The 61822-nt window shown below is 43.3% G+C and overlaps 1 protein-coding gene and 1 long non-coding RNA gene across 3 annotated transcripts; one reads left to right on the top strand and one right to left on the bottom strand.

Annotated features, from left to right (window-relative positions):
- Nucleotides 1-12549: 12549 nt before the first annotated feature.
- LOC115304151 lies at nt 12550-14577 on the bottom strand. Its single transcript, XR_003914324.1, has 2 exons — nt 14512-14577; nt 12550-12669 (listed from the first exon to the last, which is right to left on the bottom strand). It is a non-coding gene; the product is annotated as an uncharacterized LOC115304151 (long non-coding RNA).
- Nucleotides 14578-15290: 713 nt separating this feature from the next.
- PEX5 (peroxisomal biogenesis factor 5) lies at nt 15291-33818 on the top strand. Of its 2 annotated transcripts, XM_029954641.1 has the most exons (16): nt 15291-15387; nt 15998-16160; nt 16478-16513; nt 16792-16924; nt 17123-17254; nt 22733-22838; nt 23893-23983; nt 24615-24725; nt 24972-25064; nt 25445-25564; nt 29941-30084; nt 30303-30373; nt 30753-30965; nt 31507-31672; nt 32008-32165; nt 32341-33818. In XM_029954641.1, exons 2-16 carry the CDS (start codon nt 16014-16016, stop codon nt 32540-32542), a joined length of 1923 nt encoding a protein of 640 aa, XP_029810501.1. In that variant the 5' UTR covers nt 15291-15387; nt 15998-16013; the 3' UTR covers nt 32543-33818. The 2 variants fall into 2 exon arrangements, with proteins under 2 accessions (XP_029810501.1, XP_029810502.1); XM_029954642.1 differs by lacking the exon at nt 24615-24725.
- The last annotated feature ends 28004 nt before the right edge of the window (nt 33819-61822 follow it).

Here is a 61822-nt window from a genome sequence, read left to right as displayed (position 1 = left end):
GGCCTGCAGCCCCTGCCCCTTCCTACATGACCTGGTTGTGGCTAGGTTGTGGGGATGGCCAGGGGAGTGGGGACCCCAGGTATATTATATATAATGTATATTTTTTCATGTTGCTGTGAGCGCAGCCCCTGTGTTCCGTGTGCAGCTCACAGCCTTGTGTGTGTGTGTGTGTGTGTGTGGCATCGTCATGTCCCAGGGGAGGGTAGGGAGGGGATGGGTGTGGCGAGGGAGGGGACACACCCTAAGGTTTTCAAATAAAACGACCAGAAAAAGCTCCGTGAGCTGCCTCCTGCTTGCCTGATCCTGCGTGGGTGCTACGGACCTGGCAGAATCTCTGGGCTCAGGGCCCATTTGGGGTCTGAGTAGGGCTTATGTGAGAGGGCAGGGCCATCAAAGCACCCCCCAGGTAAATCCCCAGAAGGCCAGGCCACTGGGTGTTCGAGGCTGTGGTCCCCACTGCCTTCTTCCTTCACTGCCTAGAAAAGCATAGATGGTTCAGAGGATGCCACAGACGTCTGGGCTATGCGGGAGACACTGTCACCCCTCCCCATTTCTTGGACATTCCGCCTATAGCTTCTGGCCCCAGAGTCCAGGGGAGACAGCAGGCAGCTGAATGAGCTCTGGTTCATCTTCCCCGTGTAGCCAGGGGCAGTAACAAGACAGGCTCATTCCAGAAGAGGGAACTGTATAGAGAGCATCCTTCTGATGTCCTCCCTGTCACAGGAAAGACCAGGGGTCCACGTCTCAATTCCTTTCTGTCGAAGAAGGGGCTTCGAACATCAGTGGCTTTCCGTGGTTCTCGTTAACACAGCTGGGGTGAAGGTGGAGCTCACTGGCCCTCCCCAGGCTCCATCCAGGACCTGTTCTTACTTCTGCCAGGTGCCCTGTCCTTGCCCATGGCTTCGTCTACCAGCTGTGTGCTGATGCCTCCCCATTTATAGCTCCCACCCAGACCTCTTTCTCCACCCCCAGTTACAACTACATATTGGTCCCGCCGCCCAGGCAGCCTGTGCCTCAAAGCCAACCTTTGCCCAAATTCTGCTGTATTCCCTGTTACCTGTCCCTTTCCCCTTTGTGCTGTTACTTAAGCCAAAATCCTGGGAGTCAGTCTGTATTTCTCCCTCTTTCTTGTCCCATGTCCCATGAGACATGTCCCATGTCCAAGTGGTGAGTAGACCCTGTCATTCCCCCCCTTAAAATCTCTCAAATATGGCTTTTTCTTCCTCTTTCCCCTATTGCCACTGCTGTCTCAACTGATACTTCAAGATACGCCTGTTGCAGATCTGTTGCAAGAGCCTCCTACCTGCCTCCAACCTGTTCTAATCCTGGGCGTCTTGCTCTACTCCAGCCCAACTCTGGGTCAGAGTAATATTTCTAAAGTGCAACTCTGGTTACGCCACTCTCCTTTTGACAACCATCCCTACCTCCCTGCCACCACTAGGGTTAAGTCGGGACACTTGGGAGGCCCCCTAACTCAGTGGGTCAGGCCCTGCCCCCCTCCTCCCTGAGCCCTCTCTGCCTCCACCACCCCCATGCACCTGGGCTCCAGTTGTGTAAGCCACTGGTGCTTCTCCAAATTCACCCTGCTCTTCCTTTGCCTCCGTGTCTTTGTATATACTGTTTCCCCTCACCGCCCCCAGCCTGCATGCTCTTTCCCTCTGTGTGCCTAGCAATCTTCCACGTATCACCAAAGACTTGATTTGGATACTGCTTCTTCCAGAAAGTCTGTGCTCTGATGCCCCTTGTTCATGGCTCTGTCACAGCACTTCTTCCTGGGTGTGGCACATGTCTGTTTCCACCACCTGGTCTGCTGTATCCTCAGCAACTCGCATCATGCCTGGCACATGGTAGGAGCTCTATAGTATGGGTGGCTCTCAGGGCTGAGAGAAGACTTCATTAGCTGGAGGGGCGGAGCTCTGGGGGTCTCTGGCTTGCAGGGGGTCAGTGCACAGAGGACCTAGCAGATGTCCCACAGCAGCCTCTCTGTCACAGGGCCCTCCTAGGTGCCAAGCTGATATTTCCATGTCTGGGGCAATACCAAGTGGGAGGCAGCCTTACCTGTTCAACCTGGAGTTCCTCAGAGGCTCAGGTGATGGCTCCAAAGGTAAAGCCTTCAGATATCTGAGAGCCTTGTTCTCAAAGGGGTGCAAGAGAGAGTTTTTAAGTCTGTGGTTTTGAATTTAGTGAATTGCCTCCTTCTCCCTCTTACCATCCCTTCCAGCCCTGGTGTCAGGGGCTACAGCTTTCCATGCAGTGGAGCAAAAGCCAAGTAGATCCCATTATTCTTGTGTTTGCCCTTGGAGCCCCTACCATGTGGCTGAAACTGGTGATTTGGGGTCTTTGTTGACCTCTTGTTCAAGTCCTGGCTCTAGGAGCAGGCAGGGGAGAGGGCATCCTTATTGTGAACTCTGTCCCTCTCTTGCCGCATGTACATGTAGCATGGAAAGCACAGGGCAGCACAGAGTCTTTCTAATAACATCTGCCCAAATATGTCATTTTGCACTTGTTTCCTGGAGACTCTCCAGAATCAGAACCATTGACCACCATGTCTTATAGGTGTAAGCTTTCCTCTCCTTTTTACCTTCAATGTCTGACACCATAGACCTCGGCCCTTGCTGACCCATTATCTCCTGATTGACAGTTGGGCAGGTAGATGTGTCCTGATGGACTGAGCATCCAAGTGGGAGCCTGGAGGCCTGGAAAAGACCTTGAACTCCTTATGCCATCACATGCCCCAAATTTCTGCTCTTGCTTGTTGGCCTACCTTCTCTTTCTCAATCTCTCTGTCTCTGTCTCTTTGTCTTTCCTCCTCCCCACTCCCCACTCCACACACAAACACACACAGAGTAAGAATCAGAAGTGAGGCAAAATGCCAACTCCAATCATGTAGAGAAAGGGCACCAGGCCGGAGTCCAAATGGGTTTTGATTTTGTTGCTCAAGTTCTCCTGGAAGGATGTTCCTTAACCTCCCTCACAGCAGCTGGCAAAGCCTCACGATGCCAGGCCTTGGACAACGTTTCCAATTTGCCTCTTCTCAACTTAATTAACAACAGCCAACACATCTCCCTTGGCCTAACTCAGATCTTTCCTTCTGCATTGGAGGGCTGTTTTCCCCTTAAGTTCACTTTCAACAGTGTAAATTGATTAGCTTCCTAAAAGGTGCATGATGAAAAGCAATACCTTTGGGAAAAGCCACACTGTAGAAGCAGATTATGGTCACTGCTAGTTCAAGAATAGAGTGTGTCTTCTTCACATTACCAGACCAGAGCCCTGAAAACTCACCTGTGCCTTCCAGGCAGGTGGACACAGATGCATGGGTGGTGTGTACACACAGCACACTGGCCACCTCAGGAGTCTCTACAATCTTTGTGCTGATGCTCTCATCAACAACAATTTGGAAGCCTCTATTTCCCCACCCACCTGCCCCTACCCCTGTGGCCTTTGTTGGGGTAGGTCAATGATGACGAACTTACTGCCAATCTTCTAGGAGCTATGGAAGATCTAGTATTTTCTTCAGATTTTAATCTCCATGCTGGGGACTCCTTAAAGTGTGTCCCCCAGACCCCTCCCTCCAGGCTTATCACACCTCAGGGCTCCTCTGGGCTGTGTGTTGATCCTGTGTGTCCCTTGGATACTGGGGTGTTTGGTGGTGGTGTCCGTAAGCATGGACTGAGGGTGAGTTTGTGTCCATTATGTTCCTCTGTGTTGCTGCTCATACCTCTGTGGTACTGTTGGTACTGCATTCCTGGACTCCACCTGCTGGTGGTCCTCTCCTCACCCAGTGCCCTGCTGAGGGCTCACGGTGAGCTCTCTCCCCTGGGAGAGAGTCAGAGCAGAAGGCAGGGAGCTAGGTGCGGAAGGAGATGGGTGAGTCCCTGGTGGGTAGGTACATCTGACAGACAGACAGGAGGAGCTGGCACGCTTATTTTCACAGCACTGGTATCGCTGCTTCTCCTGCGGCACCACGCTGTCACTCCCTTAAAATACCCACATCCTACAGGAAGAGGACAGATGAGGGTTTAAATTTAGCAACAGTGGGCAGGAGGAGGGGATAGAGGCTCTGGGATGTGGTAAAGCTGGCTCTGTCAGAAAAAGAGTAGGAACCCCGTGATGCCTGGTGGGATTCTAACTTACGAGAATCAGGGGACCTCTGTCCCGAATATCCGGTCTCAAAGACCTGACCTCAAATCTTGAAGTTCTCACCCCAACTCTACAGCCCTCCTCCACATCCCCCATCATATGTGGTCTTTTCTCATCAAGTATGTGCATGTTGGGATTATGCTGCTCTTTTTCCATGGGCTGCAGTGTGGCTGGCTCTGGGGATGGCATGGGGTGGGGAAGAGGTTGTTAATGGGCCAAAGGATCACTTGAGAAGACTTCTGATTTTTACCTAGGCCCCTAGGTCTTCCTTCCTTCCATGGCACCACAGAGAGGGTAGAGTCTGAAAGGCATGCACCACAGAGAGGGTAATACCACTTCCATACAACAATTGGACAAGGCCCCAGGGTACCAGGCCCAAGGTGGACTTTTACCACAGGACTCTACTCTTGACTGGCCATCTTGTTTGAGGAAATCCTATGGCCCCAAAGGGCATCACCTGGCAAGATGAGGAGGCGGGGAGGAGGGCTTGAGGTAGCCTTGCCGTCAGGCTCCTATGTTCAAATCCCAGACACATAGTGTCCAGTCTTGGTCTTTAACTTCTCTAAGCTTTGACTTATCACCTAACAAGGGGAAAAGTGTTGAATGAGGCCTTAAAGGTTACTCAAAGGTCACTCAAAGGGTTGAATGAGGCTTAAATAAATTGAATGAGGCTACATAAGGTAATTTTTTCTGAAGTAACTCAGAATCTGCATGTTACATTAGTTCTCATTATCACAGATGATCAGGAGATGGACAAAACCACCCCCAGCCCTGGGGCAGTGGGGTTATTAGAAGCACAAAGTCTTGAGGATGGCAGGTTCCCCAAAGTTCTTTTCATCCAAAGCCCAGGCTTGTGTTGAACACAGAGCTTGGAGTCAGGCACACCTGGGTTTTCTTTCACTTTAGCAACTTCTAGAAGTTTATTGTGCCTAATGTCCCAAGGAGGGTGACTATTTTTATGGTTTCCAGGCTGTTCTAAGATGACAGGATTATTTTTTAATAGGTGGGGGGTGAAGCAACAGGAACTGCCAGGGTCTTAATAAGCAGGATCTGACAGGCTTTCAGGTGCTGACTCCTCTAGCTGACCTTGAGCTAGATGGGCCAAGGTGACCTGGAAACTGCGGTTAAAGCAAAAATAGAGATTAGTTCACCAGAGGGTCTTTTGGTCTCACTTCGAAATGGGCAGAATTTTAGCAATGAAGTTTTTCCAGGTAAGATGTTGGTAGATGGAATAGCTTTTTGCTCCACTCTGTTTTTCAGCTGGGTTTTTGGGTTGGGTTGCACACCTTGAAGGAACATAGGCCTGAGTAGGCCGTGTGTGGTCAGCCTCTTACCTTCATTGTGAGCTGTGTCATGGACAAAGGGACGGAATGTGGAGAGGCCTGGAGTTACCTCCAGTCATCTCAGGGGCTCTGGACCTACCAAGGGCAGCATATTTTTTCCAATAAAGAGAGAAAAAGAAGTGGGGATTTTTCGTTATATAGGGGATATACCATTTTCTTGTTAAGATAAATAATTGAACCTACAGCAAGCCAAAAGGCTCAAGAAGGTGATTAAAAAGGCCTCTGTCTGGAACTTTTGGACTCTAAGAACAGCCTCTTGGCTTTCTGGCTGAGATCAAGTGATAAATAACAACAACAACAGAACAATGTAGGATTTGGTTTTACGTAGGATTTTGGGGAGGTGGAAAATTGAAAAATAGAAGGTTGTAAGCTGGAGGAAGAGACAGATTTCACTGCAAGAGAGGTTTATGGTCTTTAAAGACAGGCTAGACACATAGGAAAGGAGCATGAGGTCTTAGACACCAGGCCAGGAAGGTATGAATGGGAAAAGACTTATATGGGACTGGTGACCCTTAATTGGAAGATTAGAAAAGAGGCCAGTGATGGGGCTAGGAAATTGGGTAAGACAAGAAAAACAGAGAAGGAATGAAGGACGTAATAAGTAATGGGAAATTTGCTGAGAGCTAGGTGGGGATGCAGTAGCTGTTCAGCTATCCAAGATGGGATAAAGTACCATGCAAAAGATGCCCTGATTTGATGTGTGAATTGTGAGCCCGTCCAGCTGAAAGCCCAGCCCTGTGGTCTGTGCAGGTTAGCACCACCAGGAGAATGCTCAATGTAAAAGTAAAAATTACTTTGGCACCATGTAGCCCCTACAACCCCCCCCCAACCTCTGCTCCCACCTTGAGCTCCCATCCTGTTCTTCACCGATAACTGTTTTATGGCACTCAATTTTTGATCTAATGACTTCAGCCTTCCTGAGATAGTCAAATTGATCTTCTGAGAAGGCATAAAATTTAGTATAGAGACAGTAAATTATAATATTTTGATGTTAAATTTTGGGTAAGTTAAAAAATCCATATGAAGTTAAGCTTTGCATTTTCAACTTGGAATATCTGTTGATTTTAGAGTTATGGCTTTTCGTTGAAAGTTATAAGGTATTGCTCAAGTGTATAAACAGCATTAGAACAGTGAAGGCAAATATAACATCTGAACAAGGTAAATCAAGCAATTAGATTTATAAGAGTCGCTTATGTTATAAAAAAGATTTTGCATATTAGGATTTCAATTCTACCTTGTCAGGCAAATGAAGTGAATGAGGAAAAAATTTTTTAAAAATCAAGTATATTAAGCATATGAATGTGGTCTAAACCAGTTATGGAAATTTTAGTACATTTGTAGATGGAACTAATTGTAAGGAAATTTAGATCTGTTCATGTTGAGTTAAACACCAATCAAAGAACAAGTAGAAGTGATTAAAATGTACCATTTAGTACATTTATATATAGAATTTCAGGATTTGTAAGTTGAATTTAAAGATTTAAGCAAAACCAGATTTTATATTTACAATGTTGATAAATTAAATATGAAATTTAAAACCCAGAGAACTGAAAGTAATCTCTTCCGCACACGCTGGACGTTATAGCTATTTACAATGACGCCATGTGTGTGGACCTCATATCAGTTGTCGAATCAGATACAGTGATGGCATCCAAAGAAATCTAGGATAGAGGAGGCCTGTACCAGAGAAGACAGGAGATGTCATGAGATCTCCCGGCCAGAACACAATTGAGAGGGGGCTCCTCACAGCTGCAGTAGAGCCCTTAATAGAAAAATTGAAAATTACAAAGTCGAAAGAATGAAACAGCTACATCAACCTGTTTATTGGAAAATTCTTTCAGTGAGTTTAATTTCATAGTCCCTGACATAGCCTGATACTGGTGAGCAAAGGGGTGGCCTGTCATAGAGATTGCTAGGTGCTCACGAAACCTCAGTCCAGCTTACCATGGGATACAGCAAAACATTTCCCAGCTTCTGGATGACTGAGCCTTAGCCTAAATGGAACGTGAACATTCCACTACATCAATCTTGTGATTGGATAATGTTCTCACTGATGTTTAGTTTCATAGTCGTGGGCAGAGCCTGACATTGCAAACAATATTTTCATTACTTTTTTTCTCTAGTTACTCCTAACTCTCTTCTATGGCTTTGGCTGCATCCAATTCCGAAATCTGCAAATCTCTGAAAAGCAAAAGTGTTTTTATTTTATATTTTATTTTATTTTATTTTAAAATTTCCAACTCTTGGGGCATCTGGGTGGCTCAGTCGGTTAAGCGTCTGGCTTCTGGCTTCGGCTCAGGTCATGATCTCACGGTTTGTGGGTTCAAGCCCCGCATTGGGCTCTGTGCTGACTGCTAGCTCGGAGCCTGGAGTCTGCTTCAGATCCTGTGTCTCCCTTTCTCTCTGACCCTCCCCTGATCTCACTGTCTCTCTCTGTCTCTCAAAAATAAAAATAAAAAGCATTAAAAAAAATAAAATTTCCAATTCTTTAAAAATTTTTTAATGTTTATTTATTTGAGAGAGAGAGAGAGAGAGAGAGAGAGAAGGGGAGGGACAGAGAGAGAGGGAGACACAGAATCTGAAGCAAGCTCCAAGCTCTAAGCTGTCAGCATGGAGCCCGATTCGGGGCTTGAACTTATGAATCACGAGATCATGACTTGAGCTGAAGTCAGATACTTAACTGACTGAATCACCCAGGTGCCCCCCAAAAATGTTTTTAATAAATCTGATGCCAAAATTCATTTGGTGGCAAACCTAGGCTGAACAGGTAAGGCTATTTATAGACTTAATCTCAAAGTAATATTCATGTATTTTTGCAGAAGAAGTATTAATGTTCTTGAGTCTAGGGTGCTGGCTGGGGAAGATATGCAATTCACATACTATATTTACCTTATTAAAATCCCAAAAGTTCTGAATATTGAGGCACATCTGCCTCCAGGAGTTTAAGATGAGGGACTGTGGACCTGAGAAAATGTGGGTCTGGGCTGTATGTGTGTTGTCCTGGATTTTGGGGTATCTTGCTTGGGATAATCACTTTTGAGTTAGAGACTCAGGTGTCTCTGCCATTTCAACACACGGTTTCCAAGGTCATGATGCATGGATGGCTGCGCCAAGCTGGAAAGAGCAAGAGTCAGAGGATGGCACGTGGGAAGATTTCACAGGCCAGACCTGAGAGTAGTGCTTATCATTCTGCTCAGGTTCTGTGAGCTAATGTTTGGTCATCTGGCCCCCCTTGGAGCCGAGGAAGCTGGGAAATGTAGTTTGGTTGCATGCCCATGAGGAAAAGGAATGAGGTTTAGTAATCAGCCTGCTGTCTCTACAACAGTCCATCCTTCTGGCATTTTTGGCAAAATATCCATTGAATCCTTCTTCCCAGATAGCGAATACACTCACCCCTTTTCCAAGGGACACGCCAAGTACAAGTAGGCATTTCTGGATGATGTGCAGTGTTCTCTATTTGACTCCTTGTGGTCTGATGACTTATGAACTAAAAAAAACAAGCTCTCTGAACATTGGTGTGACTGCACTGGAGTTCACCTTTTTTTTTTTTTTTTTTTTGCTCAGTCCTGCTTTCTTTGCTCCACCACATGCATTGATCCTTAAGGCACTCCTAATAGCTTTGTGGATGCAAATTTCCATACTCAAGTTGGCTTGTGAAGGAGCCTAAAAAGGTGTGCAAAGGACTGTAGTCTCACAATGCTTAAAACAATTTTTTCCTGTTTTTATGATTGTTTTCTTCCCTGTTATTTCTGATTTTGTGTACTTATATTTCCACTTCTGTTTTCAATTCATCTGGTTAAATACCAACAATCACTACTGCTGGATTGTCTGGTAAGAGTATGTTTGGTTTTGTAAGGAAATTCCAAACTATCTCTAGATGGCTATACCATTTTGCATTCCCACCAGCAATTAATGAAAGTTCCAGTTGCTCCACATCCTTGCCAGCATTTGGTGTTTTCAGAGTTTTGGATTTTGGCCATTCTAACAGGTGTTCAGTGGTACCTTATTGTTTGAATTTTCAATTCCCTAATGACACGATGTCGAACATCTTTTCATATACTTATTTGCCACCTATAAATCTTATTTGGTCTATTCAGATCTTTTGCCCATTTTAAATTTGGGGGTGCCTATCTTCTTATTGAGTTTTAAGAGTTCTTTGTAAATTTTGGCTACCACATTTTAAAAAGGTTTTCTTATTTTTATTTTTTTATTTTGAGAAAATGAGAAAGTGTAAGTGGGGGAGGGACAGAGAGAGAGCAAGAAAGAGAGAATCCCAAGCAGGCTTCATGCTCAGCAGAACCCAACTTGGGGTTCGATCCCATGACCCTGGGATCATGACCTGAGCTGAAATCAAGAGTCAGATGCTCAACCAAACGAGCCACCCAGATGGTCCCCACAGTTTTTTAGTTAGTGTTTTGCTGGAGCAGAGTGCTTGTCTATGAGATTCTGTCTTGCAGGCTAGCCTGTTCCTGGGCTTTTGGCCAGGGAAAGCAGAGTTTTTATTGGAGCTTTCTAAATTATTTTAAATAATTTTCTAGGTTTTTCTCAGTGTTTCTAGGTTCCTGACCCTTCTAGCACCCAGTCTGGGGTATAGGAGGCAAAAAGAAAACCCATAGAATCCACTACCTCGTTGTTTCTTGGGTACTGAGGTCCCTAGCCAGTTTGCTTTCTTTGTTCCACCTTTTGGAATCTCCTTATGTTTATTTTACATACAATGTCCAGAGTTGTTTTTTTTTTTCTTCTTTTCCTCAGTTGTACTTAGGGGGAAGAATAGAGAAAAATAGATCTACTCCGTCTTCTTGAAAACAAACACATTGCTTATCTATGTAAGCTACAGATATTTGGTGAAAAGTGCTGAAGAAGGAACAAAACTCATTTGGAGAAAGACTCCCAAGTCAAAAAACTTTGACTTCTTTTTTCTTCCATCCCTCTATTCTTTGTGGGAGAAAGGATCACAAGGTTCCCAGTTTGATTTTGGCAAGGGTGACATATTCTGACACCTCTCTGGATCTCTAAAGGCGGTAAAATTCTGCTAGAAGCAGGGAAAGACAGAGTACGTATTACAGCCCTTGTTGCTGTCTGGCAAGTTCCCTGCTGTGTGGCCAGGAGATGGAGTTGGGTACTTTGCACCTAGAGCTAGGTTGGTAGCACTGGATACACCCAGCTATATCCAGATCTCGCTACTCTGAACACTTAAAGGAAACTGAGATTTTTATCCGGATGTCTTTAGATGGGCCCTGGTTCAGGATTTGGCATGTCTCCCTACACATACAGCTTTCTTCCTCTGCCAAGTTATTTCTGCCAGTGATGGCTACTGAGAGGAAGAGAGGATGGCCGAATCATAGCCAACACGTCCTTCCAAAATGTACAGGTGTAAAGACTATACCTGGATTTGCAACTTCCAAAGCATGGACAATTGCATAACATTACATCTTACATCATTAAAAAACTAAAGAATCAAATCAGATGAAGTGGTTCCCATTTCCAACTCCGTCCCCAACAAAAAGAAATATAGAATTCAACACTTCTATAATAATTTGTTTACTCAAATGAAGTTGAGTAAAAAAATTAGTTGCACCCAAAGGAGACAACAAAACAGTAACCTGTGAGTTGGATGCCCTAGTAGTTGAAGGAAATGGCCGTATGTGTCATATAATATGTCACATAATGTGTCATAACACAGCAGATAAAACTCATCTCTAAAATTGAGTTGAGAGTTTTTATTTGTGATTCAGCTAGCACTATGTTGGGAATATGGAGCTTCTAAGACTTTCGCCTTGGTCTCCAATATGACTTTTAAGGACCTTTACTGTGGTTTCAAATTTAGCCTAGTGATCTTGGCCTACCTGAGCCAGTAAGTTTGCTTTCCCGAGGTGTAGGTAAGTGACTTCATGAATTAAACTATTTGATATTTAAGAGAATCTGATGCATTAGCCTCCCACCTGGGAAGTAAAATTTTGGACTTGAGAGTTTAGGAGGACTAAAGGAATTTGATAAATGTTTATGTTTATTAGATGCACAGGGTTGAATAACGTGAGAAAAGTTTTGCCTGATAAGGTTGTTTGCCCTGTTAGGCATTTAAATGTTGAGGGGCACCTGGGTGGCTCAGTCAGTTGGGCGTCTGACTTTGGTTCAGGTCATGATCTTACAGCTGGTGAGTTTCAACCCCAAGTCAGGTTCTGTGCTGACAGCTTAGAGCCTGGAGTCTGTTTTGGAGTCTGTGTTTCCCTTGCTCTCTGCCCCTCCCCCGCTCACGTTCTGTATCTCTCTCTCCTTCAAAAATAAATAAACATTGAAAACACTTTTTTAAATGCTTAAAAATAGGGGTGCCTGGGTGGCTTAGTTGGTTAAGTGTCTGACTTCCGCTCAGGTCATTATCTTGTGGTTGGTGAGTTCGAGCCCTGATTCTGGCTCTATGCTGACAGCTCAGAGCCTGGAGCCTGCTTCAGATTCTGTGTCTCCCTCTCTCTCTGCCCCTCTCCCACTCATTCTCTCTCTCTTTTAACATAAACATTTAAAAAATGCCTAAAAATATATGTATATTAAATGTCACATAGTTAAAAATATTTAAGGAAATCTAATTTATATTTTTAAAAAGGTAAAGTCTAGCATAACATTTCAGAACATGGGCTCTGGAACCAGATAATGTAGGTCAGAGGTCAGCAAATTATATGCTGCCTGTTTTTGTACAATCTGCAAGCTAAGAATTGTTTTTACATTTTTATTTTTTTATTTTTATTTTCATTTTTTTTATTTTTTAAAATGTTTTTATTTATTTTTGAGAGAGAGAGAGAGAGAGAGAGAGAGAGAGAGAGACAGTGTGAGCAGCGGAGGGTCAGAGAGAGAAGGAGTCACAGGATCTGAAGACAGGCTCCAGGCTCTGAGCTAGCAGTCAGCACAGAGCCTGATGCGGGGCTTGAACCCACGAACCATGAGATCATGACCTGAGCCGAAGTCGGACGCTTAACCGACTGAGCCACCCAGGCGCCCCTGTTTTTACATTTTTAAATGGTTAAGAAAGATCAAAAGGATTTTTGTGATATTTGAAAATTATATAAAATTGAAATTTCAGTGTCCATAAAAATTTTTATTGAAACATAAGCATGCTCATTCATTTGTGTATTACCTTTGACTGGGTTCGTGCTATGAGAGCAGAGCTGAGTGGTTGTGACAGAGACTGTATGACCTGAAAAGACAAAAATATTTACTATTTGGCTCTTTACAGATAAAGTTTGATGATTTCGGTGTAGGTTCAAATTATAGCTTTGCTATTTAGTATAAGCTTGAGTCTATCATTTAACCTCTCTGTGCCTCAGTTTCCTCATTGGTAAAATGGGGATAATTCTAGTTGCTATTATTAAATTATTGTGAGGATTAAATAAATTGATATTTGAAAAATGCTTAGAACAATACCTGGCACACAGTAAATATAGTCTATATCTAAAATTAAGGAGGCTTTAACCTGTTAAATTTGAATTAATCAAACATTAATTCAAGAATATGTAGAATTAAACATTACAGGATGAAGTAAAATTGCTATTCTATAAATATTATTACTGGGGTGCCTGGGTGCCTCAGTCAGTTGAGTGCCTGATTCTTGATTTTGGCTCAGGTCATGATCCCAGGGTTGTGGATCGAGCCCTGCTTCTGGCTCTGTGCTGAGCGTGGATCCTGCTTGAGAATCTCTCTCTCTCTCTCTCTCTCTCTCTCTCTCTCTCTCTCTCTCTTTCTCTCTTTCTCTCTCTCTCCCTCTGCCCCTCTCTCCCACTCACACACTCTATCTCTAAAATTAAAAAAAAAAAAAGTCTCTTTTTAAAAAAGTATTACTTTGATGAATAGAACAATCATTTAAAGTTGAACCTAGCATTCTAATTCTAAAACTTCAATAAATTGAATGTTCAACACCTAACTAGGTTTATTAGTCCTTTCTTAGCAGCAGAGTCCCCCTTGGATTTGTGGCCAGGTTCTGTGCAGAATCCTATGGCCTGGGAGACACAGTTCTCCAGGGCTTGTAAACCAGGCTTCTCTAAGACTGGGAGGCAGTGTTGCATAATGGGTAGGTATTTGGAGTTGTGTCTGGACTGAATTTTGACTCCTACCTACCTGTGTGACTTTGGGTAAGCCTTATCTGTAAAGTAATAAGTAATACCTATTTCATAGAAGGTATACTGAAGATTAAAAGCACTAATGCCCATGAAGTGTTTAGTGCAATGCCTGAGCTTTAGTAAGCATTAAATGCATATCAGTTATTATCATTATTCTATAATGATTCTAGTAGGCGGGCACATAATGAGTTATTGCTAATCGGTTACTAAACTCCTAGCAGAGCAGGTGGTTCTGTGTGTGGTTTGGTTTGAGTGGTACTGGGAAGTCCTTTCTGGTTGCCTTGATTTTCTAAAATTCTACAGTATCATGTGCTTTCTCTTAAACATTGCCCTTTCCAGGGATCCTTTACACTTTACAGAGGGTATCCCTTCCTCCTTGGCATGGTTTAGTTTATGAGGTACTAGGTATTTTCTTTACAAGGGCAGCGTGAGAACAGTGAACAGGCAAGGGCAGGGATTTGTGTTCTCCAGGGAAAGGGGAGAGGGGGTCTGAAATGTGAAAATGTAAGGAAAAGGAGAAATTTTGTACAGTCTTCAGGTCTGCCCTGCCATTCTGTTCCCCTGAGGTGTCAGAACAGCTTCTTTACTTTACCAGGGAGGAGTTTATAGAGCCAAAACCCTCTGGTACCCTGGGGCCTTTGCCTTTGAAATCTTTGGGACACTAGGAAACAAGCATGCCAAGGGCGCCACCTGCTGTCATCTGTCTCCTCTCCTGCACCATGGGCTGGGATGGTGCTTCTGTCATCTTGGTACTAACTCATACTTGCTTAATTACCAGCAGCTCTGAGCACCTTCTGCCTTCTTTATGGCACCAAGACTCCCTTGGTCTTGGAGCCAGGTGAGATGTCAGGGTTTATTTCCCAGTGACCTTGAAGTTTGATACCAGAGCCAATTCTGTGGCAGATGGTGAGCCTGAGGCTTACCCTGTGATTAAAAATCATTTCTTGCATCATGTCTGTCCTTTCACAGTCTGGAGCAGTGGGAATACGGCCACAATGGTGACCTTGACCGGTAGTGGGGGAAGAAGGGAGAGGAGTGATTCACTGTGCCCCTTAGCTGTATGTTGCCAGCTTGAGGACTCAGGATGCATTGGACCCAATTTTAGTCTCCGGAATGTGTCATCATCTAGTGCTATTTTCCCCATTACGCAGAGGTGGTAGAGCGGGGGGGTGGGGGGGGGCGGGCGGGGGCAGGCCTTCGTCTCCAAGGAGACTGTGAGGATGTCCCACTAGGGGCAATTTGGAACTGGTCATCCCTAGAAGGCTGAGAGAGGTCTCGGATCTGACCCTCGCGACTTCCGCCTTAGGGCCTTTCTCTTACCTAAGGCTAGTCAGCCCCCTTTTAGAAGGGGAAACTGAGGCCTAGAAAGGGCAGGGAATCCCTTGGGTCACAATATGCCGTCAGGAAAGAGTCAGGAGGAGCTGGGTCCAGGATTACACGCCTTTGGCTTTCCCCCAAAGTTCAGGGAGTCCCTCTCAGCTCCACTCTTCTTTGAGCTTTCCATCAAACAAGTACTAGCGCTGGTGAGCCTTCGGAACGTTTTCAGAGTTGCCACTCCGAGACTTCCCCTTTAAGGCTCTCTTCCCCTTTAAGATTCACTGCTCTTCCGTCGCGCTGCGTCGCATTCTTAAGGCCCCGCCCCTTAAAACAGCTTTCTCAGGGCTGCGACTGCTGTGCGACCGCCACGGCCCCTTTAAGCTCGAGCCCCGCCCCTGGTTCCCCACCCCCTTCTTTTCCCTCCCCTCCCCCTTCGGCCTGCTCCAGGTGCCCCGGCGGGTCTTGCGGCGCGGCGCGCAACGGTGAGCGCAGGTCCCCGAGGGGGCGCGAGGACACGTTCCCCGTCTTTCTCCGCCCTGGCCGGATCCCCGTGGGTGCCGGGGGCGGGGCCGGACATGCGACTGGGGCGGGGGAAATGGGTGGGCCGGGGGGGGGGCGCGTGGGGTGGGCCGGGACCGGCCGAATGGGGGGAGGGGCTCAGGCGACTTAAGGAGAAGGAATGGCTCCCCTCGGGGCTCGCCAGACAGCTAGGGGTGTCGAGGACCGGGCTCCCACTCTCCTTTGCTTGGTCAATGTTCCAGTACAGCCTAGTTGCGGAATTGTACCCTCCAGACCCATGGGGTCCAGGCCCCTCTGTAGGGGGCGGATGCCGGCCCGTCCCGCCGCCTGACACCGCAGTCGTGGAGGCCACTGGAGAGGCCCAGGCTGAAAGCGGTGGCCTTTGCGGGGGGAGCGGCGAAGGCCATCGGCCCCCTGTCGGGACTCCTGGCAGAAGTGGGGGCCGTCGCAAAAGGCCCCGGGGGGCTAACAAGCTGGGACGGACGTCTGTCCGCTTCCCCGAGCCACGGGCTGAGCTGTGGGCTGGTGAAGAATCTGGCTGCCGGACCTCAGTTCCAAACCCTTGCCCATCAGTGAGTTGGCGGTCACCATGGCAATGCGGGAGCTGGTGGAGGCCGAATGCGGGGGTGCCAACCCACTCATGAAGCTGGCTGGGCACTTCACCCAGGACAAGGCCCTTCGGCAGGAGGGGTTGAGGCCCGGCCCTTGGCCTCCAGGAGCCCCAGCCTCTGAGGCGGTGAGTATTCTTGATGTAGAAACAAAAGCGGTTGGCCTGGGGTGGAGGGGCCAGAGGAGCGCTTTGGGATAACTGCTCTGTGTCACAAGTAATAGTTACATAGCTTAATGAGTGTTTACTTAACACGGGCACTAAGCATTTTACTTCCTAGGGATGAAGTCAGTCGTTTTATAGGTGAAAAAACTGAGACTCAAGAGAAGTTTTGTGACTGGCCCAAGGTCATGCTACAAGCCAGAGCTGGAATTTTAACTCATGTTTAACTGAGTTGTTGTCTTCACCACCGTGCCATATTGCCCCTCGTTTCTTTTCTGTCTTAGGTTTCCAAGCCTTTGGGAGCAGCCTCCGAAGATGAGGTAAACACACCAGTCTCTTCTGTTGCATTTTTCTTTTGCCCCTTGTGTTTTTACTTGAAACTTGGGTCACCCACATCTCAATCTTTGGACCCTCCTGGCCAAACGAGATTTGCCTTATTCCTTTTGCTTGCTTTTAAAAATGTATTCATTTGAGTGTTTCCAAATCTATAATTTCTTTGCTTCCCTTTCCTTGTATTTGACATTTAGTAATCCCCCCCGCCCCCAGTCATTGTGCCCTATCTCCTGCTGAGTTCATGTCATCGTGTCTCTCCTGACAGTTGGTGGCCGAATTTCTCCAGGACCAGAATGCACCCCTTGTATCCCGCGCCCCACAGACCTTCAAGATGGATGACCTCCTGGCAGAGATGCAAGAGATTGAACAGTCAAACTTCCGCCAGGCACCCCAGAGAGGTGGGTCCAGAGTCCTGTGGGAGGGGAGGGCACCATTTTCTAGGACCAAGGGGTTTCTGTATTTGCTGCTGGCGTTGGGGAATTGAGATGCAGAAGGAGACAGAAGGGACAGAGTGTGTTCATGTGCACTGAAGGTTCCTTAGGCATGATAGAATGAGATGTATTTCTTTTTTTGCCCATTGTTCTCTTTCTTTTAAGCTCCTGGTGTGGCAGACTTGGCCTTGTCCGAGAACTGGGCCCAGGAGTTTCTTGCAGCTGGAGATGCAGTGGATGTAACTCAGGATTATAATGAGACTGACTGGTCCCAAGAATTCATCTCTGAAGTTACAGGTGAGGCTTGCATGGGGCAAAGTTCTCTTCTGTTCCCCAGTTCCTCTTAGGAAATAGACTGATTTTGGCTTCTGTGACCTTTCTGGATTCCTGACTCATTTCTCTAGGACACTGAACCTGATTTCCCTTGAGTGATAATAGAGAACTACAGAAACTTACATGAAGCAGGGAACTGGGTTTGAACTGGATAAAAGATTTTGGAGATTATATCTCTGCATCTCTTTATATCTGTCTTTCTAAAGAGAGAGTGGGGGAGAGGACAAGGAGAGGGAACATGAGGGGTTAGGTACTTCTTTGTTATCTGGAACTTTATTACCGTAATTTTGTGGTGAGGAGCCACAGATTGGATGAATGGCAGTGTTGCCCAGGAAGAAATCATAAGCATAGCCTGTGGGATTCTGCCATTAAGTCATCTTGAAAAGGGTTGAGGCCTTGGGAAGTGCAAATGTGGAGTTCAAGGGCCTGAAGTACAGGGTCTTAGAGGGCAAAGCCCATATCCTGATGATAATATAAAAATTAATAATAATAGCCACTATTTACTTATCATGTTCTGGGCTTTGTATTAAGTGCTTTAAATGCCTGATCTGTTTAATCCCCATGAGAACTCTTGAGGTAGCTACTGTTTTTATTCCTAGCATATAGGTAAGAAAACAGGCTTTGGAATTAAGTGACTTGCCAAAGCTGATTCAGTTTTGTAAGTGGTGGAGTTGGGATTTGACTCGGTTTGAATGATTCCAGACCCTGTGGGCTTAACCGTGGTGCTCGACTGCCAGGCCTGCACCCTAAGCTCTCAGGGGCCCAGCCTATTTCCCCCTTTTCGAGAGGGCCCATGCTCATTACCTCCCTTGGGATTGATTCCTCTCCCCCAAGCCTGTCTGAATAGGGACTTGGGGGAAGAGCATTTTCTTCAGCTTTCCTCTTCCCCATTGCTGTCAAAGGGAAGTACTTGTTAGCCTTTTTCTAGCTTAAGAAATTAAGAATAACAAGAGATACAAATGGGCAAAGTTACAGAGATTCTAGACTCTCAGGGCGTTCACCTTGTCATAGTTCTTAAATATTCCTGAGATCATTAATGGGACCTGATTGTTTTCTCCCTCCATCATTTTTATTCTTCTAAAAATAGGGCTTTCTGTCTTTAGGAAAAAAAAATTCCAAATCTAACAATTAAAACTCATCTTTAATAAAAGCTTTTGGCCTCTTTTAACATGACTCCCTTTCCCACCCTGAAGTTGGAGTTTAAGGTGCAAGAGCAGATGTTCTTGGTTTCATGAATAGTGCCTTGCACTTTGGTCTTCACAGTTATACACCCAAAGTAGGTATTCCTTCCCTATTGAGTAGATAAAGAAACAGATTTGGAAGGGTTCCATACTTTATCCAAAGTCGTTCAGTGACCGAGATGATATACACACTCCTGTCTTTCTGACTCTAGGCTCCATACTTAGAGCCATTACACTGTCATTGTGAATCTCCTCTGTGGAATTCCCCCAAGTGAAACTCCGAGCTGTAGCAAAGATACTCTACCAGACCAACACCCAGTTTTCATACAAATCTTAGGCTTAAATGCTGTGTTTTATTGTAGAGAGACTTCTGTTGTAATGTGTGAGCATCAGTCAGTTTTGATTAACTCAGAAAAAAAATTATTGCTACTGGAAGCATTGAGATGGATGAAGTTTTTGTTGTAATGGCCCGAATTGCTTGTAATTAGTGAAATCTTCTTTAACCTGTAAGTGACCCACAATTTTAGAAAAACGCGTTGGACTTGTTTTACCTGTTAAATCCTCTTTGGGAGATCTCTTCTCTGTTTTGTTTTGCGGTCAAATGCTCTATCCCTGAGCTATACCCCCACCTTCTTCTCTGTTTTGTATGTTCTTTTGGGAGGCAGGGATAGGGAAAGTAGGAAAGGGAAGTTGAGCTGTCTAGAGCCCGCCTTCATAAAAATGCCCAAGTGCATTAGTTGTTGCTTTGTGTGTAGTGGACCTTCAGTATTTATTAAACAAACAAATTGAGGTCTGGGAGAAAGCTAAAGGAAATTAATTTGCTGGTCATTCATTGTTTTATTTTTCTCATAACATTTGTGGTTGATATTATATTGATGATACAGATTACCTATTGCTTTATGGTTACATTGGCTTCAAGATAAAACGTTATATGCTTTAAGTCCTTATTATTTTCAAATTCCTATTGTTAAGATTCTAGACTCAAGTTTAAAAGGAGCCTAGATATGCATTTATTGTCTTGTTTTCATGTTCTATTTGGAAATAATGAATAGTTTCACTGGAAGTTGTCAGTAAATGTAGAGGAAGATTCTGTGTATCTTTCCGTTTCCCCAGAAGTAATATTTTGCATGACTGTTCTGTCCAGTATCAAAATCAGGACATTGGCATTGGTACAGTCCCAGGACTTATTAAATCTCACCAGTTTGGCATGCCTTTGTGTGTGTGTTTATTGTTTTATGCGGCTTTATCACATGTTACAGAACTCTTCCATCGCCACACGAAGCTCATTTTTCAGTCTGCCATGTTTCTTGATGGAATCTACCCCCACCCCTGCCCTTCAATCTCCTGGGCCAAATGCTTCTCCATCTTGTGACTTGGGATGAAATTTGTCTTTAAGGGGTTTAGAATTTAGACAGCCTCAGCTAACATGGTATATGCGGTCCCTATGGTGATCATGAGAGATGACCTGGCGCTTTCATAGGAAAGACAGTATGCAGCAGTAGCAGATGATGAGGGCAGTAGGTCTCCCCCGGGCACAGAGGAACTGGCTGTGGAATGAAAGGAGTAATAATCGCATCGTGCTGTCTTCTACTTTCCATATGGGTTTGCTGTGAGCAGACAGTAATGTTAATAATACCTAATATTTGTTACTTTGTGCTTTACACGTGTGTTATCTCATTTGGTCTTTACAACCATCCCTATGAGGTAGCTACTCTTTTCTCTATTTTATAGATAAGGAAATGGAAACTTAAGGGTTAAGTAACGTGGACAGTGAATAAGAGGTGGCCTTGGGATTTGAGTGATCGAAGGCTGACTCTAGAACCTTCGTTCTTTACCACTGTGCTCTTTAGCAAACTCAGAAATGTTTATGGATGAGGGTGGGAAGCTTTGAATTTTTTACTTTTGAGCTTGGGGTGTGTGTGCCTAGGTGGAAGGAACAATCAATAAGGAAGTGAGGTGAACATTCTGAATTGGATATCTGGTGTCTAGGTTGTTGGTTCTAACTCTACTAATTTACATAAGCTAGGGCAGTCCCTTCTCCTTTGTAGGCCTTAATTGCTTCAATCTCAGGGATCTAAATGGATCTGATTTTCTGTAAGAATTTCGTAAAAAATAGTGTGAAGACCAAACAGAATTCTAACAGGTTTCCAATGCCAGAGAATTCTGAGTCTGACGGCGAATAGGGCCCAATACCAAATTAGAGCTATTCGAGGATGACTTTTCTCACCTCTGGGATTTTTGTCTAATCTGCCTCACGTCTCTTAAAGTCCAGATGCTTTATATTTTTTCCGTTGCTTCTTGTCCTTGGAGCATTTCACCAAAACAGCATTCTCTGTAATTTGAGGAGCATTTGTGGGCAGAGTATGTTTCTGGAAAACACTCTAGTGGAGAGGAAGGAGGAGCAGTGGTTAATTTTCAACAGAGTGGGAGGAAGGGACCAGGAGGCACTGAAGAGTCTACTTAAGTAATTTATGTCTCCGTATTATTAGGTCTCCACTTTTGGGCTAACAGTCTAGTTGTGGCAAAGGAAAGAGAAATGTTGTCTGTAAGAACTAGGAGGGGGTCTGGATAAAAATGTTGAGAGTCTTTGAAATTAAGGACTCAAAAAAGATTGTCAACCACATCTTAATTTATTATATCAGTAATATTTATAGTTAGGTGTATTTTGAGAGTCTGTACCCTTTTTTTCCTCCAGATTTTGACATTATTCCCACATGTTGAGATTACCTTGTTGAAATTGTTCAGGCACAGTCTCAGTTAAATGGAGTAGACAGTTCTGTTACACATTTAATACCGAGGATATTAAATCTGCCTTCTCAGTGTTGAAAGCAATGACAGATCTCCAAACTGGGGACAAAGATAGGATGACCATTTCAGTACGGACATGGAAAAATGCGGATGCAGGGCAGGACGCAAAGCGCGCTGCTGGCTGGTGCGTCTGTGTTGACTCCTTCTTTAGGCTCTCCCCGCCTCCCCCTTATTTTTGAGAGAGTGCAAGCTGGGGGGAGCAGCAGAGAGAGAGGGACAGAGGATCTGAAGCCTTCTCAGCGCTGACAGGCCGACAGCAGAGAGGCCGGTGCAGGGCTTTAACTGAGCCACCCAGGTGCCCCTCTTTAGGGCCCCTTTGAATAATGTCTTAGTGCTTTTTTTTTTAAATTATTATTTTCCCCCTGGCCTCAGAATAGTAAAGGATAAAGTCCTGGAGGTTGAGAAAGAATTCAGTGCCCTCGTTAGATCTGTTGCCTTGCTATGTTTACTGTGATGTTTGTCACTAGAGCTTCTGGGACAGTTCCTAGAATTACACTTAAAAAAACATAGCCTTAAAATGAATCAAAAGTGAGGGGTGCCTGGGTGGCTCAGTTGGCTAAGCGTCTGACTCTTGATTTAGGCTCAGTTCATCATGATCTCACAGTTCATGGGTTTGAGCCCTGCGTTGAATCCCCTGCATGGGATTCTCTCCCTCTCTCTGCCCCTTCCCTGCTACCCTCTCACTCTTTCTCAAAATAAATAAAACTAGAAAACAAACGAATCAGAGGTGACAAGTCAGAATAGAGTCTCTTCCTGGGGGAGGGATGGCCTGACGGAGCCTGTGAGAGGGCTCAAACATTCTGTGTCTTCATGAGGCTGGTGGTGATTTGTGTGTATTCGTGTGTCGAGTTAATGAAACAGTATGCTGATGTTTGGTACACTCTGTACTTTCATGTTTGCACATTGCATCTCAACTAAAAGAATGAAACCAACAGCCAGGGGGAAGAGTGGCCCTAGGTCTTTTTAATTCTAGCCCAGCATTCTGCTTCTCAGGTTCTCCTGGTAGGTATATTAACGATGAAATAGGAGGCTTGTTTTGTTGGGAGAGTGTGAGCTCTGTCGATGGAGAACGGACCAGAGGTCTTCTGCTTTCCCTTAGCTCCTTACTGGTTTCCTGCCACACGTTTGAGGAAAGGGGAGGCCCCAAGAGCCTGCTAGTTCTTATCGAGGCCTCTGGCCCTTCAAGCAAAAGAGTTTGGTCCGTACTGCTTTCCTGAGTCTCCTTGTTTTTTTTTTTCCAACCCAGTAAATGTCCACCCCCAAGCCCCTTGGGAGTGGGTTGGATATTGAGAATTTAGTAGTGTTTTCTTTTGAGCAGCAGTCTCTTAGGGATTCAGTGGGATCTCATCTGCTTTGGCTTGGTTAAGAGGGTCAGTTGAATATATGTAGTTCCCTCCTTTTCCCTGGCCCCTCACCAAGCCCTAGGTGATTTCTCCAACTCTGTTCCTTGCAGATCCTCTGTCTGTGTCCCCTGCCCGCTGGGCCGAGGAGTATCTGGAACAGTCCGAGGAGAAGTTGTGGCTGGGAGAGCCGGAGGGAACATCTGCCGCTGATCGCTGGTGAGTCCAGCTACTTCCTTCTGGACGGATCCCTGTGAAAGGAGCATTGGTAGTTTTCCCAGACTCCCTCACCTCCGATATCTGCATTCTCAAACTGATTTGCAGTCCTCTCATTTTTTTTTAAGTTTATTTATTTTGAGAGAAAGTGAGTGCATGCGCCAGAGTGGGAGGGGAAGAGAGAGGGGGACACAGAGGATCTGAAGCGAGTTCTGTGCTGCCAGCAGAGAGCCTGATGTGGGGCTCAAACTCACAAACTGTGAGATCGTGACCTGAGCTGAAGTTGGACACTTAACTGACTGAGCCACCCAGGAGCCCCTCCCCTTTTTTAAAAAGTTTATTTATTTTGAGAGAGGGGGAGGGAGGGACAGAGAGAGGGAAAGGGAGAGAATCCCAGGCATGCTGTGCACAATCAGTGCAGTGCCTGATGTGGGACTGAATGAACCATGAAATCATGACAAGAGCTGAGGATGGACATTTAACCGACTGAGCCACCTAGGTATCCCCTCTCATTTTCAGTGTTAAGCTTCCCTCTTGTATTATTACCCTACTCAAGTGTAAGTGAGTCAAGAATCCTTAGTGTCCTAATCGGAAGTTTGTAACTTTACCTTATGCATCCTCTTTAATTTGGAGGCTTCTACTGTATTCTTCTCTCTGCAAAGGTTTGTTTGGGAATGGGAGAGATAAAAGAATGTAGGTAGTACTTTGCCACTTCTGCCTAAGTGTCCTTTTGGGCAGAGAGAGAGGGAGACAGAGAATCCCAATCAGGCTCTATACTGTCAGTGCAGAGCCTGAGGCTGGGCTCAAACCCATGAACTGTGAGATCATGACCTGAGCTGAAACCAAGAGTTTGACACTTAACCAACTGAGCTACCCAGGCGCCCCCCAAGTGTCTTTTTTAAATGTAAATTGCAGTTTGTAGACCCTCAACTAGAATTGGTATCTTTTCCTTGATAAAATGGTGATTGCCGTGGGCTGGGAGTGGGGAGTAGCGGGGGTGGGGGGGCGGCTGGTGGCGGACTGGTGTATGGAATAGGTTTGCCCTTACCTGTTGCAGGTACGATGAATGTCACCCTGAGGACGATCTGCAGCACGCAGCCAGTGATTTTGTGGCCAAGGTGGATGACCCCAAGTTGGCTAACTCCGAGGTGAGCCACATCCCTCTATTTTGCCCAGCAGAGCTGGCCTTCAAAGTCAAGAGTCTCGGGGCACCTGGGTAGTTCAGTCAGTTGAGCATCCAACTTTGGCTTAGGTCATGATCTCGTGGTCTGAGTTCAAGCCATGTCAGGCTCTGTGCTGACAGCTCAGAACCTGGAGTCTGTTCTGGATTCTGTGTTTCCCTCTCTCTTTGCCCCTCACCTGCTCATGCTCTGTCTCTCTCTGTCTCTCAAAAATGAATAAAATATTAAAACAAAACAAAACAAATTAACGTCAAGAGTCTAGCTTTTCACATCCCACTTTAAATAGAAGGAAAAAAGATCCCAGGTCCATTCCTTCCTGTCTTGAGAATGGAGACTTAGGGTCCTGCCTCTTACTTTCAGCCTTCTTTCCCTCACTTCCTTGCATACTAACCCTTTTGCTTTTCTGTATTTTCTCAAATCTTTAAGGCCAGAAGTCCCTTGCTTTTTGTTCTCTGCATTTTTCAGGGTCTTTAGCAGATCTTGTCTGCAGCTAGAGATGGTCAGGGGGAGGGTGAGTGCAGGCTTCTCTGGGGCATGGTTGAGAGTGCACACCTGGAAGTCCTCTCCCAAGTGGCCTATGTGTGTCTCTGTGCCCCAGTTCCTGAAATTCGTGCGGCAGATTGGCGAGGGGCAGGTGTCCCTGGAGTCCGGTGCAGGGTCGGGCCGAGCTCAGGCAGAACAGTGGGCAGCAGAGTTTATACAGCAGCAGGTAGGACATTGTCACTTCCCAGTCCCACTTGAGAGCCAGCTGGTGCCTCAGACCTTGGGCTCAGTGTTCAGTGGTCCTAGACGGGGAAGGGATGTTATTGCCAACTTGTCTTGGTAGCATCGAGGTCCTGAGTGGGTGGGAAAGAGATCCTGAGGATGTTCTCAGGAGTGTCCAGGTTGCTGGTGTTTAGTGGGTATTTAGTCAGTAGGAAGTTGGTGGTGGTCTGACCATTCTCCTTTGTCACAGGGTACGTCAGATGCCTGGGTTGACCAGTTCACAAGACCAGTAAACACAGCTGCCCTCGATATGGAGTTTGAACGAGCCAAGTCAGCTATAGAGGTGAGAGCAGGTAGCACAGGGCAGGCACCTCAGGAGAAAACACTCCTTTGGAGAGAGTGGGTGTTTTAACAGCAAAGAAACATACAACGAATGAATGAACGTTGTCTGTCCTAGTGTTCCTGGGCCCTCTGTGTCAGAATCGCTTGGGGTAAGGTCTGTGAAATGCAAATCCCAAGGCATCAGCTCGCACTGCAGACTCCGAATCTGAGGGTAGAATCTAGGAATCTTCATTTAAAAAAACTCTTCAGAGGATCTTAAATGCACTGAAATTTAAGAACCACTGCCTTAGGGGATCTATTCCAGTGGCGCCAAGGGTGGGGGTGGGGTGGGGATGTGGTCCTGATGATCTCCTTTTTCTAGCTGCCTTCCCTCTCTTACAGTCTGATGTCGATTTCTGGGACAAGTTGCAGGCAGAGTTGGAGGAGATGGCCAAACGGGACGCGGAGGCTCACCCCTGGCTTTCTGACTATGATGATCTCACATCTGCTTCCTATGATAAGGTAAGAACTCGGTTTTCAGATTGCAGGCTTTTCTTGTTTTGTTTCTCCTTTCATCCTGAATTTGGAGGGTACCTGCTTTCAAGTAATTACTTCCTTGAACCCCTTTCAATGAAGGGAAGTCTAAATCATTTCCTTACCTCATTCCTCTCCAGAGTTTGAAGGTGTGGTTTATTGTTAGAGTATAAAGATTAATAGTAATAGACCATCCTTGTCAAATAATGGTAATAACGGTGGCATAAGACTTATGATAGAGATTTGCCCATGATGCATTTAGAACCCAGATGAAGGAGCTCTGCTTTGGAGTTTGATTGAGAACATTTTGAAGAGATAGATAACCCCTTTGGTAGAGAGTGGTAATCGGTAGACTGTCTCTCTGTCTCCCCTCCTTAATATCTATTTACTTTTTTTTTTAGTGTTTGTTTATTTTTGAGAGAGAGAGAGAGAGACAGAGCATGAGTAGGGATGGGGCAGAGACAGGAGGGAGACACAGAATCTGAAGCAGGCTCCAGGCTCTGAGCTGTACTCTGGATTAGTGACATCATGACCTGAGCTGAAGTCAGAGGCCCAACTGACTGAGCCACCCAGGCACTCCTTTATTTACTTTTTTAACTCACAAATTCGTTTTTAATTTGGATCTGTTTCTGTAGGTACTGACCACTTGTGCCAATTTAGGGTGTTTTCAAAGAATTACATTAATTAACTTAAATGTTAGGAAAATTTCCCAGCAGTCATTGGTGAAGGTTTTGCATAAAGCATGTACTTTAGTCCGAGAAGCTTATGCTATTTCAGAGGTATCGTTGTGGGAAAAAGTCTGCTTTGGGGCTATAAGGTATTTAGGGATGTGGTTAATAATAGAACTGCTAAGGGGGCATTTGTGGCTCAGTCAGTTAAGCATCTGACTCTTGATTTCAGCTCAGGTCATGATCTCATGGTTTGTGAATTTAAGCACTGCATTGGGCTCTGCAACTGACAGCATGGACCCTGCTTGAGATTCTCTCTCTCTCTCTCTCTCTCTCTCTCTCTCTCTCTCTCTCTCTCTCTGTCTCTCAAAGTAAATAAATAATAAATTAAAAAAAAAAAGAATTGAGCTGCTGAGCTGAAGCACGAGGGGAAAGGGAGAGAACTGTTTGGTTTTGGAAGAGGCAAAATGAACTGAGGAGGTGAGTAGCGATAACTCCTCTCAGCTCAGATCTGGTTGGGAAAGGATTCTGGGGCTAGAACCAGGGCCTGAGATGTAAAGCAGGATGCCAAAGGTAGATCTTGACATAGGGGAGCTATGCAAAGACAGGGAAGAGTAAAGTTCAAGATAACTTAAAAAAGGCTAGCATTTGGGGCGCCTGGGTGGCTCAGTCTCTTGAGTGTCCGGCTTTTGGTTTCAGCTCGGGTCATCATCCCAGGGTTGTGAGATTGAGTCCTGAGTCAGTCTCTGGAGCCTGCTTAAGATTTTTTTTCTCTCTCTCCCTCGGCACCCCCCCCCCCCCCCCCCCCCCCCCCCCCCCCCCCGCTTGTGCACTTTTGCTCTCTCAAATAGGAAAAGACAAAAAATGGCTAGCATTTGAAAGCTAATGAAAAACTTAGTACTGGAAAAACAGGATTTTGTTTATTATTTGTTTCAGTCTTCGTGTTTAAGAGCTATCCTCTTATTTAGTAGAAAAGAGAGCTTACTTCTTGGACCCTGCCCTGTGTTTTGCCCCAATAAGAGTTTCTTATATAGAATCCTGAGGAGGAAGAACTGAAGGAAGTACCTGGATGTAATACATTTATTACTTTGTATAAGCAATTTGATAAGTTTCAGGGTTCCATCATCTTGCAAATGGCAAATTATAAATTTTGGTTAAAATTGCAATGCCTTTTGATAAATATAGATATATTTTGTATGACTAGCATTTCTTAGCAGTTTTTACTTTCAAATTAATGACATGCTAGGTAGAATAAAACTTTCTTGAATTTTTTTTTAGAGGAGGGGAGGGTCAGACAAAGAGAGAGACTCCCAAGCAGGCTCCACACTCAGTGCAGAGCCTGACAGAGGGCTCAATCCCACGACACTGGGATCATGACCTGAGCTGAAATCAAGAGTTGGACACTCAACTGAGCCATCCAGGCACCCGTATGCTAACTATTATTGAATTATATGTCATTAAAAGTGCATTTTTTGTTTTTAAATATGGATCTGATCCTGATTGTCATGTAAATTCATGGGTCTCTGAATATACTATTTTTTACTGGATGATCCTTTCCTTAAATTTTCAAGACAACATCTGTTGCTCAAGCAGATATTGTATCCCTTTAGCATAAAGGAGTTTCTGTGATGGGCCAGACTCTTAGTAGTAATCCTGTATTTGCTGCGTGATCCTGTGAGATTTTGGAATAGACCAGACGGATCAGACCTGATTGGCTCAGGTTAGATGTTTTAGGTCGCAACAGCGATCATAAGCTAATGCCACATTCTTTCGGTTTGAAGCTTCCTCCAGCATTTTCTTTCTTCCATTTATGCAAATGTTCTAATTTTGAAAAGTTCCTCTTTGATCATCAGTTGATAAAATGGCAAGGAGGGGAGATAGCACGGACAAGAGGGTTGTTTAGGGAACCTCCTGATGGCAGTGATGGGTTACATTGTCTTTTGAGGATAATGCCTATTTTATGAATAGTATTTTATGCTTTTTGAGGATAAGATGATTTAGGTGAATAGTCTCATTTGATACTCGCAGTAGTCCTATGAGGCAGGAGTGTATTTCATTAGGAAATTCTGTTACAGATGACAATGATCTCTGTTTCCAACAGGGTAGCTTAAAACATAGATTGATGATAGACAAAAGTTGAGGTTGATTGTGGAGGGATTTACATCTAGGATGGGGGTTAGCAGATTATGGCCCACAGGTGAATCTGGCCTGCTGGCGGTTTTTGTTTGGCCTAGGAGCCGATAGTGGTTTTAATATTCCTAAATGGTTGAAAAAAAAAAAGTAGTATTTTGTGACATGTGCAAATTATATAAAGTTTACATTTCAGTGTCCATAAATAAAGTTTTATTGGAACACAGTCATGTTTATTTGTTTACATATTTGTGGTCCCTTTCTCTCTCCAAAGATGGAGTTGAGTAGTGACAAAATACTTAGTATCTGACCCTTGACAGAAAAGATTTGCTGATCCCTGGTCAAGGGTCATTTTCTACCTTCAAAGTATTCATATTATACAGTGATATCCCAGGCATGTTACCTACTCTCAACATGAATGTACTTTTAATACATTTATTCTAATTCATCTCTTGTAATATATCTTGCTTCTTTGACTTCCAGTGTAATTATTTAATTTTTGTCTGTTACAAATAATTTTTCTCTAATGACTTATCAGGGTTTAGAACTTGGCTGGTAAGAGTTAGGTATTTCCAGTTCTTTAGTGGTTCCTTAGTAATAGTGAAAAAGGGCCTCACTCCTGTCTTTATCATAAACTTTCATTGTTATTTGTCCTTAACTATATTTAGAATGGCTCTGCCTGGTATTTTGCCTCTTTTCTTTCTGGCAGATTGTTTTGTGATGGTAACTATTTATTCCCCAAAGAGGAGCATTTTATTTGCTTGTCGCAAGTCGTGCGGCTTCCTAGTGACTCCTGTTTTACCTTAGTACCCCTTTGCCTAACGTGAAATACCAGCAGACAAAGCTTTGCACGTAGCATCATAATCCTTCCCTGAATTGAGGAATCTTCAGCCAGAAGAGAATGGTGTTTTTCTGAAGCATTTTTTGCCATCAGGATTTTGGGATCTAGCTTTCATTTACTGTCAGATACAGATTAATGTTAGTAACTTTCAAGAATGAAATTAGGGAACAGCTAAACATTTGAAAGTGCTTGACCATGTGTTCCCGAGTCAGTGTGCACCGTGATTCTCTGAGCTAGGCGAGAGTGGCACTGGAGTGGCAGAACCTCTGACTCGAAGTTGCATCTCCATCTTACATTATCACACGGCTGCAGGGAAACAAGAAATGCGCTTTGAATGGCTGACCAGAGCTTATCTCATTACTATAAGCAGATCCTGTAAGAAATGTGTTCTGTCCAGTGGTGAGAGTCAAGGATGCATGAGTACAGGTCTTTAGAGACTTCCTAAAATGAGCTTCCTCCCAGCATGGATCCCGGTTTGTAGACCTGCTTAGTGCTTCGGTTATTGTGAACAGGAGACTGCCGCATGAGCATGATCCCAAGCGAGTTTGCTGTCGTCCTGCAGGGTCTCCTTTATAATTTGGAGAATCCGCTGGCATTTAATTCAGATATTTTTGGAGGCCTTCCACTTCTCCACTGCTGTGTTCGATGTCACCTCCCATTTCTGTTGCTCTGACTGTGATGGCTCTTGCCCGGACAGGCCTTCACTTGGCTTCCTTTCCCTGTAGGGGTACCAGTTTGAGGAGGAGAACCCCCTGCGTGACCACCCACAGCCTTTTGAGGAGGGGCTCCAGCGGCTTCAGGAGGGGGACCTGCCAAATGCCGTGCTGCTTTTTGAGGCAGCGGTGCAGCAGGAGCCCAAGCACATGGAGGTGAGTGACTCGCTGTTCTGTCTTCGTAGAGGACGCTGTCTTCTTCAGTTTTGGGGGAAGCCCCACAGAGCAGTGCAGGTGGAGGAGGGCCTGGCTGGGGGCCTGAGCTTGGGGGGTAAGGGTTAGAGGGTGAGTGGGTAGGGGATGGGGGGAAGCCAGAGGAAGGCAGGGTGGAAAGGTGACTACAGGGGTGATGGAATCTGGCACCTTCTCTCTAGGCGTGGCAGTACCTGGGTACCACCCAGGCAGAGAATGAACAAGAACTGTTAGCTATCAGCGCGCTGCGGAGGTGAGTACATGAGAGGTAGGGGTGTGGTGGCTCCGGGGCTCCACAGATAGCCGTTAGGATGCTAGGATCACGGACCCAGATCCTTGGCTGCTTTCTGGTCACTAGCAAGAGTGTTTCCTTGGGGTGAAACTGTAAGGTTTGGAGGGACCTGGAGATACCCGGTTCCATTCCTTCATGAGCTGTTAATTTTATATGTGGGGCCCTCACTGGCTCCTCGGCTGCTGAAACAGCCTCCTTCTCATATGTGTAATTTTATTCATAACTCACATATAGCGGATTCCCCTGGATCTTAACCAGGCGGGGCCGTCAGGACTCTGCATTCCATGACTGTATTTCAGCGTCCCTGCGGATGCCAGCTCTGCCCCCTCTGTCCAAACAGGTGTCTGGAGCTAAAGCCCGATAACCGGACGGCACTGATGGCCCTGGCCGTGAGCTTCACCAACGAGTCCCTGCAGCGACAGGCCTGCGAAACCCTGCGAGACTGGCTGCGCTACACCCCGGCCTATGCCCATCTGGTCGTGCGTGGTGAAGAAGGCGCTGGCGGGGCGGGACAGGGCCCCAGCAAGCGCATCCTGGGATCTCTGTTGTCAGAGTGAGTGTGAGGGATTCTTGGGAGGACAGATGGTAACCTGAGTCCTGGTAGGGGGAGGGCCTTGATTTTGGAAGCTGGGATAGACTGAGACTCAGGAGTTTGAGTGGGATAGGGGGCGGGGGGTTGCCTGGGTGGCTCAGTCGGTGAAGTGTCCAGCTTTGGCTCAGGTTGTGATCTCTCAGTTCGTGGGTTCAAGCCTCGCTTTGGGCTCTGTGCTGACAGCTCAGAGCCTGCTTCAGATTCTGTGTCTCCCTCTTCTCTGCCCCTCCCCTGCTCATGCTCTGTCTCTGTCTCTCTCTCAAAAAATGAATAAACGTTTAAAAAATTTATTTAAAAAATCCAAAAATTGTGGGATGGGAAACCCAGGAACCACTCTACGGTATGGTGCTGGGATGAAACCGAAAAACAGGTTTCTGGAGTAGAGTTTGGGGGTAGGAGGATGACTGAGGGATATGAGTGGCTAAGGAATTATTTTGGGAGGGTAGGAGTAGAGGCATATCCATCCACCTATTTTTTGTGTTTTTCCCCCCTACTTATCCAGCTCCCTATTTCTTGAAGTGAAGGAGCTCTTCCTGGCTGCTGTGCGCCTGGACCCTACATCCATTGATCCCGATGTGCAGTGTGGCTTGGGAGTCCTCTTCAACCTGAGCGGGGAGTATGACAAGGCGGTGGACTGTTTCACAGCTGCCCTCAGCGCTCGTCCCAATGTGAGCCTCGGAGGAAGAGAAGTAGAACGTGACTGTGTCTTATTGAAGAGTCACTTGTTGGGAACTTCGGAGTCATGGGAGGTTTCGTCCCATAGACTGCTTGCCTTGGGAGAACTGAGACGAGAAGGCTGGGAGTCCAGGGTCATCTGGACGTAGTGGAGGATGCATGAGATGAGAGCGGTTACACCATGTCACGCAGTGAACAGTAGAGGACAGAGGGGTGGGGAGTAACCTGAATTGGCTACAGAGAATGGGGAGCCAGGGGGAGGAATGGTCAGAATTGGATCTGAGCCTGGCTCTTGTTTCTAACCCTTCTCCATCCTTGTCTGTCCCAGGACTATTTGCTGTGGAACAAGCTAGGGGCCACCCTGGCCAATGGAAACCAGAGTGAAGAAGCTGTAGCTGCCTACCGTCGGGCCCTTGAGCTACAGCCTGGCTATATACGGTCCCGCTATAACCTGGGCATCAGCTGCATCAACCTTGGAGCTCACCGGTGAGAGCATCCATTGAGTGATTAATGGACAAACTCTTTCCCCCTGCCTTTGACCCTAGCTCCTCATTCTCTGATCCCACGTTTGACTAACTGGCCCCGGCCTTCTCCCCAGGCCGGTTGACCTGCTTCTTCCAGTCATGTTCTGCTCACCATCTCTCATTTTTCTTCCCTACAGGGAGGCTGTGGAACACTTTTTGGAGGCCTTGAACATGCAGAGGAAGAGCCGGGGCCCTCGGGGAGAAGGGGGTGCCATGTCAGAGAATATCTGGAGCACCCTTCGTTTGGCATTGTCTATGTTAGGCCAGAGTGATGCCTATGGGGCAGCCGATGCCCGGGATCTGCCCACACTTCTAACTATGTTTGGCCTGCCCCAGTGACAGTGGGATGGGCTGCCCTGTGAGTGTCTGCTTGGAGGGGTCCCTGCTCTGAATGTGACTCCCTCTCCCCAAATGGGCCTACCAAGGGGGTGGGCTGATGACCACAAGCGGTACGGCCTCTCAGGAGCTGCCTCAATGTAGGGGGTGGGGTAGTCTGTGTTCTTCCTACGTAACTGTGGGAAAATGAGCTGTGTTGACTCTGAGTCCCTTGGTAATTCAGGGGCTGTACATCCAGCTACAGATCTCTCTGCTCATCATGCCCTTTTTTGGTGCTGCTTTTTTGGTAGGACCCAAAGATCTAGGGTAACTGCTGTCATCAGCTGCCATTTCTGATGGGGTCTACCACATTCGTAACGTCTGTCGTTTCCCCGCCTTTTACTGGGAACTGATAATAGTACAGCTTTCTTGGGCAGTTGTGTGTGGCAGGTTCTTCTACTGTGCACCTCTGTGATGACTGTATCTGGGTTGGGATGCTAGGAGTTGGCCTGTTGGATTTAAATGTTGCTTTGGCCCAGCAGAGCTGAGTTTTGATAAGGGTGCTCACAGTTCTATTGCTTCTGGACCTCTCCTGCCTGTAGCTCGGGTTTCCTGGGCGCAGTGCGGCACAAAGTAATGCTGGTGTCATTACTTAGGGGTCCCCAGGAGTGGCTGGGGTCGCCTGTACAGGGAGTGTGTGTGGAGTAGGAGGACGGCTTATTTGTGGAATGAACCTAGAAGAGAGCAGATGGGATCAGGTTAAGGGCTCTGTTTTGGGGCCTTTGGTGGGAGGACAGAGCAGGTAGGCTGAGGGGGTTGGTGAGCACAGCTTGCTGTGGTCACCAACCCCCCACTCCTAGAAGGTGTTTGGGTAGGAATTGAGCTAGCTCTTCTAGTTGGCTCAGAGATGGCAATCTTGCCAGATTCCTAGCAGAGAGGCAGTTCAGTGTTACCATAAGCCTTTTGCTTACTTCTTTAAATGTTTCTGGGGGGGGCATTGAAAAATCCCCTCCCCCCATATCACCTTCACAAGGTGTAGATGGAGGGAAGATGAGGGAGCAGCTTGGAGTCTCGTCCGCTGCCCGCTGCACAGGGAGGTACACCAGCGCCCGGAAATGCCTGCTGAGCCTCTTGCCTTGTCTTCAGTAGCTAATGATCAGAGAGATTTTTTTTTTAAACTGCCATGGTCCCAAGGTTCCATCCTGAAATTTATTTTTCTTTGTATGAATACGTGTAAATGATTTAAAAATAAAACTGTATGAATAAAATTTGTATGAAGAATAAATGGAACTGACATGGGTATGTGTTCTGCTGCCAGAGGAGAAGTTGGGGGGTGGGAGGTGGGTCAGTGTTTGGAGGATTGATGTTCAACAGTTTTTTCTTCTCTGTCTTTCACATTCTCATTAGTATGTTGATTATCCATCCATTCAGTAATATTGAGCACCTAACATATGCCTGGCATATGCATAAGATGGACAAGGTCCCTGTGTCCATAGAACTTAACAGTTTGGCAGGAGAGACCAAAGATTAACAATCATGCATTTTTCGTACTTAATGATAATGCTCTAACAGGAAATGCGGGGTATGATATAATTGGTGTTGCTTTCATTATGAACTACATGGGAGCACTTTGGTCAATGCTTATGCTTTCTAAAGATTTTCATCTGGCTTACCCTGGTTTTATTAGGAATTATATCACGGACCATAAAGAGATAGGTATTTATTCATGGGAAAAAATTTTTTAAATATAAACATATTTATACGTGGAGATAAATGGCCATGGCCATGTTAGTATTAAAAAGAAATGTCTGAAAAAATTAGTTCAGTAAATTATCCAGACAGTAAAATATTATTCAGCTATTTAGTTCTATTTATGGAACAATTTCCAGTGACCATAAGTGCTTAACAATATAATGAGAAAGAAAACATTAGCAAACTATTTACAGGTTATCTTGAGAAAAACATGCCTTGAAAAGTTGGGAAATATTCTAGAATGCGAAAAGTGTGAAGATCATGAGTGATTTTTTTTCCTGCTTTTTCATACTTACCTGTAATTTTCAGTTTTTCCTAGAGCATGAGTAATACTTTAATTGGAAAAACTACCAGTCAACAACAACAACAACAAAAACATGGTGAGAAGAAAGAGGCATCTGTTGTCACACCTGGGTGACCTCAGGACACCTGGGGTCCTGGGCTCCGCAGGGCAGGCAGTGCACGGCCCCTGACTGGGCCTGGGCATGCTGAGGCAGCACTTTCTGCAACGTGTAGATCGATCTGAGGCCTGGCTTGAGAGTCGAGCCAACTTCTGGTTTAATTGAAATCTCCAGGTGTGTCTGCTTTGCCTGCCTTTGGTGGCATGAAGGTGTTCAAGAGGTTGCTTTTCTTGCATGGCCAGTGCTAGGCATCTTTTGAATCCAAATCAAATCCAGCCAGTACTTACTGAGCCCCTATCATGTGCTGGGTGCTGTTCAGGGAAACAGTTCACAGGGTGCCTGTTCTCATGGCGTATGTAGTAGTTAACTAACAGAATATACATGTTAATAAGAAAATACCAGTTTTATGTAATTTTTATGAATTTTAATTTCTATGAAGAAACCAAAATACACATTGCACTAGAGAGTAACCGGGAGGGTTTTTGGGCGCGAGGAGCCAGCCATGGAGGTTTGGGGGGAAGCACAGCCCAGGTCCCACGGGGCCAATGTGAAGGCTGTGATATGACCTTAAAAGAGCCCTGTGCACCCCAACAGGAAGAAGGCTACAGTGGAGAGAAGAGCAGGAGCAGGGTAGAAGGTGAAGGGGTGGGCATGAGCCCAGCAGATAAGTTCTTTTTGATTACGGTGAAGCGTCGGAATTATGTTCTAAATTCCACTGGAAATCACTGCAGAGTTTGAACAGAAAAATGATGTGAGGCAATCTAGTATTAGAAGACCGTTCTGGCTGCAGCGTAAGGACTGCATCATGGTGTAGGAGGCAGGGGTGGGTTCGAGCTGAAGCAGGTGGACCAGTTAGTAAGCCCACTGAGAGATGCTGGTGGCTTAGTCTAGGGTGGAGATGGAGTGCAGGATGGATGGATAGCAGGCAGATGGAGGAAGTTGGGACAAATTCAGTATATATTTTGTAGCTATGACTGTAAGACTAGCTGCTGGATTGGATGGATTGTAGAGGGTGAGGGAAATAGATGAAGGATGACTCCTAGGTTTTTGGCTTGAGCAATTGCAAGAATGGTGACGCCCTTAACTGACAAAGGGAAGCTGTGGGCAGAGTGGGTTTGGGAAGGAAAACATGAAGTTCTATCACAACACATTAGATTGGAGGTAGAGATCTCCAAAAATAGATATCAAGTGGATAAAGTGGACATATACGTCTCAGGTGAGAATTCAGGGCTAGGCGTATAAATACAGATGGTATTTGAGGCCACGGGACTGGCTAGGTTTGCCTACAGAGAGAATGTAGACAAAGAGGGTGTAAGGCTACAAAATGCACGGATTACCAGGCATGCAGGATGCCTTCCAGCAGCTCTTTGTTCTTGGTTGATACAAAGCTGTTAGGGGCCACCTGGTTCAAAATCAAAAACAAAAAATTGAAGTGGGTCTGCAACTTGAAAGAAACAATTTAACTTTTAGCCCAAGTTTTCCTGTTTCCCTAGAAAGAAGGGTAACTGGCAAATGATCTGTGTGTTCATTTCAATACGACCAGGGCTTTCTCCCTCCATAGGCAAACACATGGGTGAATGATTAACAGGCTGCTTGGTTAGCGAGGGAAATTGGTTTGAGTTAATGGCCTCAGTCTTGTTGCTGATGGGCCAGCTCCAGAGTCCTGTCAACCAAGCAGTTGAACACAGAAGCATGCTAGGCACCCTGTTTAACTAGAGCTTGCATGGACATTGAAGGCCTCCTTAGGGCTCCTCCATATTTTCTTTGTTTTAACTTAAAACAATCATTATTTTAAAAAAATGTGTATTTACTTGGCGGGGGGAGGTGAGGGGCAAAGAGAGAGAGGAAGACAGAGGATCTGACTCTGCAAAGCCTGATGTGGGGATCGAACTCACAAACTGTGAGACTATGATCTGAGCTGACTGAACCACCCAGATGCCCCACTTAAAAAATTATCTTTCATTTTCATTTCAATTAAGACATTTTAGAGTAGTTTTAGGTTTACAAAAAATCAAGAGGAAGGTGCAGAGACTTCCCTTATGCCCTCTGCTGCCACACAGGTACAGCTTCCTCATATTAACATCAATCAGCAGAGTGGTACCTTTTTTTTTAACCAAGGATGAGCCTATGTTGACACGTCATAATCACCCAACATCCATAGGTTTAGGTAAATGTATAAGGACTGTATACATCATTGTAACCTAAGAGTATTTTCACTACCCTAGAAATCTTCTGTACCCTGTCCATTCATGTGCCCCCTAACCCCCATCCTCACCCCCACCCCCAAGTGCTAAACTTTTGTTTCTATAGTTTTGCGTTTTCCAGAATGTCATACAAGTTGGAATCATATCATATGCATCTTTTCATGTTGGCTCCTTTCACTTCGTAATAAGCATTTAAGTGACCCTCATGTCTTTTCATGGATTATTCGTGTTACAGGGTGATGTTGAAAAGACCACCAAACACCGAATTGAAGCGAGGCAAGATTTTATTTACAGCAGGGCCAAACCTGATCTCCCTGGTCTTAAGGAGCAGAGAATGGCCCCGAACAAAGGGTTGCAGTGAGATTATATAGACATTCACAGGATTCCGTGATAGCCAATTATGTTGTGACACACAGACAGCAGTTTTGGCGGGAACCTATCAATTTGGTTCTTTATTCTTTTAAGATGACCAATCATAGCAGGGCGGTGACTAAGCAATTTTTTTGCAACCACAGAAAGGGGTGGGGGAGTAGTTTGCAACAAGTTGTCCATTACATTCTATAAATAAGTTAACCCTTTACATTCCATAAGCTGACCTATAACAGGTCATTTTTCTTAGTCCTGACTATTATCCCATTGTCTGGATGTATCACAGTCTGTTTATCCATCACTACTGAAGGACATCTTGGTTACCCTCCAGTTTTGGCAATTATGAATCAAGCTGCTATAAACATTCGTGTGTAGGACAAAAGTTTTCATTTCCTTTGGGTAGATACCAAATGTCATGATTGCTGAATTGTAGAGTAAGACTATGTTTGTTTTTGTAAGGAACTTCCAAACTGTCTTCCATAGTGGCCGTACCACTTTGTAGTCCCACCAGCAGGGAGTGGGGGTTCCTGTGGCTCCACATCCTCACGGGCATTTCGTGTTGTCAGTGTCTCGAATTTAAGCCACTGTAATAGGTGTGTGGTGGTATCTCATTGTTTTAATTGGCACTTCCCCAATGGCAGGTGATGCATGGCACCTTTTCCTGTGCTTATTTGCCATCAGTATATCTTCTTGGGTGAGGTGTACTCGGCTTTCTTGACTACCATCTCTCTTCCTGATGATTGTATCTTTAGATACTTTCTTTAAAACATTAAACGGAGTTTCAAGTTTATGCCTAGGAGCTATTAAATTCCCTCTTTGTACTTAGAAGCCTGACATGACAGCTTTCTACTTGGCAACTCCTCTTTTCTCTCAGCAGAGATATTGCAAGATCATCAGGAAAACACCTGCCCCCTACTCCATTTGCATCCATTGGGTACTTCCGCCTTCCTTGTGTTTGGAGGGAACAACTACCTTCCTCCTCTTTAAGGATAACCCCTTATTCTGGTTTTCAACTTTCTGTCTTCGCAGGATTGCGCATCTAGCTTTTATTTTTAATGTCTCCCTCCCTACTGGCCCTCTCTCTTCATTAAATAAAAATGCTCAACTATTTCCCATCAGGAATCAAATAAAAATTTAACAGATCTACTGATCAATCAACCAAACAAAATAATCTTTTCTCACCCATGAGCTCAACCCCACTAGTACCTTCCTCCTTCTTCATATCCAAGCTTCTGCAGGGAGTGGACCATGATTGTCACCTCCGGGTCCATTCTATTCACATCTCTCACTGTACTGTCCCCTGCCCTTACCACACCACTGAACCTGCTTTGTTGAGGTCACCAGTGACTTCCATTTATTACCAAAGTCTATGGATATTTCTGATCTTATTTGGCCCAACTGTGGCATTTGATCCTAAGGTAGCTCTTCCACACCTGCCTGTGCAGATGATCCACTGCACAATTCTTAGGGGGCACCATTAATGTGGTCCATGTGGCTGATGCTAGCCAGTGTTGTGCAGTGAACAATCTATATGGCTGCATTGATGATGAGTCTCTAATATTTTTTTAAATATTTATTTTTGAGAGAGAGAGAGATAGAGTGCAAGTGAGGGAGGGGCAGGGAGAGAGGGAGACACAGAATCCAAAGCAAGCTCTAGGCTCTGAGCTGTTAGCACAGAGCCTGAAATGGGGCTTGAACTCATGAACTATGAGATTGTGACCTGAGCCAAAGTTGGACCTGAGCCCAGCCGACAGAGTCACCCAGATGCCCTATGATGGCTCTCTTTTAAAAACCCTCTCCCCTGTCTCTCTTATATTTTCTCTTTTAAGATTCTGCCTCTCAGTCTCTTTGGAGTGTCTCTGCGTCTACTTCTCCTTAAATGTTGATGTCCCTCAGAGCTCTGTCCTTTACGTGCTTTCCTTGCTTTACAAGATTCTTCCTTGGCCTCATCTACCCCTGTGGCAGAGCTACCATTTGAATGTTGATGATAACAACCTAGATCTCCATCCTGGGCCTTAGGTACATTGCACACTTATGTTCTAGTTCCCCCATTTAGAGGAAACTCAACACATTCAAAAATTTCCTTCCCAAACTTGCTCCTTGTTTGTACACTCTTGGAGACATCATGGGAGAAAGCAGTGAGTGGACCTGGATGGCTCCTTATTGTCCTGCAGTACACATTCAGTCACCCAGTCCCATAGGGTCTACCTCCTCAGTACATCTTGCAAGTGTCCTCTGGTCTCTGTAGTGTGGCAGGATTCTCGAACCGAGAGCCATGACCTCAAGGCTTTTCTTTTCAGGAAGCCACTTCATTTGTGCCAGCACCGCTCACTTGGGTTTGTACCTGAAAAACTGAAAGCCACATGCATTTCTGACTTCTTTGTCTCCCATATATGGGTAATGTATAGACATACAGTCTCATGTTACAGAGTCATGAGGGACTTCATGTAGGCCAGCTGCCTTCCCTTATCTTGAGGTCTTTTCTCACCACATTCCTCAAGGAGGGGACTCTACCACCATAGTTTTGCTATTACTTTCTTTTAGGGGCATATCATGTATCTTAGATTACTGCAATAGCTTCTTGTGTGTGTGTGTTTCTCATTTCATCCATTGACAACCCCTCATCACTGAAACTAACGTATTTTCCTAGACAAGATCAGCTGTCTATTGCCTCTGATGTCTCCCAGTGGTGCATGAAGTTTAATCAATGCCTGTTGAAGGAGCTGAATACATCCTGGTAAGGTGGGTTGAGAATCAGGAAACACCAAAGGCGCTGCAGCACATATGGAGATAGATGTTATGATCCTTTCCTAGTTGGGGAAGATGAATTGAAACCCTTGCTCACTGTGCCTTCCCCAGGTCAAGAGAAAGTGTCCTAAGACAACAGGACAGGTACTTGTCTAGAGGGCTCTGCTAAAGGAGAGACTTGAAAAAAAACTTTTTTTTTTAAACATTTATTTATTTTTGAGAGATAGAGACAGAACACGAGTGGCGGGGGTGGGGGGGAGGGCAGCACAGAGAGAGGCACAGAAGCTGAAGCAGGCTCCAGGTGCTGAGCTGTCAGCACAGAGCTCAATGTGGGGCTCAAACCCATGGACTGTGAGATCATGACCTGAGCTGAAGTCAGATACTCAGCTGACTGAGCCCCCCACGAGCCCCTAAAGGAGAGACTCTGAAGGGTATATTCTCTTTTAGAACATAGCCATCATATAAGTGATTCACAGACCTTGTTCAACTGCTTTTATCCTGGCAGGGAGAGCACAGCTCCCAGACAGGAGAGAAAGTGTTGGACCAGGCTCAGGTGGCAGCAGTTGTGTGGTATGGGAAGGAGCCTTTTGCAAGCTGCAGCTTGGCTATGGTGCTCATGAGTAATCAGTGAGGGGACCCTGATGCTTTGTGTCAGAGGAGAGGGGCACGAGAAAGACAGTGACAGTGGCTGGGAACCACACTGACTGTCACTGAGCAGTGATTGCCTTGACCACCAGTGGCATTGCAGAAGCCCCCGATGTCTGGATGAACTGCTTTCTGGTGTCTGGTTTGGCCCTACTTTTGTGTACACAGGCTGGGGAGGAGGAGAGTATTAGGGTAGAACTCAGCTATAGCCTGTGGCCACATGGTAAGAGAGTCAGAAGAGACCCCCAGCAAGCAACACACACACACACACACACACACACACACACACACACACAGAGGAATTCTCAAGAAAATGCCAATATAGCATAAAATAACTTTCTAGAACTAATAGACATGATTTTCTAAGTAAAAATGCAATAGGGAAACAGAAACAAGAGGATGAACCCCACTAAGAACTAAATTAATGGTCTGAAAGTCAAACAAAAATTATAGATACCTATAAAAACATAGAAATACAAATGAGGGAAAACAGGATTGGCAGGGGCAGATTTAGGAAATCTAATACACAATACTTAGAGAACTTCCAAAAGAAGAACAGATTTATTCAAATAGAAAATGTCCCTGGGCTCAAGACTTGATTGAAAAGCTATACTGAGTCCCATACAAGGCTAGGTTCCCAGGGCGCCTGGATGGCTGAGGCAATTAAGCATCTGACTCTTGATTTCAGCTCACGTCATGATCTCATTGTTGGAAGGTGAGCTTTGTGTCAGGCTCTGTGTTGAGCATGGAGTCTGCCTGGAATTCTCTCTCTCTGCCCCCAAACTGCTTACGTATGTTCTCTCTCTTCCCCCTCTCTCCCCCCCTCCCCCCCCCTCTCCCCCACCCAATAAACAAACATAAAAAAAAAAAAAGATTAGGTTCCCTAGTGTCAATGGGATGATAGAATTTTAGACCAGCAGAGGCCGTGTGGAAGCACTTAAGCATGAGAGCAAGGTGGGCATAATTACCATAGTAGATGGTAAAGTTTGAGTGGGAAACAGGGGACCTGAACCCCTAGGGAACTACACTGAAGGTTAATAGACATGGTGTTCCTAAGATCAAGAGGTGGGCAGTCAATGAAAGTATTGCAGAGGGTGTGGAAAATCATGATCCCTTGCCCAGGTTCCAGATCTGTGTCAGTTATTGATCAAAGAGAGGATAGTTCCCTTTCAAAAAGAATCTTGTAACATCACCACAAGCATATTCAATAAATATTCTCCAAATCCTTTTTGACAGGCCACATACTAAAATAACTATATACTGGGGAAAGGAGACCTCCCAGATTTTCAGGGGATTTAATGCCATTATAAGCTTGGTTGGTACACTCGGGAATGAATGAGGCCAGAAGTAAATGGAGTCTTGGCCCAAGTCCTTCTCATAATGGGTCTCATGTGATGTTTTTTCAACATTTAGCTTTTTCTGACTAATACAGTTAGTTATTTTTACAAAAACCATCAGCCCCTTTCAGTTCCCCAGACTGGAAACCTTGGTTCCCAACGCCCCCTCACTCCCACATCTCATCAGTTACTAAATTGTAACTGAACCGCACTTGTTCATTGTTTAAAATAATTTATTATATAACATTTGGTACAAAGGATACATTTAACATGTAATTTACAAAGCACAATAATGAAATTCATTCCCTTCAACTTCACAGCCCAGAATGTGATAAGTAACTTGAAACTCTGTGCTTCTCCTGTTTTCTCAACTTGCCTTTTGCTCAGAAGTAACCACTATCGGACATGCTTTTTACAAAAATACTTTTATCACACATGCATGCTTCCCTAAAACAATAGTGTGTTTATTTTCAAGTTTTCTAAAAGTGGTATCATTCTGTTGTAGTCTTCTGGGATCTGCTTTTATTCATTGAGCAATTTTATTTCAGACTCATTCATATTTCTCTATACAGCTGCAGTTTTCAAATATACCACAAATTATTTGTTCATTCTTTTGTTGAACACTTAGATTGTCTCTACTTTTGGCCATAAGGAACAAATCATTGCTTAAGTATTCTTGCAGCTGTTTCCTCGTGGGCATGTGCAAGATTTTTGAGTATATGCCAAGGAGAATTGTGAATGTTTATAAGGTAATGCTGAATTGTTTCAAAAGTAAGTGTGCCGATTTCCATTCTAGCATTCACAGCCATCCATATTTGTAAGAATTCCTGTTGATCTGTATCACTCCCACACTTAGTATTGTTGGATTCCAACTTGTTCTCTAACTTGGTATTGTTAGACATAAATTTTTATTTTTACATTGCAGTGATTTCAAAATGATATTGTGCATTTATGATTTTGATTTGCATTGTGATTTTAATTTGCATTTTTCTGATTAATAGAGAGATCGAGCATCCTCCTTTGTTTGTATTTCCCCTTTGTGAATTGCCTAATTTATGTTTATTGCACATTTTCACATTTGGGTTATCTTTTTATTTCTGATTTTAAGAAGATTTTTTATATTCTGGAGATTAATGTATTACAAGGATGTGTTACAAAAGTCTCCTAGCACATGGCTTGTCTTTTCACTAACTTTCTAGTATTTTTTGATTAACAGAAGTTCTTAATTTTAATGTAGTTGAATTTCTCAGTCTTTTTGAAAAACAAGTAGTTCTTTTTGTGTGTAAATTTAAAAAGTCCTAACCTACCTCAAGGTCATCAAAATATCCTACATATGAAGAATGCTGGTGCAATTTTGATTGGGATTGCATTGAATGTGTGAATTGCTTTGGGTAACAGTGACGTTTTAACAATGTTTATTCTTCCGATCCACCAGCATGGAATGTTTTTCCATTTCTTTGTGTCTTCTTCAATTTCTTTCATAAGCTTTCTATAGTTTTTATTGTACAGGTTTTTTACATCTTTGGTTAGGTTTATTCCTAGGTATTTTATGGTTTTTTGTGCAATTGTGAATGAGATCAGTTTCTTGATTTCTCTTTCTGTTGCTTCATTATTGGTGTATAAAAATGCAACCAATTTCTGTACCTTGATTTTGTACCCTGAGACTTTGCTGAATTCATGGATCAGTTCTAGCAGGCTCTGGTGGAGTGGATCATTCAATTCTTGATTTCAGCTTAGGTCATGATCTTGAAGTTTATGAGATCCAGCCCCTTATCCAGCTTGGTGCTGTCAGTGCAGATTTTCTTGGGAGTTTCTCCCTCTCTCTACCCCTCCCCCCTCAAAATAAATAAATAAACTCAAAAAATAAAATGTTAACCCATTTCAAATTGATTTTTATACTTTGTGTGAGATAAAGACCAAAATAATTTTTTTCCCATTTGGATAATTAATCACTGCAGCACCATTCATTGAACGACTTCTTTTTTCCTCATGATTTACAGCGCTGCCTCTATTGTTTGTCCAGACCCCACATACATGTGGCTCTGTTTCTGCCTATTTGGTTTCATTTATCTTTTTGTGTATCTCTATGATAATACCACATCGCCTTCATTATCTAACTTTGTCATAGTCTTTGTTTCTTTCAGAGAAAGTCTCTTTTGTCAATTTATTCTTTTTAAGTTTTTTAAAAACAATTCTCATGTTTGGGGTGCCTGGGTGGCTCAGTCAGTTAAGCATCCAACTTTGGCTCAGGTCATGATCTTGAGGCTGGTGAGTTGGAGCCCTGCATAGGCTCTGTGCGGACAGTTCAGAGCCTGGAGCCTGTTTTGGATTCTGTGTCTCCCTCTGTCTCTGCTCCCTCCCCGCTTATGCTATGCCTCTATCCCTCAAAAAGAAATAAACATTTTTAAAAAATTAAAAAATTCTCATGACTTTGCTCATATCTATATTTATTATATATATAAAGAGTTTATAAAGGTCCATGAAGAAGCCTATTGAGATTTAAATCAGAGTTGCTTTTAATTTGTAGATCAGTTTTGGGAGAGCTGACATCTTTACAATGATTCTTCTGTAAAACTTGTAGAAATAATTTTCAGTTTTACTTAGATTCCTGTTATTGTTCTTTTTCCCTTCACCCAAATAAGTCCTTCTGTTATTGTTTTAATGTAAGGTTTTATAATTGTTAGATTTGTTTCTGGGTACTTGTGATTATTATTACTATTATTATTATTGTCTTTTCGATTATGTGTTAAAATTGTTTATTTCTGGTATATGAAAATACAATTGATTCATTTTTTTTAGAGTGAGACAGTGTGAGTAGGGGAGAGGGGTAGAGGGAGAGAGGGAGAGAGAGAATCTCAAGCAGGCTCTGTGCTCAGTGTGGAGCCCAATATGGGGCTCAATCCCACAACCCAGGGATCATGACATGAACTGAAATCAAGAGTTGGGCTCTTAGCTGACTGAGCCAACCAGGCACCCCACAATTGATTTTTTGTATAATGATCTTATATCCAATTGACAAATTTTCTTACAAATTCAGTAGGTTTAATTAATCTTCCAATATGTTCTTTTATATTCTTGACAATCATATCATATAAAATCAATGACCTTTTTATTTCTTCCTCTTCAATCCTCATAACTACTTTTTAAAACCATATTGTACTATGTAGAACTTCCAACATAATATTTAAGAAAAGAGTTTATTCTTGGGGTACCTGGCTAGCTCAGTCAGCAGAGTGTGCGATCCTTGATACTGGGGTTGAGTTTGAGCCTCATGTTGGGTGTAGAGATTACGTAAAATAAAATCTAAAAAAAAAATTTGTTCTTGTTCATGCATGCAGTGCTTCTATTTTTTCACAACTAGGAATGATTTTTTTGTAATTGTTTTGGTAAAAACAATTTTTTTCAGTTTACAGAAGCTTCCTCATTTGCTAAGAGCTTTTTAAAAAACTTGTGAATATTACACTTAAAAAAACATGAAGAGTCATTGAATTTAATGTCTTTAGAAATATTCAAATAAACATAGACTGTTAACTATCACCATATTGTATTATTCCAAAGTTCTAAAGTCATTTTGGGATATTAGAAATTATGTTGAAGCTAGTAGCTTCAATGAACAATACAATTACTGTTGATAATCTGAATTTATTAGAGAAATGTGGCATCTTAAAATTTTACCAGATTGTGGATATAGGGTAACTTGGCAGTCTACGTAATTTGTACTAATGACTAAGATTAAGAAAGCCCTTTTTATAAAGGTATGGTTATTTGAATTATTAAATTTAAATATTAATTACATAGAAGTATTTAAACCTACACTTGCACATATAAGCATTTATATGCTATTAAATAATGGCAAAAGTACCAACTTTGTCTCTCTTTATATATGTATATATATTTTTTAATGTTTTTTATTTATTTTTGAGAGACAGAGAGAGAGTGTGAGCAGGCGAGGGTCAGAGAGAGAGGGAGACACAGAATCTGAAGCAGGCCCCAGGGTGTGAGCTAGCTGTCAGCAGAGAGCCCGATGCAGGGTTTGAACCCACAAACTGTGAGATCATGACCTGAGCTGAAGCTGGACACTTAACCGACTGAGCCACCCAGGCACCCCTGTCTCTCTCTCTCTCTTTTTTTTTAAATAAACTTATTTATTTTTTAAGATTTTATTTTTTTTAAAGCAGTCTCTACTCCCAGTGTGGGTCTTGAACTCACAACCCCAAGATCAAGAGTTCCATGTTCTTCCAGTGAGCTAGCCCAGTGCCCTCAAATTACTTTCTCTCTAAGCAAATGTAAGTAATTTACTAGGTTTCATTTAATCTAGTGTTTATTGTGTATGTATGTATGTATTTAGTTTTAGAGAGAGAGAAGAGAGAGAGAGAGGCAAACAGAGGGAGAGAGAAAGAATCCCAGACAAACTCCACACGGTCAGTGAAGAGCCCTATGTGGGGCTTAAAACCCACCAACCATGAGATTATGACCTGAGCTGAAAACAAGAGTTGGATTGGATGCTCAACCAACTAAGCCACCCAGGTGCCCCTTAATCCAATCTTTAGAAGGAAAAATTCAAATCTTACATAAGCTATAATGCCATGTTTGTAGTTTTATTTTATACTGTGGGAAAAATTGGAGGAATGTATATAGAAATCTTGTATGTCCAAAATTCACACATCAGTTTACTTTAATCCAAGTGCATTTGTATTAAAATTTAAATTTCATATGTATTTTTGCCCTCTTAACTTCTATTTTTGGGTTTTAAGATCTTAGGATTCTAACAAGAACATTTTAAATTAAGTATCTTTCCATTTGTAACAACATATTGGAAACGAATTTAGACCTGGAATGTTTTGTATTTATTTTTATTTTCTCTTCAGGCTTTTCATGATAGCTTATCATTGACCTATTGTCCATTTATATTTCTTGTAACATGCATTTTCTTGTAACATGGGAGGGGCCCAAAGGTAATTAAACCAAAGTAGTATTTCCTTTGTTCTCATCCAAAATCCTTTTTAAAGGGATAAATTGTTTTTACTAGAGAAAAAGAATGTTTAATTTTTTATTAATAATTTATTAGTTTATACACACATATGTATTTACATTCTTTTTGTCTTAGTGTAAAGGACTTATAATTCAAAGCAATTTAAATTTTTAAAAAATATTTATTTATTTTTGTGTGTGAGAGAGAGACAGAGAAAGTGAGCATGGGAGGGGCAGAGAGATAGGGAGACAGAATTTGAAGCAGGTTCCAGGCTCCAAGCTGTCAGCACAGAGCCTGACCACGGGGCTCAAACTCACTGGCCTCAAGATCATGACCTGAGCTGAAGTCAGACGTTTAACTGACTAAGCCACCCAGGTGCCCCTAATTCAAAGCAACTAATGCTTTATTTGAAAAGTCCTTATCCAAGTGCACCATTTTAGGGCACCTGGGTGGCTCAGTCAGTTAAGCGTCCGACTTCCGCTCGGGTCATGGTCTCACGGTTCGTGGGTTCACGCCCCTCGCCGGGCTCTGTGCTGACAGCTAGCTCAGAGCCTGGAGCCTGTCTTCAGATCCTGTGACTCCTTCTCTCTCTGACCCTCCCCTGCTCATGCTGTCTCTCTCTCTCTCAAAAATGAATAAAAAAATTAAAGAAAAATCACCATTCTAAATCTCTAAGAACTACTAGTTCATGGGGATATGGATATAGTTGGGCTGATTAGAGTGGTGACAACAAAGATTGTTACTTTCATTTTCAAGTAGGAAAGTTTTTCTTAAAGAACTAGCGTACTTAAATCACTCAGTTTGATTCGAGTTTTACATTTTTGGGGGAAGGTATACTAGTTATCTTTTGCTGCATAAAAACCACCCTAAAATTTAGTGGCTTAAAACAACAATAATTAGTGATTTCTCATAGTTGTGTGGGTTGGCAATCTGACTGGTTCGACTGTAGTCACCTGGGATCATTTACGGGACTTCCAGCAGTCATCTGATGGCCCTACTAGGACTGGAATGTTCCAAGAAGGTCTGGCTAACATGCCTGGCTGGGTGGGCCTCTTCAATCCTCCAGGCAATTTGATATTCTCCAGATGACTAGACTGGGTTTCTTATAGCATGGTGGTGGCCTTAATGTCAAAAGAGAGAGAGCAGAAACTATAAGGCTTTCAAGACCAAGTCTCTGGATCTCATACAGTCTCACTTGTGCAACATGTTATTGGTTAAGACAAACCACTTGTTCACAAACTTAAAAGTCCAAAGCAGGATCAAGGGTGTGGAGAAATAGACTTCATCTCTTGATGAGAAGAGAAGAAATGACGCTTCATAAAGAGAGGTGGATACAGCGAAGTGGGATTTTTTTGAGGACCATGATTACCATGATCTACCACAGTGGCTGTTAAGATTCCTCCCAGGATTTATGTAGAATGCTTAGTGGTCTTTTTTAAAGCAACTAACGTAGGGATCCATTGCAGTTGAGATACTTTCTGTCCTTTAAGAATATCTAGTAGATAGGCAAACTAATCTAGATCAAAGTTTCTTCTGGCTAGTTTTATTCAATTTATCCATTTCTTTTCTCCAGAACTAGACAGTTGACATGGCTTCTGAATCAAAAGGCTGGAGTTTCCTTGGGATCTTGAAATCATCTTGGGCTCTTTACTTACCATCTTTCAGTTTTCTTGGGCATTGGTATGGAAAAAAAATTTGTTCAAACAAAAGAGGATAATTATTGAACTTCAGTCCCAGTAGATCTTTATGATAGCCTTGTATTTTAAAGAAAGGAAAAACCCCATCCACAATCTCAGGAAAAAATGCCTAAATCAGCTTGTTCTAGGATTTCCAGCAAATCACATATTATTCAACTACTAAGGCAGTGTGTCCCTTGTCTTGATGAAGGGCGGCTGCTGGGGCCATATTTTTTGTTCTTCTCTAAGCTCTCCTCTAGCCAAAGTTTTCTGGTAGCCTGGGAACTCTTATCCCCTGACCCCTGCTGAATGGCTTAATCTCACGTGTCACAAAGAGATAACCTGTTTTTCTCAAGTTGGCTTAATAAATTGGATTATTCGAATTGATAAAATGCTCAAATAATTTACAAAATTTCCAAGAAAATTTCCAAAAATTTCCATTTTTCCTTTAGTTTGGCTACACAGGCTTTATCAGTTCAAAAAATTCCTGTGCTGACTGTACCAACAACATCTGGCAGCCACTTCCAGGCAGCAAAAATGACTACTTCCACTATTATATATTTGAAGTTCTCTCACTTTCTGCTGGTTTTCAGCCAAAGTTACCCTAAATTGTTTGGATCCTGTTAGAAGAAACCACAAGTCAGGACCTAGTTGTCAAAGGGAGGTGAAATCATCCTAGGGTCCTTATTCTCTGCCTTTTACTTTTTATCAATCAGCTAGTTCAAGGCACCATTTTTCTTTAGTTTAAAAAAGATCCAAATAATCTCAATCTTTGTTACAATAAATGACCCAACAGTAGAAGAAAACATCATATGCAGATGTTCCAATAAGAAGACCATCAGCTATACTGAAATCCAAACCATTTGGCATTGCCAATCTTGTAGGAACAGCAGATGGTGCCAACGGACTTCCCATGGACTTAACTGTATCATTTATGGATCTTCCTTCTTCTTCAAGGAACACAATTTTCTTTAAAAAATGTATGTTGAGTGACAGGATTTCGATGGGTTTTCTCCTCTACTCTTTCTAATGGAGAAACTTCCTGCAGGAATCCTTCCAGTAAATTCAGATAATAGACCAGGGTTCTGGATTTCTAGCTGGATTCTAGAAATAACTCTCTTCGGTGTTCCAATATCTTGATCCTTTTTCCACCCATGCAATTCCTTTTTCTCTGAGAATTTATTCTTTGCACCATAATTGTTATAGAGAATCTCCTTGATAGTCCCCCACCCCCATCCCCACCAAGCACCATTCTGTTAATAGTTTGGGTGGAATGAAAGTGTATTCTTTGGTATTTTCCATTGAGTGGTTTGACCGGGTAAGCGAGTTTCCTGTTGGTATATTACGGTTTTCCCATTTTGAAAAAGCTACCATCCCTCCTAACATTTGGAAAACCATGCGACATGGTTCATGTTCAAAAAGGACTCAAATTTTTGTGACATCCAGAAAATGAAACAGTTCATCTATTAACTTTTCTATATTGTTGCCTTTTTTTCTCTACAGTCTTAGATCAGTGCATATGAGTCCCTATTTTTTGGTCTTCTTCCACACTTTCTTTTTATTTCTTTTCTTCCCTTCTTACTGTTAAGGTGACACCTTGCTATGTTACTGGAGCTGATGGGTAACATGTAGTAACACATTCGTGGATGGCCATTTAATTTCATTTTTGAATGACTAATTTCTTTCCACTTTAAGAGAACAGCTATAAACTTCAGGCCAAGGAACTATCAGCCTTCTGAGCCACTGAACCTCCTGGAAAAATCCTCATAGAAATCTGTGAGGCACACACACATCCTGTTCCTGCAGTCTGACCTGTCTCCTCTTTTCCCTATTTGTTGTTATTCCTACTGGTAATTTACTTTATTGTGCAGAACAATTTAGTTGTCTTGGTCTTCAAGATCAGCTCAAGAGGACTGTCTTTTCAAAATGTGAAGGACTAATTGAGCTGTTTTCTTAAGCAAAACAAATCTTTCCGTAGCTCATCTCCATCCTTATATAGACAGGATTGCAAAACATTTTTTAGTAACATTCTTTTCTTCCTGTTATATTCCGGTGTGGTTTTACTTGAAAGACAGCCAATTGATAAATACATATATAAATATCCTGTCTCTTCCATTGTGTCTGATTAAGATTTAATAAGAGGACTTATAGTTTCCACCTGCTAGTCGTTGTGGTTTGTCCTACACAGGAGGAGACATATTGGCAGAGTTTGATGTCATACATTTGTGGGTGATAAGCTACTTCTGTTTCTAAATTGGAATTTGCTTTATCAATTGCTGAAATCTTATGCCTTTGGAGCTAAAATATCAATTACCAAGTAATATTCTCAAAACTCCTTCTTCTTACATAAGATCATTTCTCTTAAATGTCTAGCACAGTGTTATTTGTTCAATAAACATTGGTCGAGCATCTAGTAAGTTACAGACATTGGAAATACAGAGCCGCTCCCCTCAAAATCTAGTTTAGGTGATTACGTGGCACATAAATAAATGAGTTAAAAAATTTAAACACTCTGGTAGCAGTACCTGGGGGGTAAAACGGGGCATGAATGTGGTATATAGCCTTTACCTTCACCTTGGGCCTTCCAGGGCCTCAGCAGATTTCTATAGCCAGCGGGGGTCTTAGTATGCCCAGATGGGGAAGGATTTAATGATAAGGGAGAGAGTTTGTTTACAGACTTTTTAGATGTTAAAAGGAATAACAACACTTTTTGTATTTTGCTTTGAACTGTCTTCTGGCTTAGGGAACAAACTGGTAGCACTAACCTTGGATTTAAGTGGCTTAAGAATCACCACCCACAAGAATTCCAATTGCTCTGGAGCTGTTAATCACATAGACTCTGATCAGCAGTGGATTAATCATGAATCGAACAAAGTCTAATGTCATGGCCTTGCATTGCACCAGCCCTTCCAAGGTCCTGGGATGTGGCCCCAACATTGTGTTCACAAGGGCATATGTTTTGCTTGTGCAATTTTCTTGGGTTGAGGAAAAGAAGTAATTCAAGGAGGTTATTTCTTACCCAAAGGCCAAGAAGGACATTAAAGGGGCCTGAGCATGGAGCACTGAATCTGGGGATCAGGTTTGCTCAGGAGACTAAGGAGCAACTGAAGAGGTTTAAAGCACATTCTGCCTTTTCCATAAGTATGGGAATGGCGGAGGGAGGGAAAATCCCAAGCAGGCTTCATACTGTCAGCGCAGAGCCTGATGCAGGGCTTGAACCCATGGAACTGTGAGATCATGACCTGAGCAGAAATCAAGATGTTGGATGCTTAACTGACTGAGCCATTCAGGTGCCCCTGGGTCCAGTTGCTCTTAAAAGGGTTTTAGTTCTTATTGTCAGTAAGAAATGGTGACTGGGAACCAACAAAGTCCAACAGAGGAAGCACACTGAGATCTGAGAGAACAACTTGGAATGAATATGCAGAAGGATGCCTGGATGCAGGAAACTACTGAGAAACACCTTCATGTGACAGGTTCCATCTTCTTTCCAGGTCTTCTTTCTCCTTGACATCAGTCAGAATAGACTACTTTATGCCACCGGAACAAGTTAACACAAAAATCTCAGTAGTTCACATGCACGTGGGCAGCAGAGGGCTCTGCTCTCTTTAATAATTCAGGGACCCAGGCTGACTGAAGGCTTTGCCATCTTGGAGATGTACCATCTGGAACATGCAGCTTTTGGGGCAAGAAAGAGAGAGCCTAGAGAGTCATACTTGGGCTTTACATTGCTTCCTCTTGGAAGTGACACATGTGATACACACTCAGATTTCATTGGTCAGAACTAGTCATTTGGGCCTAGGAAAATAAATACTTGATGAGTATGTTGCTCTCTATGCCACATTCTTCAGTCAAACATTTGATAGCAATGCTGTCAGCTTTTTCCTGGAGACGCTTATGAGGTACAGGTTTGAGTAGAAACTGAACATGATTAGAACGTCCCCAGAGTGGGTTTTGAAGACATTTTATATTTGATTCCTTTGATTGGTGGAGTCTCTAACTCCTTACCACCACTTTAGTCTGTGCCAAAGGTGATTAGACAGACTTGTGTCTTCCCTATTCCCTACCTCCTATGAATGCAAGTAGTTATTAACAGCAGTGTGATTTTCATGCTTTGTTCATGCATTCAATTCTTTATCCAATATTTATTAATCTCTTACTATGTGCCTATCTGGCCCTAAAGAGACATTGAAGAATAAAACATAGTCCCTATTCTCAAGAAGCTTCCAACTTGGAGACAGTAAAGCAAATTTGTACAGATTAAGTAGAAACATCAGTCATTTCTGGCTGGAGGGATTAGAAAGTGTTTCACAGAGATGACAGCTCTATGCATTTATAAACTCAGAAAGACCTAAAAGTGAGACCTGAAACCATAAAAATCCCTGAAGAGAGAACAGGCAGTCACCTCTCTGACACTGGCCAGAGCAACATTTTTCTATATATGTCTCCTGAGGCAAGTAAAAATAAAAGCAAAAATAAACTGTTGGGACTATGTTAAAATAAAAAGTTTCTGCACAGTAAAGGAAACAATCAACAAAACTAAAAGGCAACTTATGAAATGGGAGAAGATATTTGCAAATGACATATCTGATAAAGGGTTAGTATCCAAAATATATAAAAACTGATACAAGTCAATACCCAAAAAACAAATTATCCAATTAAAAATGGGCAGAAAACACAAACAGATATTTCTCTGAAGAAAACATACAGATGGCAAATAAACATTGAAAAGAGGCTCAACGTGACTCATTATCAGGGAAATACAAATCAAAACTACAATGAGAGGGGCGCCTGGCTGGCTCAGTCTGTAGAGTACATGACTCTTGATCTTGGGGTCATGAGCTCAAGCCCCAAAATGAGTATAGAGCTTACTTTAAAAAAATACAAGACCCCAACAAAACAAAAAGCTACAATGAGATATCATCTCATGCTTGTCAGAATGGCTAAAATAAAAAACACAAGAAACAACAAGTGTTAGTGAGGAGGTGGAGAAAATAGAACCTGTGTGCACTGTTGATGGGAATGCAAACAGGTGCAGCCACTGTGGAAGACAGTCTGGAGGTATCTCAAAAACGTTAAAAATAGGACACCCCTATGATCAGAAATAACTACTGTGTATTTGCCTGAAAAATACAAAAACACGAATTCAAAGGGATACATGCACCCCTGTGTTTATAGTGGAATTATTTACAATAACCAAGATATAGATTCAGCCCCAAGTGTCCATGGATAGATGAATGGATAAAGAAGATGTAGTATACATACACAATGGAAAAAATATTATTTAGCTTTAAAAGGGAATGAAATCTTGCCATTTGCAGCAATATGGATGGAGCTAGAGAGTATTATGATATGTGAAATAAGTTAGAGAACTCTAGGCAAATATCATGATTTCATTCACATGTGGAATTTAAGAAACAAAACAAATGAACAAATGAAAAAGAGAGAAAGAAAGAGAGAGAGAAACCAAGAAACAGAATTTTAACTATAGAGAAGAAACTGATGGTTATCAGATGGGGGGATGGGGAAAATAGGGGATGGGGATTAAAAAGTACACTTATCAGGATGCAGAAATAAAATAAAGTGAAAAAGAAAAAACCTTGGGTGGATTTGGGAATTATCTATTTTTAGTGGACTTGAGAATGTCCTCTAGAACTCAAATATACACAAATGGAGTGTTTTCTATTTTTATAACTGATTTCATCTTGCTCACTAGCAGGACGTTTTTGTGTGGATTAAAAATATCCATAAAGTTAACTCAGACTCTACCACTTAAAATGTCTTCTTCAAGTTAGCTTAGGTTCAGTGCAGTAAAATAATTAGCCAATTCTAGATGGAAACTTTCTGTTGGAGTTAGTTCTGGTTTTTCAGGAAACAATTCCTGTTTCTCCTTTCAGAGGTGGTGTCTGGGTCCGAGGGGCTTCTTATCTGAATGGCAGTGTAGGGTTCTTGGTCTCCTTACTTAAGTATCTGCTTGTCTTCCATTAAATAGGTCTGATCTGATCTGGTTTCTGGGCATCGTGTATTGGATTTGTGAACAAACGAACGAGGCGGATTCGGTGCCAAGCTCTTTGCTAGTCACGGCTGCAGGAGGCTCAATAAACATGATGGGTTGGACCTGAGCCAGCTCATGACTCTTGTCCCTTGAAACGAAATGGGCTTTGGTAACTCTTGCACCTCCTGCACCTGAAGCACAGATTGGTGAGATGGGTCCCCAGTACTCTACTAAAACAACTCCATTACGCATTTCTTTCTAATGTTGTATAGATACTTTTTCATTCATAAGGGTTATTTTATATCTTAGTTGGAATGTTTTAATTTTAACATCTTAGTCACTGTATTTCTGATAGCTCTTGAGGAACTGTCCCTTGTGCCAGAATGCTTTATTATTAACTTTCCAGAAAAGAGATGACTGAACCTCTTAAATCACTTTCTCATGGGTAAATTCAGAATTATAACACTATGTTATGATACAGTTGTAATGACTGCATTGTTTTCCAGCTCATAAGGCCGATCAAGCAGATACCCTAGGTAAAAAGATAAACAAAATTCTGCTCTTTATTTTTGTATTTTGTATTTAATATACAAGATGCAGAATTAATATTTTTTATAATACAGTTTTCTTCCTGTTACAGTCTTGTGTGGTTTTAGTTGGAAACGTGCTAAGTGATAAATTTATAACATCCTGCCGACTTAGCCGCATCTGATTAAGATTAGAGGGAAAGGCTTCGTGGTTTTCAGCTGTCAATATGACGCGGTTTGCCTCCTGTAGCTGGGGGCACACGAAGAAACCTGCAGTGGCTGTGTGTGTTTTTTAAAGTTTATTTATTTTTGAGCGAAAAAGAGAGAATGAGTCAGGGGAGGGCAAGAGAGAGGAAGAGAAAGGATTCCAAGCAGGCTTTGTGCAATCAATGCCCGGAGCCCGATGAGGGGCTCAAACCCACAAACCGGGAGATCATGATCTCAGCCAAAACCAAGAATTCATCCCTTAACCGACTGAGCCACCCAGGTGCCCACTGTGCACACACACACACACACACAAACACACACACACACACACACACACATATATATTTATTTAAATGTTTTTAATGTTTATTTATTTTTATAAACAGAGCATGAGTGGGGGAGGGGCAGAGAGAGAGAGAGGGAGACACAGAATCCGAAGCAGGCTCCAGGCTCTGAGCTGTCAGCACAGAGCCTGATGCAGGGCTTGAACTCACGACCTTCGAGATCATGACCTGAGCTGAAATTGGATGCCTAACCGACCGAGCCACTCAGGGGCCCTTCCACTGTATATTTTTAAAACTGGCTGTTTCCTCACTGCTCTGGGAATGGGGCTGCTTTGGTTTCTGGAACTGGGAACTTAACTGTATTTATGGCAGAAAAACTGTGTTGTTTTGAACCCTAGCTCATACCATTTAATGGTATTATATTAAGTACATTAATAGAATAGCATTTGATGCTACTGGATTATCATTCTATCAAGTAATATAATTTGCACTCTGATATGAAGCCCTCATGTAGTCAGGTTGAATAACATTCTCAAAACAATTTTTTTTAAGTTTATTTATTTTGAGAGAGAACATGCATGCCTGGGAGGGGCAGAGAGAGAAGGGGAGAGAGAGAGAGAGAGAGAGAGAATGAGAGAACCCAAAGCACCACCAGCACACAGCCTGACACGGGGCTTGAACCCACGAATAAGGCCGATCAAGCAGATATCCTAGAGCCGAAACCAAGAGTTGGACATTTAACCCACTGAGCCACCCATGTGCCCCTCAAAATAATTCTTTTTAGTTGAGATGATCTGTGTAAAACACCCACCTGAGTGCCATTTTATATATTCATTCACTTAATAGATATAATTTGGGATTTTTAATACTATTTTTTTAAATGCAGGATATGGAGGTAAATGAGACACAGAATTTTTACCCAGATCATGAGACTTTATGATGTAAAGTTGGCAAGTCAATCAATGAGTTAATACAAGGATCGAGGCTGCCAAGGTACAACGTCATGATCGGCAGAATGGGAGCACAGAGGAGGGAGGCGCCGCGCGCAGACGGGCTCGCGAGCCTGAGTGGCACCAATGATTATACCACCAAGGTACCGGCGTGGTTCCAGGACCGACTTTAGACAGGCTGGGGGTGGGGGTGGGGGAGCAGAATTTAACTGCACTCTAAAGTCCTGTGATTCCTGGGCTGGGGTGGAGAAAGAGGCCCTCCTTCTGCTTCTCCACCACCACAGTGTACTACTACTAGCTAGCACTCACAGTGTCACTTACTAATGCCGACTCACTTGATCCTCACCAAAATCCTACTCTCTAGGCACAGTTGTTACCCTTATTTTACGGGTGAGGCAAACAGAGCACAGAGCATTTAAGAAATCTGTTCAAGGTGCTAAAAAAAAAACCCCAGTTTAACCTAGTAAATTTGAAGATCTAACTGGCTTTATTAAATGATTCATGGGGCTCCCAGGTGGCTCAGTCGGTTGAGCATCCAGCTTCAGCTCAGGTCATGATCTCACAATTCAGGGGTTTGAGCCCCACGTCAGGCTCTGTGCTAAACACTTGCTCAGAGCCTGGAGCCTGTCTTCAGATTCTGTGTCTCCCTCTCTCTCTGACCCTCCCCGGCTCATGCTGTCTCTCTCTCTCAAAAAAAAAAAAAAAAGATTCATGAATCAAGCAGCATCCCACCTAGCCAGTAGAGACGAGTTCAGAGGGGTTCTACAAAATGGAAGGTTAAAAAAATTGTTTTTAATGTTTATTTTTGAGAGAGAGGGAAACAAAAAGCATGAGCAGGGGAGAGGTGGAGAGAGAGTGAGACACAGAATCTGAAGCAGACTCCAAGCTCTGAGCTGTCAGCACAGAGCCTGATGAGGAGCTCGAACTCGTGAAACACATGATCATGACCTGAGCCAAAGTCAGATTCACAACTGACTGAGCCACCCAGGGGCCCCCTAAATGGAAGGTTACTAAAGGAAGGAGGGTGGGGAAAGAAAGTTATTAGCAAAAGAAAAGGATCAGTCCAGGCAAGGTAGGAATCTGGGTGGCTCTGTTGGTTGAGTGCTGACTTCGGCTCAGGTCATGATCTAGTGGTTTGTGGGTTCGAGCCCCACATTGGGCTTTGTGCTCTCAACTCGAAGCCTGGATACTGCTTCGGATTCTGTGTGTCTCTCTCTCTGCCCCTCCCCTGCTTGTACTCTCTCTCCTCCCCCCCAAATATATATTTTAAAAGGGTACCTTTCCCATAGTGGGAAGAGCAGGGGTCATATGCAGATTTCCTCATCTTCCTCTCTGGGAAGGAGAGGGTCTAGGTGGCCCTGATCATTGGGCCTGATCAGAAAATTCCTGACTGACCATTTAAGACTACATTTCTAGGGGAGGTTGAAACTGCAATTAGATTAGGTATTAAGTCCCCATTTGGGCACTTGGCCTAAGGGATGCCATTTTGGGCCTGTGGTTTTCTTTTTAACAAAGGTTACACGTAGAGCATATGGCAGAGCTGTGAGTCAAGACTTGACAGTTTGGCTCTTGAGTCTGTTCTCTTGACTACCGCATAGTGGCTCTTTCAGGTCATGTGGGACTCTGCTAGACTGGTGTCCTCTCAAACTTTCCTCCCTCTCATCTTTGATGAGATTGTACACTTTCTCTTTTCCCTTTCTGTCTGGGGCAGTTCCCTTAAATTATATTTTGCATCTTCTTTAGCTGTGGTTTATAATACAAATGTGTCCTGTGTCCTACCAAACCAAACTCTTAATATACAAAGGGGAAAATTTTGAAGTTTAGAAAACCATAGTCTTTTGAAACTATTTTCTTCTTGAGAGTCAAAAATTTTATTTTGGAGGGCTGGAGTTGAATGTGGACTCCTTCTTTCTCTATTTTCTGTAATAACAACCTCTTTCTCACCTGAAGATCATTTGGTGACTAACTGAAAGGGATAGTTCACATAAAATGAAATGCAATATAAAAATAGGGTAGCATCATTAAAAAGTTGCTTATGTCTAGATATTGTATCCATCTATCATCTATTTATTTATCTATTATTATTATCTATCCATCATCACCTATAACTATCACCGGCATCATCATTCAATCTATCTAATACATTTCTTTAGTGTCTATATTTCCCTTTAAAGATTAAAAAAAACTTACTTTTTTAGGAGAATAGAACATATTTGATTTAACAGATTGTGAGCTTGACCTGTAACATTTAAACATTCAGACAACAGCACGCGGAGTTCTATTTGTACTCCTGGTCCAGACAGGTTCTGCTGATATAGGTCCCTGCAGATGTTGGGCATACCAAATATTCTAGATAAAACTGCTCCCTGGATAAAACATTCCCTAAAAACATCACCCTTTCATCCTTAGCACCTAGCACAATGCCTGATGTGTAGTAAAGTAATAAATATTTGTGGAACAAAAGACTAAATTTGAGTGGTTCCTGTAAGCCGAGTCATGAAAATTCACATCTCTGGAGCAGACACTCCTAGTGTGGGAGGTAAGAGCCAATATTTTCTACAACAGCAGAGAGTATATTACTTGTATAAATCACTTAGCAATATATCTGTCACGTAGTAGATCCACAGTAAATGTTACCTGCCATTATTTATTAAAATTTTTAAATGTTTATTTTTAGAAAAAGACACAGAGTATGAGTGGGGGAGGGGCAGAGAGAGAGGGAGACACAGAATCCGAAGCAGCCTCTAGGCTTTGAGCTGTCGGCTGTCAGCGGGGCTTGAACTCACAAACCATAAACCGCAAGATCATGACCTGAGCCAAAGTCAGACATCTAACAGACTAAGCCACCCAGGCACCCCTGTTACCTGCCATTTTTAATTATACAGTCTATGAATTATGAATTCTAGAGATTTCATCAGTTGAGACTCAGTAAGCATAGTTTGTGTAAAGCTTTAAAATATGTGATAAATTGTTTCACATCATAAAAGTTTCATGAAACGATTTCTCGCCATCTGAATAATTTAGTATCTATCCAAATTAGCAAGATCCAACACTTGTCAAAGTACTTGCCTGATTAACTCTATAGCTATGGTATCCTCAGAGTAGATATAAATTTTATTTCAAACTATCTTTTAAGTGGAAGAATTTCATTGCCCTCAAATACTAATATATTTGTGTCTTCATTAACTTTTTTTGTTGTTCAAACAATAGGACACTGATATCTTAGTCAATAGATCTTCTAGGACATTTAAATTTAAAAATTTTTAAATGTTTATCTATTTTTGAGAGAGCGAGAGAGAGAGAGAGAAAAGGAGGGGCAGAGAGAGAGAGAGGGAGACACAAAATCTGAAGCAGGCTCCAGGCTCTGAGATGTCAGTACAGAGCCCGATATGGGACTTGTACTTGTGAACTGTGAGATCATGACCTGAACCAAAGGTGTAAGCCCAACCGACTGAACCACCCAGACACTCTCCATTCTGGGACATTTAACTATAAAATAGATATTGTGATCTTAAAAAAATGTTTTTTAATGTTTCTTTATTTTCGAGAGAGAGCCAGTGCGAGCCAGGGAGGGGCAGAGAGAGAGAGAGAGAGAGAGAGAGAGAGAGAGAAAGGAAACACAGAATCCCAACCAAGCTTCAGGCTCTGAGCTGTCAGCACACAGCCGGATATGGGGCTCAAACTCATGTACCATGAGATCATGACCGGAGCCGAAGTTGGACACCTAACTGATTGAGCCACGGAGGCGCCCCCATATCATGGTCCTTTTAAAAAACAAGTGATTCCAGGGGCATCTGGGTGGCTCAGTCGGTTAAGCTTCTGACTTTGGTTCAGGTCATGATCTTGTGTTTCATGAGTTGGAGCCCTGTGTCAAGCTCAGAGCCTGGAGCCTGCTTCAGATTCTATGTCTGCCTCTTTCTGCCCCTCTCCTGCTCACCGTCTGTGTCTCTCCCTTTCTATCTCTCAAAAATAAACATAAGGGGCGCCTGGGTGGCTCAGTCAGTTAAGCCTCTGACTTCGGCTCAGGTCAGATCTCGTGTTCGTGGGTTCGAGCCCCGCGTCAGGCTCTGTGCTGACAGCTAGCTCAGAGCCTGGAGCCTGCTTCCGGTTCTGTGTCTCCTTCTCTCTCTGTCCCTCCCACTCTCATGCTCTGTCTCTCTCTGTATCAAAAATAAATAAAATATTTAAAAAAATTAAATAAACATAAAAAACCCCCCAAAAACAAAAAAACTCCAAGGGATTCCATTTTTCTTGGCTCCTTCTACTTCCAGGAGCTTGGCATTCCCAGCTCTGCCATCTTGTGGTGATCCTATAAATGGCACACTCGCAACCAGGAACCTCAGCACCAATGTAGAATCTGATGCTTTCACACAGTGGATAAGTACACTGATACAGTGAGTGGATTTGAGTTTGAATTTGAAATTTCTTTATAAAAATTGCTCACTTAAGTATTTTGAACTCAGAAGCCCGGAACCCATCAAAGACTATGTAAAGACTCCATATCTACCTGAAGGGAGAGCGGGCAGTGGGCCTTGGTGGGGGAGGGGAGTCCTCAACACATCTCCTGAGCATGAAATGCTCCCCACTCCAGCCAATCTTAGAAGACAGAGTGACTTAAATGTGGAGTTGGATGAAAGAGATGAATTTACTGTTTTTCCTTCTCCTCCTTTAAGAAGGTTGGGTGATTCAGAGGAGAATAGAATTTCCAGGTTCTTACTACATGGCAATACGGTAATAAACAGTATTTTTTGCCACTTAACTAATAATAAATTTCTCTTCTTCAAATGTAATAATAATAATTCCCTTTATGGGCATCTACTGCAGATAAATAGTCTGAGACGTGGACAAATTTATGTGAAAGCTTTTTATGATAACATTAACTAGATGAAAATGAATAACATGGAATTTTCTTTTCCACCTTCCTCCTATTCCTCATTCTCTTCTTCCTTTTCCTCACTGATAATTGCTGATAAATTATTACCATTAAGAAAATGGTTACTATGTTTTTATGTTTAAAAAGGTATGTCTAGTAACTGCAACTTTTCAGAAAACAATTTAACTTTTAAATCAGAATATCATTTTTATTAATTTACATTGGAAATACAACTGTCAGATTGGCTGAATATAACCTGAATATGACTAAAGCATCTTCTGACTGGAACCCACAGGGTGGAGGAGGGGTTTGTATGTGATGATTGAAAGCCTAATCAGGGCGCTGGGTGGCTCAGGGGGTTAAGGGT

This window comes from Suricata suricatta, chromosome 10 (assembly GCF_006229205.1).
Source record: "Suricata suricatta isolate VVHF042 chromosome 10, meerkat_22Aug2017_6uvM2_HiC, whole genome shotgun sequence".
In the NCBI taxonomy this organism is placed as follows: Eukaryota; Metazoa; Chordata; class Mammalia; order Carnivora; family Herpestidae; genus Suricata; species Suricata suricatta.
This window is presented reverse-complemented; position numbering and strand designations above follow the sequence as displayed.

Coding starts and splice junctions, on each gene's coding strand:
- PEX5 (XM_029954641.1), top strand. CDS start 16,014: ATGGCAATGCGGGAGCTGGTGGAGGCCGAATGCGGGGGTGCCAACCCA. Junction 16,514..16,791: donor GAGCAGCCTCCGAAGATGAG/GTAAACACACCA, acceptor CTCTCCTGACAG/TTGGTGGCCGAATTTCTCCA. Junction 17,255..22,732: donor ATTCATCTCTGAAGTTACAG/GTGAGGCTTGCA, acceptor TGTTCCTTGCAG/ATCCTCTGTCTGTGTCCCCT.